This window comes from Gossypium arboreum, chromosome 4, assembly GCF_025698485.1.
Source record: "Gossypium arboreum isolate Shixiya-1 chromosome 4, ASM2569848v2, whole genome shotgun sequence".
In the NCBI taxonomy this organism is placed as follows: Eukaryota; Viridiplantae; Streptophyta; class Magnoliopsida; order Malvales; family Malvaceae; genus Gossypium; species Gossypium arboreum.
This window is the reverse complement of record NC_069073.1, coordinates 5,422,959-5,495,047: the sequence shown is the minus strand read 5'-3', so window position 1 is coordinate 5,495,047 and position 72,089 is coordinate 5,422,959. Positions and strand designations below refer to the sequence as shown.

The following is a 72,089-nucleotide window of genomic DNA, read 5'->3' as shown; positions in this document are numbered from 1 at the left end:
CGATTAATCTCAATCAACAATGATCGGGCTTTTTTTTTTTTTTTCAATTATATTACTATTATAATGCACCATGGATGTTAGAGGAGAGATTCTCTCTCATGTGTACATGTTGTATTTTACAGAAGCGACCAAATGGAGGCAGATCTATTTTCCGGTGGAGAGGGTAGCAAGGGTTGAGATTGAAAATGTTTAATATATTTTTATTGGAATTTTTAGACTTTATAAGTATAATAAATTATCAAAAATAAATATATAAATTAAATTAAATATTTTATAATTGTTTAAATTTATTTACGGAACTTAGAGAAATACAATGTAAGTGTACCGAATATTAACCATAAAAAAAAATAATTTAAATAGCTTACTAAAATAAATAAATAAATAAAAGTGCAGTAGACCAACGTGGTTCACAGCTGCCCTACCCGTTCCTGAGCCGACTGAGGAGGCAAGCCAGACTAGATCGGTCTTTGTTTGTCCGGTCCAGTCTATAACTAACCTTTGGGCTCTTACCTTGTTTGGGTTCTAGCTCAAATAAAGTTTGTCCGGTCCAGTTCTATAATTACCCATATATTATTTTCATGCACCTTTAAATCATGTTTATAAATTATTAGAAAATGTTGAGCCGAGTTTAAATATGATATTAATATATTTTATGTTTGTTCAAATCTAGATTAGCCAGGAATTGAGCCTAAAATTTTGTTTAAACTTGTTCATATTTGCAAAAAACTAACCCAAACCCATTTTAGGCCTACACATAATATTTTTTAAAAAATATTTATATTTTTTAATATTTAATAATTTATACATTTTTTATTTATCAAAAATTTTTATAGTCATCTTAATATAATTTTAATGTTTACATTAGAGTAGTATTATATATTTAGTATAAATTTATTTATTTTTAATGTGTTCTAAATTACATAATATATAAAAATAACATAATATAAAATATTATAAACTGAAAACGGGTCAGGCCAGACTTAAGCCTTAAATGTTCAATCCTGAGCCCGGTACATATTTAAATGAGCCTAATTTTTTGCCTAAACCTATATTTTGGGCCTAATATTTTTGCCCAAACTTTCTCAAACTTTGGGCGGACGGTTTGGGTGGATAACCCGATCAATGAACAACTCTATTTTGGCTACATAAAAAAAAAAAAAGCTTTTTGGTTGTCGGTTTGTTTTAGGTTCTTATGATTAGTATTAGGTTGGTGATAAGGGTGTTCAATCGGTTAACCGACCCGAACTAGCATTAACCGAACTTTTTAAACCTTGGACTTTTAACCAAACTGAAATTTTTCAAAAAAAAAAAGTAATCGAACCAAACTTTTTCGATTAATTCAGTCGGTTAATCATAATTTATATATATATATATATGTATGTATGTATATTGGTTAAAACAAGTAAAAACATATAAAAAATTAACCAAGTTAATTGAATATAATATATGTAAAACGTATATAAAAATATAAATTTTCGATTAATTAACCGATTTCGAACTAAATTAACCGTTAACCGAACTTCCAAAAAATTATTAAACGACCTCAACCGAATTAATTTGATTAATCGACTAATTAATCGAATTAATTCGATTCGGTCAATTAAATCAATTTTAGTTAAAATTTACACACCCTTAATTGTTGATGTGTTTTGCTTTTAAGGTTGGATTGGATGGGAAAACATGTGATCTACATAGAAATTATAGCGAGGTGGTGACTCGTGCCGTCATCACCTCTTCTTGTGGGCTTGATTCCTTCTCATTCGTGTTCCTAGTAATTTGGTAGTGACATTTCACTCTAATATCGACTCATTTACCTTTTTTTTAATAGTAAAATAAATTTATTTTCAAATTTACCCTTAGTATTTATATGATTAAATCAATAATATATTATATAATATTAAATAAAAAGATTTAAATTAAATTATATTAATTATATTATCACTGAAATATAGAGACCAGAGCTTGACTCGATTTAAAAGAAAATTTAAATCTAAGCTCATTTTTCGTGGTTTAGTCTACTACACAATGTGGATGGTCCAATTCATGGACAAATTTACTCTTATATATATATATATATATATATATTACAATATTATTAATTTTAATATCTATTGTTAAATATTAAATATTAAATATTTTATTATATTCAAGAAATATAAAATATGAATATATAATAATTTAATTTTAAACAATAATTATTTTAGTAACCCTACTTTAATATTATTTTAATATAATTATACAATTACAGTAATAAATTAGTTTATTAAATTTTAACATGATTTATGTTAATAACTTTTTTAAATAAATATAATTTATTTAATTTTTATAAAATTAATATTAAGTAAATTATTATTTTTATCGAAAGGTAAAATCACCATTTTCAATCTATTCCTTAAATCATTTTACCTAACCTAATGCTATACTTATCACTTCAGTTCAATCAATCAATCATTTTTATTATTTCTCTATTCCATTCTCACCGCGTAACTATTATATTATTACTCTATTCGATTTTCATGAACCAAACATGCATGTTTGTCTATGATAAGACAAATCATTTGGCTTATCCTTAAAGAACCAGTCGTGAACTAATCATGTTTGTCTCGAGCCAGTCATGAACTATCCTTTATGAATATCATTGGAGCTATTGATAACTCTAGAATATAGAGTTTTTTCAACACTTTTAAACTAATAATTCATGCAAATTTTGAGTGGTTAATAAATAAATTTTGGATTTTTTGTTATAAGTCTGTCATGTTGGATAATACTAAGACAAATTTGTTATTTTGATAATTTTATATGCTAAACAATTTTACAGTTTTGAAGCTCACCTATTGAGGCTCAATGTTGTAGCCTTTCTACCGCATAAGCTATGCAGCAGTGGACAGATGTATTGTCATCCAGAAGAAGTGAATATATGTCTTACGGCTGAATTCACTAGAGAAGAAATTGTGAATCATCAGATCAACCCCAACAAATCACCCAGACCATATGAAATGTGGACACTCTTTTTTCATAAATACTGGAATATTATTGGGAAGGATGTGGTCAATACCTGTTGATACGAGGGATATCAGTCAAACCCATTAAGTGTTGACCCCAAAGATTGATAATTCTTGCAACATGACTCATTTTAGACTTATAAGTTTCTGCAATGTGATGTATAAAGCGGTATTGATGGCCATTGTCAATAGGATAAAGACTATTCTTCCACAGTGCATTAGTGAAAATAAAGTGGCTTCGTTCGTGGAAGACAAATTACAGATAACATCATGGTGGCTATGAGCTTGTTTATTCTATTAAAAGAATGAAAAAAGAAAAGGAGACAAAAGAAAATTCGCGCTGGAATTATATATGAGCAAAGCTTACGATGGGGTGGGATGGAGATTTGTTGAAAGGGTTATGCAGAGAATGGGGTTTACCGTAAACTAGATTAATCTCATCATGAGATGCATGTCGACGGTGACATACTCGATCATCTTCAATGGGAAAGTTCTTGAAATTTTACTCCCTCAAGAGGTCTATGATAAGGCAATCCGTTATCACCCTTTCGTGATATGTGCAGAAGGTTTATCGATCCTTCTTAAATAGAATATGACTACGGACAACGGGTTAGGCATTCAAGCTTGTCGACAGGGGCCAATTGTTAGCCACCTCTTTTTCTCCGATGATAATCTTTTGTTTGTCAAAGCTTCTCAAGAGTGTGGGGAAAGGCTTCTAAATATGTTTAAAATGTATGAAGATCAATCGGGACAAAAGAGCAACAATGAAAAATCAGCTCTCTTCTTTAGTCTAAATACTAAGGCACAAGAAAAAGAAAGGATCCGCAGATTATTTGGAGTCCTAATTGTTGAAAATCCAAAAAAATATCTTGGGCTTCCTACGTTGATTGGAAAAGGGAAGAGAAGGACCTTCAAAGGCATTGTGGATAGAGTTAGAACAAGAATTAAAGGATGATTGAAAAAAATTCTTTTAAAGGATGATCGAAAAAAACTCTTTCTTTTGGGAGAAGAGAGATCTTTATTAAAGTAGTTCTTCAAGCAATTCCAATATACGCAATGCAATGCTTCCTACTCATAAAACCTCTTTGTGATGAGATAATGAATGCAGTAAGAAGGTTTTGGTGGCACAAAAATGATGAAGGAAAATGAATACCTTGGCTCAAATGGAACAAAGTTTGTCAACCAAAGAGTGTAGGGTGTTGTTCCAATAGGGTCGGAAGCGTGTAAATTATTGTACTAAAAAATTACACAAAGTTCAATTCCCAGGAAAGAGAGGTGGATCACAAGGATCTCTTAAGTACCAAGTCTTTCCTTAGTCAGAATATCATTTCTATCGTAATTTAATAGTACAATTAAATACTACTATTATACCCTCAAATATTGAAAGAAAAATAGGACAAGAAAAAACACAAGAGTTTTAACGAGGTTCGTAAATTATACCTACGCCCTCGGCACTAACACCGATGATAACTTTATTATCTCCAAAATATTACAAACAAATAGAATTCCTTAAGAATTCTTAAATGGGAGAAGAGAGAAAACTAAGAGAGAAAGATTGGTTGGGATAGTTGAAATGAGAAATGGTTAGGCCTATTTATAGTTAAGGTTCAGGGACTAACTTGCAAATGGCCTAAAAAATTAGGGACCAAAATTGCAATTATCCCATTCAAATTTAAACTCAACTTGCCAACCACTTTTTACTTTCTTCTTTCGGTGCCAATTGCACCTTCCACCATTTTTGACTTTTCAACAATCTCCACCTTGAAGATTTGATTAGGATAATCACATCTTCACACACTTCCTTCAACTCCCCAAATTTGATAAAGTTATCTTTTGTAGTGCCTCCAAATGCGCTCTTGAGCGCCATACACCTGAACGTGCTCAAATTCTCAGGATGTTAATCAAGTTCAAACAATGATTAAAGTTGATTGTTGTTACCACTTTGGTCATCATATCTACGGGATTATCTGCCGTCGGAATCTTCTGAAGTAGAATTTTTCCTTTTTCAAAGACTTCCCGCACAAAGTGATATCTTACGTCGATATGCTTTGTTCTTGAATGATAGACTTGATTTTTCACTAAATGAATAGCGCTCTGACTGTCACAATATAGACTAATGTGACTTTGAACAACTCCCAAGTCTTTCAACAATCCATCAAGCCAAATAGCCTCCTTAATGACTTCTCAGAATCGCCATATATTCGCCTCAGTAGTAGACACACCATCAGAGATGTAAGGTAGACTTCCAACTCACTGGGGCTTTCGCAAGAGTAAACAGATACCCGTAGTTGAACGACGTTTATCTAAATCACCAAAGAAAGTCGAAATCAACATATCCAACTACAAACCGACCAAGTGCTTCATCCTGCTCAAAATTAAACCAACGTCTACGGTTTTTCGAAGATACCGTAGAATCTATTTCACAGCTTGCCAATGTCCTTTTTCAGGATCATGCATATACCTGCTCACAACTCCAACAGCTTGTGAAATGTCAGGCCGCGTACACACCATCGCGTACATCAAACTCCTAACTGCATTAGCATATAGGACTTTTGCCATATATTCTCTTTCTTCTTCAGTTTTCGGAGATAATTGAGCACTAAGTTTCAAATGAGAAACAAGTGGGGTACTTACATGTTTTGTGTTTTCATTTACACCAAAACATTGTAATACATTTTTCAGATATTGCTTCTGATTCAAACAAAGCTTGCCTCTCTGTCTATCTCTACTTATCTCCATGCCGAGAATCTTCTTGGCCTCACCTAGATCTTTCATCTCGAACTCTTGATTCAACTGAGCCTTCAGCTTATCTATCTCCTTTTGGCTCTTCGAAGCGATTAACATATCATCAACATACAAGAGTAGATAAATGAAAGATCCGTCATGCAGCTTCTGCAAATACACACAATTGTCATATTTGTTTCTTGTGTACTTTTTCCTTCTCATAAAGCTATCAAATCGCTTGTACCATTGCCTCGAGGATTGCTTCAATCCATATAGCGATTTGTTCAGCTTACAAACCCAATTTCTACTACCAGCATCTGTGTATCCTTCGGGCTGAGTCATATAAATCTCCTCTTCTAACTCACCATGCAAGAAAGCCATCTTAACATCAAGTTGAGCTAGCTCCAAATTCAACTGTGCTACTAAGGCCAACAAAATTCTAATGGAGGAATGCTTCACAACAAGGGAAAATACATCATTGTAGTCAATTCCCTCCTTCTGAGCGTAGCCTTTAGCTACCAATCTTGCCTTGTAGTGAACATCTTTCTTGCTAGGAGATCCATCTTTCTTTGCGAATACCCACTTGCATCCGATTGCCCTTTTACTGTAACATCCCGAAATAGGGCCTAAAAGGAATAGTGGTTGCGAAACCACAAATCTGAGGTAGAAAAATTTATTTTATTATTATTTTGAGGTTCATGGTATGATTTCATGATTGTGTGAAAATTTCGTGATGAAATTCTATGCATAAAGTGCTTAAGTTGAGGTTAGGGACTAAATCGAATAATTTGCAAAACTTGCATTTTAGAAGTTTTTAGTATGAAATTACTTTGGAATATTAATTAGGAGGGTTTAAATAACAATTTGACCAATTTTAAGTTCATGGACAAAAATTAGGACATGGAAGGAATTTTTGAAAGTTTAGTAAGGAGGGGTAATTTGGTCATTTAGATATTAAATGAATTAGAAAGGGAAAAATAACACAAAAATGGTCATCTTCTCAATTAGTTTCTACCGATTTTTTCTCTCCTCCATAGCTGGGGTTTCTTCAACTTTCAAGCTTCATAGTAAGTGATTCCAAGCTCCGTTTTTAATGATCTTTACGTTTTTTGAGTCCCGGTAACTTGATTAAGCTTATTCTAGCAATAATTCAACCTAGGGTTCATATTTGGAAAAATACCCATGGCTGAAATTTGTGTATTTTGGTGTTTTATGATAGAATATGAGGTTTTAAATTATGTTAAACAACTTATGCTACTCGATTTTAAGTGAAAACGAGTAAAAGGGCTTAAATTGGAAAAAAAATACCAATAGTCATAAGTATACGTTAGAGTGTGATTTTGATATTGCCATAGAAGGGAAAAATGATAAGCATGTCATAAAACATAAGAAAATAGGATGAAGTTTAATTTACGAGCCTTGGGGCAAAAGTGCAAATATGTGAAAGTTTAAGGGTAAAAATATAATTTTGCCAAAGTTTGGGTCAAGGACTGTTTTAATAAATGTGAATATTAAATAAGTTAAATTTGCTATTATAGATCAAGAAGAACGAAATTCGGGAGTAGATCGGGGAAAAGAAAAAGTAAAGGACTAAATTGTAAAGTTTAGTCACATTTTGTATCAAGGTAAGTTACAGTAAATAAATGCAATATTCTTTTATTTTACATTATTATTGTCAACTTCCAGCATTTATATATTTATGTTATGAAAATATTTAAAGTCGAATTTAAGGTGAAGTGACAGAGGAAAAGTGTTAGAAAGCCCTGTTAAACCCTAGGAATGTTAGGATATTAGGGTTGACAGAGACGAAACAAAATGAGCCATGTAAGTCCATATTAGAAATATGGCTTTGGAGACAGGATTGAGCCATGTAAGTCCATATTATATATGGCATTGGAGACAGGAATAATTCATGTAAGTCCATGTCAAAGACATGGCATTGGCGAGATATTGATAGACAGAAGCGACCTAGTATCCTTAGTATTCGAGTGGTTCAACGGGTCAGGATACGAGTTAAATTAAAGTGAATTAACAGCAAAGGAAAAGTAGATTATACTTATGAAAAAGGAAAGGTCAGGTAAGAAAGAAGGTAAGGGAATAAAGAAGAAGACATAAATTGAGAAGTAAAGAAATTTATGATGTTAGATGATATTATGCATAATTATCCATTATGTTGAATGTTGTGATTTATTTGCTTGTAAGCTTACTAAGTCTAGTGCTTAATCTCTTTATTTTCTTCTTCTTATAGTACTTATCTACTCACTCGGGGATCGAAGGAAACGTCGGAGGCCGATCACACTATCAAAGAAATAACTCGGTATAATTAGACGTTTTGTTTTGGATATGGCATGTATAGAAACTTAGCTACTTTTGGTATAATATGAACAATGAATGATGTGTAAATACTTGCTAGTGATTAGCTAATAAAATAGCTGATGATATACATGTTTATTAATATGTATGATTGAATGGTAATTATCACATGAAAATTATGAAAAAAATGTGAAAGTAACCTAAAAACAGATTCAAGTAATAGAAATGCCGTAACTTTGAAAAATCACTAAAAATTGTAGAAACATAGTTTGAATATTAATAATATATAAAATTAAAGCTTATTATGTATATTTTCTTATGGAATAAACAAAAAGGATAAAGGTATTATATTTTATGAGGTATCTGAGTTTTAGTGAAACAGGGTCAGAGCGATTTCTAGATCCCCTATTTCAAATTTGGAAATTCACCATAAATTGTAAAAAAAAACTAATTAGAAGGTGTACTTTATATGGTTAGAATCCTTTTTGAATCTAATTTTAAGAGAAACAAACAGCTTAGTCATATGAATTTTGTACAGGAAGAAACATGGTTCGTAGTAAGAAGAGGTCAGTGCAGTCGAGTTTTGAAATAGGGGAAATTTTAACTAATAAACTGTACTAATTGGCTAAGTCAAAAATTCTAGAAAAAAATTAGTAGATATATACATGAGTCTAGTTTTAGAAAAAATTGACGGATCTTAATTTTGAGTTTTGAAACTCGAGAAATGAATTTTTAAGCAACCATGATGCAGAAAAATAGTTTATTCCGAAAATTAAAATAAGTGGTTTAGAGTTGTTTAAAAGGTAAGATAAGTTTAGTAACACCTCAAGCTTGACTCCGGTGACGGTTTCAGGCGTTGGGGGTGTTACATTTATTGGTATCAGAGCAGGTTTAGTCGATTCTCGAAACAGTTAGTGTGAGAAAAAGTCTAGCTATACATGCTGTATGGCCCAAATTTTGCCCGGGGCCCAATAAAACCAAACCCAAATAAACATAACTCAACTACCCAATTAAAACCCAATACCAAACCCAAAACTTAGCCCAAAACACTAACCCAACCCAAAAAAAAAAAATCAAAAAAAAAATCAAAAAAAGAAAAAACCTAATCTCACCTACTCCATACCATAATTAGCCACCCACCCCCATTTTGCTCCATTTGCCTACAAAAGAAAAGACAAATAAATTTTTTTAAAAAAAAGAAGAACAAGTGGTAAAAGCTTATAAAAAGTCACAATCTCAATGTAAAAAAAAGGGGGGGGAGGATTGGAGAGAGGAATTATTGTATTTTGGGAGGGGGGGAGGATTGGAGAGAGGAATTATTGTATTTTGGGAGGAGGGAGGATTGGAGAGAGGAATTTATTGTATTTTGGAGAGAAGAAAAATTTTTTTGAGATTCAAGAAGAGATTTTTTTTTTTTGAAATTCAAGAGGGGTTTTTTTTTTTCTTGGGGAACAAAAAAAGAGCATTGTATTACAGATATATTTCAGAAATAAAAGAGCAAAAAAAAAAAAAAAAGGTTACATTTTTTAATTTTGATTTCTTTTTTTCTTTTTTTTCATTTTGATTTTGCTTTTAAGCTTCAAGAACAAGAAATAAAAGAAGAAGAAAAGAAAAGGAGGGGATTGTGAAGGCCTGCACTTTAACCCGCTTAACAGCCTAATATGTGTCTTTTAGTTGAAAATGGGAAATTGTGCATTAGGTCCTTCCCATTTGCGCAAACACTCAATCATGCCTCATTTATTCCTTTTCTTTTAATTTGGCTTTGATACTTATGTATATTAGCATTTCGATCCCATTTCTTTTTACTTTATTATTTTACCCCAAATTTCTATCTAGAGTTCAAATTAGCCCTTTCTCGTCCTTTTCTTTTATATTTTATCTTATTATTTAACATTATGGTATTATAATTGTATTTTATTTTCTTGCATATTATTTACTATTATTATTATTACCTTCATTTCATTATTATTATTACTATTGCTATTTTTTTGTTGTTTATATTTTTATTTATATTATTATTATTATTATTATTATTATTATTATTATTATCCGTGACTATTATTATTATTTTGTTATATTATTGTTATATTATCACTATTTTTCTTACTATTATTATTACTACAACTATTATTACTATGATTATATTTTCTTTTTATACTCATTTGCTTATTACATCATTAATTTTATATCATTACTATTATAATAATTATTATCATTACTTTTCATCATTATACATATATATATTTTCTTTTCTCTATTTTATTACTATTATTAATATCATTATTACTATTATTTTTATTTTTATTTTTATTTTTATTACTACTACTGTTATTTTTATTAACATATTTTTACCATATTATTATTTCTTTTTTTTATATATATATCATTATTGATATCAACATATACTATTATTATTAATGTACTATTATTTTCTATTTATTACTATTATTATATTTTTACCCATTACTCTTTAAATACACTTGCTTTACCTTTTACTCTTCACTCATTATATATGTTGTTTACTTATCTATATATTCACATACATATATATAATTTCACACATCATTCCAAGATTTTTATTTGTATTATTACTATTAATATTATTATTATCTTCACTATACTAGCATTCTTTAGTCTTACATAATGATTGTTTATTTATTACTAGTTTTTTAAACTCTCTTATTTCCTAGCTTATTTGTTATTATCTTTTTATTCGTTTTATTCATTTATTTGTTACCTCAAAATAAGATTTTTTGCAAATAAGGCAATGCTTGGTGTTTGGAAATTTCGAGAAAGTAGTACCCTAACTTATTGGGTTGCCACTTTTCTCGTTGAATTCGAATAATTAAGCACCCTTCTAAGTTTTTTTAAAGGTTTTCTAAATGCAAGCTAGTATCTTGGAATTTCAAAGCAATATGTCCTAACTTATTGGATATAGCGTTTTGTTGCTTGAGATAGGAATTTCAAAAAGGATAACTTAATGTTAATACTTTGACGCTAGTGAATCCCAATTTTCAAAGTTAAAATATTTTAAAGAGGACTACATCTTAAATTTTTCTTTCTTTCGACATTAAAGACATTTGATAATCAATTAGGTACCAACTTTTGGGCGTTACGAGGGTGCTAATCCTTCCTCGTACGTAACCGACTCCCGAACCCGTTCTTTTACTTCGTGGACCAAAACTAATGATTTTAAAACAAAATGTTTTAAAGGTGATCCAATCACACCTAAAAAGATTGGTGGCGACTCCCGTTTTCATTTTTAAAATCGATTCCCATTTTCCAACACCACGATTTGAAAATGGTTTCGACGACTTAGCGACTCATTGGGGACGTAATAAGAGAGTCGAGCCATGTAATTGATTATCTTTTGTCTTAATGTCGAAATTAAAATTTTAAAATTTAATCCTCTTTGCATTACATGTGTTTGTATTATTACATGCTATATTTTGATCGCATTGCATTTTGCATGACCGTTGTGGTCACACCCTTAAGTGGGAGTGAGAAGCTACGCCTTCGTGAGGTTTTCGCCTCCGTGCAGGATAGTGGATCACTTTCGGGATACATCCGTACCTATGGTTTCGTGAGATTTTCATCTCCGTGTAGCCATAGGAAATGTATTCCCGAATTGAACTCGATTCAAATGAGCCTATAATGGGTGAGGATCGAGGAATCTGCTGGTTCGGGTACCTCAAACTTTAGAACCAACCCCATGTCGAAGGACCGTATAAGCCCAACTTGGACATCACCCTTATAAGTTATCGTTGAAATTTATTGATATCATGTGATACTGACTACTTCTTTTCTTTTGTTTGCATGTCATTTTGCATTTATAAAGGTATCGATTCACGGTCAGTTTCTAAGTTAGGAAGTTTTATTATGGAAAACGGACTTCTTGATAGAATGGAGGACAACGCCGATGTTCATAAATGGTCAGACCAAACTCAATTAGAAAAGGGAGACAGTATAGCTATAGGATATGTGTCGGAGCTGCCAGATTATACTCGTATAAGCGTTACACAGAATAATCTCCAAGAGCTTAAGGAAATTTGAGATCAGTGGGGCAATGGGACCAAGCAGTTATTCTATGATAATTACGGAGATTTACCTTGCTTACTCAATATTCAGGTAAATGAGCACTTATTCCGAGCCCTTGCTCAGTTTTAGAACCCGACGTACAGTTGTTTCACCTTTGGAGAAGTAGACTTGGTACCTACCGTGGAGGAGTACACCGTCTTACTTCGTTGTCCCAGGTTTCAGAGTGATAGGATTTATTCTCCTGCTACTTGTGTCCCTGCCTTTTGGAAAAAATTAATGGCCATTACGGGGATGAACGAGCAGTGGGTCACGGCTAGAATTTAAGAGAAAGAATTTAGAACTCGAAAAGAAGATAGAAAAGCTTGAGGAGGAGAAGATGTACCTAAGTCTAGATGTCGACCTGCAAAAGAAGGAGGTTGAAAAGGTTAGGAAAGAAAAGATGAAGGTCGAGGAAGACCGAGATGATTTAAAAGAAAAGTATAAGAAGTCACACGTATCTTTGAAGCAAGTAGGGTTAGGAAGGTCTTTAGAACAGTGACAGAAAGAAGTTCAAGAGGAAAAAGTTAGAGCCGAATACTGGGAGAAGAAGTGCCAAGAAACTCGGTCGCAGAATTTGACATTAGAGAGAGAGAATAAAGGGCTAAAGACTAAGGTAACTAAGCTTGGAAGATCTCTTCGTTGGCATAGAAACCATGATCCTACGGTCGAGTTAGAAGAGCTAAAAAGTAAGGTTGAAGATTTGGGCGGCATTGCATGGTAGTGAACTTGGATTGAGCACTCGAGGTGTAAGAAGATTGTCTCAAAGAAGAGCTCCATCAAGTTAAAGATCAAGTCGAGATAGGGATTACATTATTGGGAGGCTATAGCCCGGATCTAAGAGGTTCTTGAATATGTTCGAGACTTAGAGTACGAAATGATGCTTTGAGTATGATGCAGAGTCGTGGATAAAGGTCGAGAGTTAGCCCTTTTATTAGATAAAGTTAGAACTTTGGGCATTAGGGCAAAGGCGTATATGTAATCCATTTATATGTAAAGATATTCTTTTTCTAAATAAAGTTTTCTAAATGAGATTGAATCGAGATCGATACCTTTTTGCATTCATGCATTTGCATTACATTACATCAAAGAAAAGAAGATGTTGATTCAAAATTCGATTCCTAAATAGAATAGTTTGTCATAAAGAAACGAATTTCTTGATAAAGTGGATTATAGTGCCGTCGTCTGAATATAGTCCAAGAAAATACGACGAGAGAAAGCTGATAATCCACGGAGGAATACATGATGCAATTGGCAGAGATTCAAGCCAACAAAGGTTATCCAAGAGCATGACGAGAGAAAGCCAGAAGTCCACGAATGAATACATGACTTGATGTAATTGCCAACGAAGATTATCCAAGAGCCGGCACTTTTTGATGAGTATCATGAAGACAAGCGAGCAAGAGATCGAGGCTCAAATTAAGCAACAAGGAGCTAGCGAAGGCATCTTTTAGAGAATTTACAGGATTCAACCATGAAGAAAAGATCAGCGTTTACTTGGACTATGAAGAGCAAGACCGCATATTTAATCTATTTTCATGTAAAGAAATCTGTTTTATGGAAAAGTTATTCTAAGGGAATTGAATTCCAGATCAACATCTCCTTTTATTTTGCATTCATGCATTTGCATTGCAACATATCACATGTATTTAAATCCATAAAAAGAGCCTAATTAAGGTTAAAAAGAGAAAGAAAGAGAGAAAGAGAGAAGAGGGTCACGGTTGAGCGAAAAGAAGACGCTCCCTTACATATCCTAGACTTTTGTATCAGGAGGGATAGCTTACCTAGAGATGGGGGTGTTTGGAAATGAAAATCATTCCATCAATTCCATACATGAGGAAAGGACTGATTAAGGAAGCTTCGAGGGCATTCGTCCTTACGAGCCAGAGAGCTCTCTGAATAATTGGACTGCGGAAGACCTTCTTATAGTCTTTAGGAATTTTTCAGAGTAATTCCCGAAACATGTCTATTACTCTAGGGCCTAGGAGTAGTAAGACTACATTTTTGAAAATAGGCCTATGTTCATCTATTATTATTTAAATAAAACATAACTTTGATCAATCTTAAACAACTATTGTTTCATTTCATCAACCAATATTCCTTAAATTTTGGCAATCCTTATTCTTTTATTTGTAGCACATAAACAATCATTCTTAGATTCATTCATTTTTTGTATATTCTTTCATACCCTCACAGGCCTCTAGATACCAATGATATGAGCACTAATACTGCCGCTCCTGATTTCTCTTACGAGCAAGACATGTGTTTAGAGGAATCTCAAGATTTTGAAGATGTTCAAGATTGTGACGTATCTCTCGATCTGTTAATAATGTTAAAGCAGGAGGAGAAACAAATCATGCCACACGAGAAAGAGACAATAGAGAATATAACCCTAGAGGAAGGGAAGGAATTGAAAATTGGAACACTGATTACCGAGGACACAAGGCATAGTCTGGTTGAGTTGCTTCGAGAGTTCAAGGATATCTTCGCCTGGTCATATCAGGACATGCCCGGATTGAGTACTGACATTGTAGTACATCGTTTTCCGATAAGGCAGGATTGTAAGCCAGTCCAACAGAAGTTGCAGAGAATGCAACCGGACATTGTTCTAAAAATAAAAGATGAGGTTAAGAAGCAGTTCAATGCAGGGTTCTTACAAGAAGTGAAATACTCCGAATGGGTAGCTAACATTGTACCATTTCCTAAGAAAGACGGGAAGGTACGAATGTGTGTTGATTACAGAGATTTAAATAAAGCTAGCCCCAAAGATAATTTCCCTCTGCCACACATAGACACTTTGGTGGACAACACAGCAGGATATTCGTTGTTTTCCTTCATGAATGGTTTCTCAGGATACAATCAAATAAAGATGCATCCAGAAGACATGGATAAAACCACCTTCATGACCTTATGGGGCACCTTTTGCTACAAAGTAATGCCGTTTGGACTGAAGAACACAGGGCCAACATACCAACGGGCCATGGTAAATTTATTCCACGACATGATGCATAAGAATATTGAGGTATACATTGATGATATGATTGCCAAGTCGCATACAGAAAAAGGGCACATTGAGGTCTTGAGAAGATTGTTCTTGAGGTTGAGAAAATTTCAGTTGAAGCTCAATCCAGCAAAGTGTACCTTTGGAGCCAGATGGGGAAAGTTATTAGGCTTCGTAATTAGTGAAAAGGGAATTGAGGTTGACTTAGACAAGGTCAGAGCCATATGAGAGTTACCTCCACCACGTACTCAGAAGGAAGTTCGAGAATTCCTAGGAAGGTTGAATTACATCGCTCGGTTCATTTCACAACTAACCGAAAAATGTGACCCTATCTTTCGCCTCCTCAGAAAGTACAATCAAGGTACCTAGGATGAGGAATGCCAGAATGCTATTGAAGAGGTCAAGCAGTATCTGTTGAATGCTCCGGTATTATCTCCACCTAGCCTAGATAAGCCGTTAATACTGTACTTGTCAGTATTCAGTAATTCCATGGGATGTGTGCTTGGCCAGCATGACGAGTCAAGGAAAAATGAGAAGGCAATCTATTATCTCAGTAAGAAGTTTGCTGACTGTGAGATGAGATATCCACCGATTGAAAAGTTGTGTTATGCTTTGATTTGGACAACTCGGAGATTAAGACAGTACATGCTATACCATACCACTTGGCTCATCTCAAAGCTTGATCCATTAAAATACATGATGGAGTCAACAGCTCTGAATGGAAGAATGGCGAGATGGCAAATTTTGCTTTCAGAATTTGATATAATTTATATAAGTCAAAAGGCTATCAAAGGAAGTACGGTAGCAGATTTCTTGGCCAGTAGGGCTCTAGAGGATTATGAGCCATTGAACTTTGATTTTCCAAATGAGGAGTTGATGTGTATAGCAACGGCCGAAGATTCTTCTTGAAAGCTCAATTTTGATGAGGCTTCTAATGTAGTCGGAAATGGAATTGGGGCAGTCTTGGTATCCCCGAATGGCGATCACTACCCTTTCATGTGCAAGTTGGACTTTGATTGCACGAACAATATGGCTGAGTATGAAGCATGCATCATGGGACTTCAAGTAGCTATAGAGCGAGGTATAAAAACCCTAAAAGTATATGGAGATTTTGCGTTGGTAATTTATCAGCTTAGAGGTGAATGGGAAACAAGAGACCCTAAATTGATCAATTATCGAAAGGTAGTTTTGGGGTTATTTAAGGAGTTTTATGACATCACCTTCAATTATCTCTCACGAGACGAAAATCAGATGGCAGATGCTTTAGCAACCTTGGTCTCAATGATTAAGGCGAATAAAGAAGAAGAGATAAGACCAATTCAAATGAGTGTCTATGAGGCTCCAACACATTGTTGCAACATTGAGAAGGAAGAAAAGAATGATAACCCTTGGTATCAGGATATATTACGATATGTGAGGGATCGTAAACACCCTGAACATGCCGATGAAAATGACAAACGAATGTTGAGAAGGCTAGCTTGCGACTATGTCTTGGACGGGGATATCCTATACAAGAGAAGGAAAGACCAAGTACTTTTGAGATGTGTTGATGCCGTGGAAGCTAAGCTAATTTTAGAAGAAGTTCATGAAGGCGTATGTGGGACACATGCAAATGGGTTCACGATGGCTAGGCAAATCATGAGGTTTGGCTATTATTGGGCCACTATGGAAGGGGATTGCATCAGTTACACCAAGAAATGCCATAAATGCCAGATTTATGGAGATAAGATACATGTACCACCTTCACCTCTACATGTTATGACTTCTCCATGGCCATTTTCCATGTGGGGCATGGATGTCATTGGACCAATATCACCGAGAGCTTCGAATGGACATCGATTTATCTTTGTAGTAATTGACTACTTCACAAAATGGATAGAGGCCACTTCTTACGCAAATGTGACTAAGTCCGCTGTGAGTCGATTTTTGAAGAAGGAGATCATTTGTCGGTATGGGATGCCTGAAAGAATCATATCAGACAATGCATTGAACTTGAACAACAAAATGATAGTAGAAGTTTGCGACCAGTTCAAGATTAAGCATCACAATTCTTCCCCCTATCGTCCAAAAATGAATGGGGCAGTAGAAGCTGCCAACAAGAACATTAAGAAAATTGTGGGAAGATGACTGAGACCTATAGAGATTGGCATGAGAAGTTACCGTTTGCACTTCTGGCCTATCGAACATCTGTCAGAACCTCTACTGGGGCAACTTCATTCTCGTTAGTTTACGGGATGGAAGCAGTATTACCTATTGAAGTAGAAATACCTTCTCTTCGAATTTTAACTGAAGAAAAGTTAGATGAAGCTGAGTGGGTTCAATCCCGGTATGACCAGTTGAACTTGATTGAAGAAAAAAGGCTAAAATCCATTCGACATGGTCAGATGTATCAGAAGCGAATGTTGCGAGCTTATGACAAGAAAGTTCGACCAAGAGAATTCCATGAGGGAGACCTTGTACTGAAAAAAATCCATCCTATTCAAAAGGATTTTAGAGGAAAATGGATGCCGAATTGGGAAGGGCCGTATATCGTGAAGAAAGCTTTCTCCGGTGGTGCATTGATCTTAGCAAAAATGGATGGGAAAAGTTTACCTAATCCAGTGAACTCGGACTCAGTTAAAAAATACTTTGTCTAAAGAAGAAGAGAATCTAAGGTGAAAACCCGCAAATGGCGCATTGAAAAAATAATAAAAAAAAAAAAAAAATGGAGAGGCCAAGGTGAAAACCCGCAAAGGGCACCTTGTGACCAAAAGGGTTTTGAGTTGAAAACCTGTAAGGGCAGCTCAAATTTTGAAGAGTACACATTGATCTTGTTGCAAAGAGCGAAGAATGCTACAAACTGGGGCATCAACAGAGTACTTGGGATCTTTTAAACACATTTTGTGCTCAAGAAAAACTTCATGGAGCTGGTGTATAGGCACTCAAGCGGTGATATCTGGAGGATCTAACTTCTATCTTGTTTTCCATCTTTAGATTCTATTCCTTCCTAAAGATAGGCCTTCGAATTAATTTTCTTTGTATTCTTTCTTCTTAATTCATTCAAATCCAATTATTCTTAAAGATTTATTCATCTTCCATGTTGCATTGAAATAATGATAGATGAACTAAATATGTTTACAAACGAAGTTTTGCGTATTACTCTGAAATTTCTAGACAATACAAGAAACTAAAACAGGACAATTGTTCGAGAAATTCACGCAAGTAAAGGATGAAGGAACTCGAGGAATTTCTTTCATCCAGTCTAAAAGGAAAATGAACAAAATCAATGATTCAATTTTAAGAAAAGATTGTTTTACAGACATCCTCAGTGGATCGTAGCATTGGAGGAAGGGTACAGGCCTACAGGTTGAGCAAGAATAATGCTTTGGAAAGATAAATGAAGGAATGAGTGGTGACGTCTAGGATTGGGGTCATATTCGTAAAATTTTACATCATAACATGTTTAATTAGGAACATCCAACTCATTTCGATTGTGGCATCCTAATTATCAGGCATAATCATTCTACAGGATGACGCGCCTTAATCCCTTAAGCAGTAGGGTAATAGGCCACACATAGCAGATCTCGCCTTCAGATGTTTATGCTGAAGCGGATCCAAGATGGTTTGGTATCCTTGTGTTTACAAGGAGCAAATCGAAGACATAGCTGATTTGTCTTTCACGTGATTACGATGAAGCAAATCTAAGATGATTTGTCGTCTCTGTATCGTCAGAGAAAGAATCAAAGTTTGGCATCTTCACTTTGATGAAGAGCAGACACATGGCAGATCTCACCTTCAGATGTTTATGCTGAAGCGGATCCAAGATGGTTTGGCATCCTTGTGTTTACAAGGAACAAATCGAAGACATAGCTGATTTGGCTTTCATGTGATTACGATGAAGCAAATCTAAGATGATTTCTCGTCTCTGTATCGTCAGAGAACGAATCGAAGTTTGGCATCTTCACTTTGATGGAGAGCAGACACATAGCAGATCTCACCTTCAGATGTTTATGCTGAAGCGGATCCAAGATGGTTTAGCATCCTTGTGTTTACAAGGAACAAATCGAAGACATAGCTGATTTGGCTTTCATGTGATTACGATGAAGCAAATCTAAGATGATTTGTCGTCTCAGTATCGTCGGAGAACGAATCGAAGTTTGGCATCTTCACTTTGATGGAGAGCGGACACATAGCGATCTCACCTTCGATGATTTTCTTGAAGCGGATCCAAGATGGTTTGGCATCCTTGTGTTTACAAGGAACAAATCGAAGACATAGCTGATTTCGCTTTCATGTGATTACGATGAAGCAAATCTAAGATGATTTCTCGTCTCGTATCGTCGAGAACGAATCAAGTTTGGCATCTTCACTTTGATGGAGAGCGGACACATAGCGAGATCTCACCTTGAGATGTTTATCTTTGAAGCGGATCCAAGATGGTTTGGCATCCTTGTGTTTACAAGGAACAAATCGAAGACATAGCTGATTTGGCTTTCATGTGATTACGATGAAGCAAATCTAAGATGATTTGTCGTCTCTGTATCGTCGAGAACGAATCAAGTTTGGCATCTTCACTTTGATGGAGAGCGGACACATAGCGAGATCTCACCTTCGATGATTTTGTTGAAGCGGATCCAAGATGGTTTGGCATCCTTGTGTTTACAAGGAACAAATCGAAGACATAGCTGATTTGGCTTTCATGTGATTACGATGAAGCAAATCTAAGATGATTTGTCGTCTCAGATCGTCGAGAACGAATCTAAGCTTGGCATCTTCACTTTGATGGAGAGCGGACACATAGCGATCTCACCTTCGGATGTTTATCTTTGAAGCGGATCCAAGATGGTTTGGCATCCTTGTGTTTACAAGGAACAAATCGAAGACATAGCTGATTTGGCTTTCATGTGATTACGATCTAAGATGATTTGTCGTCTCTGTATCGTCAGAGAACGAATCGAAGTTTGGCATCTTCACTTTGATGGAGAGCAGACACATAGCAGATCTCACCTTCAGATGTTTATGCTGAAGCGGATCCAAGATGGTTTGGCATCCTTGTGTTTACAAGGAACAAATCGAAGACATAGCTGATTTGGCTTTCATGTGATTACGATGAAGCAAATCTAAGATGATTTCTCGTCTCTGTATCGTCAGAGAACGAATCGAAGTTTGGCATCTTCACTTTGATGGAGAGCAGACACATAGCAGATCTCACCTTCAGATGATTTTGCTGAAGCGGATCCAAGATGGTTTGGCATCCTTGTGTTTACAAGGAACAAATCGAAGACATAGCTGATTTGGCTTTCATGTGATTACGATGAAGCAAATCTAAGATGATTTGTCGTCTCTGTATTGTCAGAGAACGAATCGAAGTTTGGCATCTTCACTTTGATGGAGAGCAGACACATAGCAGATCTCACCTTCAGATGTTTATGCTGAAGCGGATCCAAAATGGTTTGGCATCCTTGTGTTTACAAGGAACAAATCGAAGACATAGCTGATTTGGCTTTCATGTGATTACGATCTAAGATGATTTGTCGTCTCTGTATCGTCAGAGAACGAATCGAAGTTTGGCATCTTCACTTTGATGGAGAGCGGACACATAGCAGATCTCACCTTCGGATGTTTATCTTTGAAGCGGATCCAAGATGGTTTGGCATCCTTGTGTTTACAAGGAACAAATCGAAGACATAGCTGATTTGGCTTTCATGTGATTACGATGAAGCAAATCTAAGATGATTTCTCGTCTCGTATCGTCGGAGAACGAATCAAGTTTGGCATCTTCACTTTGATGGAGAGCGGACACATAGCGATCTCACCTTCGATGTTTATGCTTTGAAGCGGATCCAAGATGGTTTGGCATCCTTGTGTTTACAAGGAACAAATCGAAGACATAGCTGATTTGGCTTTCATGTGATTACGATGAAGCAAATCTAAGATGATTTGTCGTCTCTGTATCGTCAGAGAACGAATCAAAGTTTGGCATCTTCACTTTGATGGAGAGCGGACACATAGCGATCTCACCTTCGGATGTTTATCTTTGAAACGGATCCAAGATGGATTGGCATCCTTATACTTACAAGGAACAAATCGAATCATAGTTGATTTGGCTTTCGCGTTACGTTAAAGCAAATCTAAGATAATTTGGCATCTCTGTATTGTCGAGATCAAATCGAAGAAATAAATCGACATTCTGTGCTTACGATGAAGCGGATCGAAGATTTCAGCATGGCATCCCTGTGTTTATAAGGAGCAAGTTGAAGACAGCAGATTTGGCATCCCTGTGTTTATGGGGAACAGATCGAAGAAGCAGATCAAGAACTCAAGACTCGGCGAGCCCGGGCAAAATTGGTCCTTTTATAGTCTTTGCTCTGTTCTTGTTACACAACAACAAGCAAAGAGGGGCACATGCCATACTTGTATTTTGATAGTGTGACGACTCTTGACGATTTTTAAATATTTTGTTTTATAGTAATGGATCCCGGACGAGCTGGTGATGATGATGTAGAAAGTAATGCGCTTTGCTCCCGCTGGAAGGGGCGCCATCGAGAATAGGCCAAGAATAGTTGATCGGGAGGAGTGACTCGAAGCTCTCTTAGAGCTTTGAATGATTTGTTTGCCGAGTTCGTTCAATGCAATTGGCGATTAGACCTCCACCCCTCATGATTCTCGGGCTATCCATGTAGCTCAAGCTTCCCCATCCACAGTGCATGGTAAGAGAAAAGCCACCATTGATAGAATCAGAAACAAGGGCGTAAGAGTTCGAGCAACAAAAGATGATGATGCAGAAAGAGCAGAATTTTGGTTAGAAAATACTATCAGAGTCTTTGACGAATTATCTTGTACACCCGAGGAATGTATGAAATGTGTAGTATCACTTCTTAGAGACTCATCCTATTACTGGTGGAAGACACTTGTATCAGTTGTATCAAAGGAGAGGGTCACTTGGGATTTCTTTTAGGAGGAATTTCGTAAAAAGTACATCAGTCAAAGGTTTATTGACCAGAATAGAAAGGAATTCCTGGAATTGAAACAAGGTAATATGACAGTGACCGATTATGAGTGCGAATTTGTCAGGCTTAGTAAATATGCTCGAGAATGTGTGTCCACAGAGGCTATCATGTGTAAAAGGTTTGAGGATGGATTAAATGATGATATCCGACTGTCAGTGGGTGTCCTAGAAATAAAAGAGTTCGTTATTTTAGTTGAGAGAGCCTGTAAGGCAGAGGAGCTGTTAAAAAGAAAAGGCAAAGTTGAAACAGAGACACAAGATATAAAGAAGAGACAGATGAGCAGGCTACATCCAAGAAGCCCAAAGAGTTTTCTACCAGATCTAGCTTTTCGGCAGGGCAATCTAGTCAGAATAGAGGTAGCAGATTTAAGGATCCGAAGGCTCAGACCACCTCGACTACGAGTGTAGGTAATGTCAGACAGGGTAGATCAGGGTGTCCACTGTAACATCCCGAAATAGGGCCTAAACGGAACAGTGGTTGCGAAACCACAAATCCGAGGTAGAATGTAACGGCTTAATTTTCCGTGGTGTCAAAAATGGTGATTTGAGATCACTAAATCGGACAAATAAGATTGAACAAGATAGTAACTTAATATTTATGAGTCAAGTAAGAATTTAGAAGAATTTGTGAAATGGTGAAATTAGTGAATTAAAATAATTTATTAGGTCAGACGGGTCAAAAACGAGGTATCGAGACCTCGAATTTGAAAATCGAGCTATAAATATTTTTATAAATATTTATGAAGTGTCATTGAGTTAGTATTAAATTTTCGTTAGAAAATTTTGATGTTTGGATAGCTAATTAATTAAAAGGACTAAATCGAAAATAGCTCAAAATTTGTTAAATTGTGAGTAAATAGCTTAAGTATTTAAAAGATGGATTTAAAGAGCAATTAGACCCAAAGGTTAATGGCTGGACGGTTTGGGTATGAAATAAGCAAGAAAACAATGTGAACAAGGGACAAAATTGGAATTAGCATAAAATTAATAGTTAAAAAATGATGTAATTGAAAATCTAGACATTTCTTCATCTTTCTCAGCCGAAATGCCGTAGCAGGTCTCCTATGCTGGTTTTTCATATTTTTGCACCATGTAAGTTCAATTTTTACTATTTTTAGTAATTTTATGTTTTTGTGACTTTTACAATTAGGTCCAATCATCTAATTCATTAGTTTTTGATTTGGTGGGTGAAATTGGAAGTTACCCTGGCTGAGTAAGGGTAGTTTATGATTAATTATTATGAAACTGAAGTTCTAATTTCATATTAAGGTTGTTTTATTAAGTCATTTTGATAGAAAATGGTATTTAGGACCTAATTGTGAGCAAAATTGTGAATTAGATGTTGGTGTTGAAATTCAGAATATCAAAGGCTGTGAAATAGTTTATAATGATAAAATAAAAGTTTTAATTTAGAAAAATTAGTTCAATTGATGGGTGAATTGAGCAGGGACTAAATTGTAAAAACTGTAAATTTTGGGGTAAAAGTGCAATTTCGAATTTTGAACAGCATAAATTGTGAAGTGAAATAGAAATCAAATAAATGCTAATGAGTAGAAATATTTTATATTATAGATCAAGAATCCAAAGAAGAACGAGGAAAAGAAAAGTAAAGGACTAAATTGTAAGGTTTAGTCACATTTTGTATCAAGGTAAGTTTACAGTAAATAAATGCAATATTCTTTTATTTTACATTATTATTGTCAATTTCCAGCATTTATATATTTATGTTATGAAAATATTTAAAGTCGAATTTAAGGTGAAGTGACAGAGGAAAAGTGTTAGAAAGCCCCGGTTGAACCCTAGGAATGTTAGGATATTAAGGTTGACAGACGTAATGAAATGAGCCATGTAAGTCCATATTAGAAATATGGCTTTGGAGACAGGATTGAGCCATGTAAGTCCATATTATATATGGCATTGGAGACAGAATAATTCATGTAAGTCCATGTCAAAGACATGGCATTGGCAGGATATTGATAGACAGGAACGACCCTAGTATCCTTAGTATTCCGAGTGGTTCAACGGGTCGGATACTGAAGTTAAATTACAGTGAATTAACAGCAAAGGAAAGTAGATTATACTTATGAAAAGGAAAGGTCGTAAGAAAGAAGGTAAGGAATAAAGAAGAAGATAGAAATTGAGAAGTAAAGAAATTTATGATGTTAGATGATATTATGCATAATTATCCATTATGTTGAATGTTGTGATTTATTTGCTTGTAAGCTTACTAAGCCTAGTGCTTAATCTCTTTATTTTCTTCTTCTTATAGTACTTATCTAGTCACTCGGGATCGAAGGAAATGTCGGAGGCCGATCACACTATCAAAGAAATAACTCTCGGTATAACTAGACGTTTTGTTTTGGGTATGGCATGTATAGAAACTTAGCTACTTTTGGTATAATATGAATAATGAATGATGTGTAAATACTTGCTAGTGATTAGCTAAGAAAATAGCTGATGATATACATGTTTATTAATATGTATGATTGAATGATGATTATCACATGAAAATTATGAAAATGTGAAAGTAACCTAAAAACAGATTCAAGTAATGTAAATGATGTAATTTTGAAAAATCACTAAAAATTGTAGAAACATAGTTTGAAGATGAATAATATATGAAATTAAAGCTTATTATGTATATTTTCTTATGGAATAAGAAAAACAGGTAAAAGTATTATATTTTATGATATATCTGAGTTTTAGTGAAACAGGGTCAGAGCGATTTCTGGATCCCCTGTTTCAACTTTGGAAATTCACCATAAATTGTACAAAACTAATTAGAAGGTATAATTTATATGGTTAGAATTCTTGTTGAATCTAGTTTTGATTGAAACAAACGACTTAGTCATATGAATTTTGTACAGGAAGAAAAATGGTTCGTAGTAAGAAGAGGTCAGTGCAGTCGAGTTTTGAAACAGGGGAAACTTTAACTAATAAACTGTACTAATTGGCTAAGTCAAAAAAATTCTAGAAAAAAATTAGTAGATATATATATGAGTCTAGTTTCATGAAAAATTTACGGATCTTAATTTCGAGTTTTGAAACTCGAGAAATGAATTTTAAGTAACCATGACGCAGAAAAAACAGTTTATTCCGAAAATTAAAATAAGTGATTTAGAGTTGTTTAAAAGGTAAGATAAGTTTAGCAACACCTCAAGCTTGACTCGGTGATGGTTTCTGCATGGGGCGTTACATTTATTGGTATCGAGCAGGTTTAGTCGGTTCTCGGAACAGTTAGTGTGAGAAAAATTCTAGCTATACATGCCATACTTGTATTTTGACAAGTGACGACTCGACGATTTTAAATATTTTGTTTTATTGTAATGGATCCCGAGTGATCTGGTGATGATGATGTAGAAAGTAATGCTTTGCTCCCGTAGAAGGGGTAGCGTCATCTGAGAATAGGCCAAGAATGCTTAATCGGGGAGGAGTGACTCGAAAGCTCTCTTCCAAGCTTTGAATGATTTGTTTGCCAAGTTCGTTCGTATGAATCCGTAGCTTAGACCTCCACCCCTCATGATTCTCGGGCTACCCATGTAGCTCAAGCTACCCCAATCACAGTGCAATGATAAGAGAAAAGCCACCAGTTGATAGAATCAGAAACAAGGCGTAAGAGTTCCGAGCAACAAAAAATGATGATGCGAAAAGAGCGAATTTTGGTTAGAAAATACTATCGAGTCTTTGATGAGTTATCTTGTACACCGAGGAATGTATGGAATGTGTAGTATCACTTCTTAGAGACTCACCTACTACTGGTGGAAGACACTTGTATCGGTTGTACCAAAGGAGAGGGTCACTTGGGATTTCTTTCGGGAGGAATTTCGTAAAAAGTACATCATCGAGATTTATTGACCGTAAGAGAAAGGAATTCTGGAATTGAAACAAGGTAATATGACGGATCGATGAGATTGTGCATAAATTATCGGCAACTTAACAAGGTAACAATGAAAGAACAAGTATCCATTGCCTAGAATTGATGATCTGTTTGATCAATTGAAGGAACTCTTGTGTTTTCAAGATAGATTTGAGATCCGGATATTATCGGTTGTGAGTTAAAGAGTCAGATGTCTTGAAGACTGCTTTCCGGACTAGGTATGGTCATTATGAGTTCCTTGTGATGCCATTTGACTTGACTAATGCTCCTGCCATTTTCATGGACTTAATGAACCGAATTTTCAGACCGTACTTGGATAAGTTTGTAGTTTTGTTTATTGATGATATCTTGATTTATTCTCATGATGAGACCGAGCATGCGAGCATTTGAGAACGCTTTCTGATTCGAAAGATAATCAGTTGTATGTCAAGTTCAGCAAAAGTGAGTTCTGGTTACGAGAAGTTGGTTTTCTTAGACATATTGTTTCAGGTGAAGGTATTAAGGATGATCCGAGCAAGATTTCAGCCATTGTTGATTGGAAGCCTCCTAGAAATGTATCAAAAGTTAGAAGTTTTCTTGGTCTTGCCGGATATTATAGGCGATTTGTAGAGGGATTTTCCATGATAGCTACCCCGCTGACAAGATTGCTGCGAAAGGATGTCAAGTTTGAATGGACTGAAAAGTGTCAACAGAGTTTTGACAAGTTAAAAGCATTGTTGACTAAAGCTCCTGTTTTAGTGCAACTAGAACCAGGTAAGAAGTTTGTGATTTACAGTGATGCGTCCATGAATGGACTTGGTTGTGTACTTATGCAGGAAGGGAAGGTAATTGCTTATGCCTCTAGACAACTAAAGCCACATGAGAAGAACTATCCGACACATGATTTAGAGCTAGCTGCCATTGTTTTTGCTCTGAAGATTTGGAGACATCATTTGTACGGTGAGAAGTGCCACATATTCACTAATCACAAAAGTTTGAAATATTTGATGACTCAAAAAGATTTGAATTTGAGGCAAAGAAGATGGTTAGAGTTGATTAAAGATTATGAGCTAGTGATCGATTATCACCCAGGTAAGGCAAACGTTGTTGCTGATGCTTTGAGTAGGAAATCTTTATTTGCATTAAGAGCTTTGAACACTAGTCTAGCCTTATCAGATGATGGTTTTATCTTAGCTGAGTTGAGAGCTAAACCGATGTTTCTTGAAGAAATTTGTGAAGCTCAAAAAAATGACAATGAGTTGTTAGCCAAAAGAGATCAGTGCGAGTCGGATGTAGAGTCAGATTTTCAGATCAGTTCTAACGGTTGTTTGATGTTCCGAGACAGGGTATGCATACCGAAGAATGATGAGCTTATTCGAAAGATTTTACTGAGAAGCACATAGTAGTTCTTTGTCTATTCATCCGGTAGTATAAAGATGTATAATGATTTAAAAAAATGTCTTGGTGGGTAGGAATGAAAAGGACATTTCGAGTTTGTTTTTAGATGTTTGATCAGTCAGCAGGTAAAGGCCGAACATCAGGTACCTTCAGGTTTATTGCAGCCTGTGCTAGTCCCTAAGTGGAAATGGGATCGAGTTACTATGGATTTTGTGACAAGATTGCCGTTTACACCGAGAAAGAAAGATGCAGTATAGGTTGTGATTGATAAGTTAACGAAGTCGGCTCATTTTATCCCAGTTCGTATGGATTATTCACTTGACAAGTTGGCCGAGTTGTATATTTCAGAGATAGTCAAACTACAAGGGGTACCATTATCGATCATTTCGCACGAGATCCAAGATTTACTTCACGGTTTTGGAAGAAATTACGAAGGCTTTGGGCACAAAGTTGAGTTTTAGTACTGACTTTCCACCCTCAAACCGACGGTCGATCGAGAGAGAGTTATTCGTACTTGAAGATATGCTTAGATGTTGTGTCTTTGGAATTTCAAGGCGCTTGGGAAAAATATTTACCATTAGTAGAGTTTGCCTACAATAATAGTTATCAATCGAGTTTGAAGATGGCACCTTATGAAGCTTTGTATGGACGTAAATGTCGCACACCTTTATATTGGATGAGCTTAAAGAAAGCCGGATTTGAGGTTGATCTAGTTAAAGAAATGAAGAAAAGTGAAAGTTATCGAAATTGTTTAAAAGCGACTTCAGACAGTGCGAAGTCATATGCGATTTAAAAAGAAAAGAGATCGAATATCAAGTTGGTGACAAAGTTTTTTGAAAGTATCCCGTGGAAGAAAGTTCTCGATTTGGCAAGAAAGGCAAACTAAGTCCATGTTTTATTGGACCGTTTGAAGTGATTGAGAGAGTCGGACCATTAGCATATTGGTTAGCTTTCCCGATTGAGTTAGAGAAGATTCAAAATGTATTTCATGTGTCTATGCTACGTCGTTATCATTCAGATCCGTCACATGTGATTTCTTAGACAAAGGTTGAGATTCAACCAGACATGACTTACTGTGAAGAACCGGTAAAGATTCTAGCTCGAGAGGTAAAGCAATCAAGGAACAAAAGTATTGCACTTGTGAAAATACTATGGAATAGACATGGGGTAGACGAGGCTACATGGGAACCCAAGAGGCTATGCAAAAATAGTACCAAAATCTCTTCACAGTAAGATTTTGGGACGAAAATCCCTAAAGGGGGAGAAATGTAACATCCCGAAATAGGGCCTAAACGAACAAAGGTTGCGAAACCACAAATCCGAGGTAGAATGTAACGCTTAATTTTCCGTGGTGTCAAAAATGGTGATTTGAGATCACTAAATCGGACAAATAAGATTGAACAAGATAGTAACTTAATATTTATGAGTCAAGTAAGAATTTAGAAGAATTTGTGAAATGGTGAAATTAGTGAATTAAAATAATTTATTAGGTCGACGGGTCAAAAAGCGAGGTATCGAGACCTCGAATTTGAAAATCGAGCTATAAATATTTTTATAAATATTTATGAAGTGTCATTGAGTTAGTATTAAATTTTCGTTAGAAAATTTTGATGTTTGGATAGCTAATTAATTAAAAGGACTAAATCGAAAATAGCTCAAAATTTGTTAAATTGTGAGTAAATAGCTTAAGTATTTAAAAGATGGATTTAAAGAGCAATTAGACCCAAAGGTTAATGGCTGGACGGTTTGGGTATGAAATAAGCAAGAAAACAATGTGAACAAGGGACAAAATTGGAATTAGCATAAAATTAATAGTTAAAAAATGATGTAATTGAAAATCTAGACATTTCTTCATCTTTCTCAGCCGAAATGCCGTAGCAGGTCTCCTATGCTGGTTTTTCATATTTTTGCACCATGTAAGTTCAATTTTACTATTTTTAGTAATTTTATGTTTTTGTGACTTTTACAATTAGGTCCAATCATCTAATTCATTAGTTTTTGATTTGGTGGGTGAAATTGGAAGTTACCCTGGCTGAGTAAGGGTAGTTTATGATTAATTATTATGAAACTGAAGTTCTAATTTCATATTAAGGTTGTTTTATTAAGTCATTTTGATAGAAAATGGTATTTAGGACCTAATTGTGAGCAAAATTGTGAATTAGATGTTGGTGTTGAAATTCAGAATATCAAAGGCTGTGAAATAGTTTATAATGATAAAATAAAAGTTTTAATTTAGAAAAATTAGTTCAATTGATGGGTGAATTGAGCAGGACTAAATTGTAAAACTGTAAATTTTGGGGTAAAAGTGCAATTTCGAATTTTGAACAGCATAAATTGTGAAGTGAAATAGAAATCAAATAAATGCTAATGAGTAGAAATATTTTATATTATAGATCAAGAATCCAAAGAAGAACGAGGAAAAGAAAAAGTAAAGGACTAAATTGTAAGGTTTAGTCACATTTTGTATCAAGGTAAGTTTACAGTAAATAAATGCAATATTCTTTTATTTTACATTATTATTGTCAATTTCAGCATTTATATATTTATGTTATGAAAATATTTAAAGTCGAATTTAAGGTGAAGTGACAGAGGAAAAGTGTTAGAAAGCCCGGTTGAACCCTAGGAATGTTAGGATATTAAGGTTGACAGACGTAATGAAATGAGCCATGTAAGTCCATATTAGAAATATGGCTTTGGAGACAGATTGAGCCATGTAAGTCCATATTATATATGGCATTGGAGACAGAATAATTCATGTAAGTCCATGTCAAAGACATGGCATTGGCGATATTGATGAGACAGAACGACCCTAGTATCCTTAGTATTCCGAGTGGTTCAACGGGTCAGGATACGAAGTTAAATTACAGTGAATTAACAGCAAAGGAAAGTAGATTATACTTATGAAAAGGAAAGGTCGTAAGAAAGAAGGTAAGGAATAAAGAAGAAGATAGAAATTGAGAAGTAAAGAAATTTATGATGTTAGATGATATTATGCATAATTATCCATTATGTTGAATGTTGTGATTTATTTGCTTGTAAGCTTACTAAGCCTAGTGCTTAATCTCTTTATTTTCTTCTTCTTATAGTACTTATCTAGTCACTGGGATCGAAGGAAATGTCTGAGGCCGATCACACTATCAAAGAAATAACTCAGTATAACTAGGCGTTTTGTTTTGGGTATGGCATGTATAGAAACTTAGCTACTTTTGGTATAATATGAATAATGAATGATGTGTAAATACTTGCTAGTGATTAGCTAAGAAAATAGCTGATGATATACATGTTTATTAATATGTATGATTGAATGATGATTATCACATGAAAATTATGAAAAATGTGAAAGTAACCTAAAAACAGATTCAAGTAATGAAATGATGTAATTTTGAAAAATCACTAAAATTGTAGAAACATAGTTTGAAGATGAATAATATATGAAATTAAAGCTTATTATGTATATTTTCTTATGGAATAAGAAAAACAGGTAAAAGTATTATATTTTATGATATATCTGAGTTTTAGTGAAACAGGTCAGAGCGATTTCTGGATCCCTGTTTCAACTTTGGAAATTCACCATAAATTGTACAAAACTAATTAGAAGGTATAATTTATATGGTTAGAATTCTTGTTGAATCTAGTTTTGATTGAAACAAACGACTTAGTCATATGAATTTTGTACAGGAAGAAAAATGGTTCGTAGTAAGAAGAGGTCAGTGCAGTCGAGTTTTGAAACAGGGGAAACTTTAACTAATAAACTGTACTAATTGGCTAAGTCAAAAAAATTCTAGAAAAAAATTAGTAGATATATATATGAGTCTAGTTTCATGAAAAATTTACGGATCTTAATTTCGAGTTTTGAAACTCGAGAAATGAATTTTTAAGTAACCATGACGCAGAAAAATAGTTTATTCCGAAAATTAAAATAAGTGATTTAGAGTTGTTTAAAAGGTAAGATAAGTTTAGCAACACCTCAAGCTTGACTCCGGTGATGGTTTCGGGCATGGGGGCGTTACATCCACGGTGTGGTAGACTTCATTATGGTCCTTATCGGGCAGGCGAAAATGTTTGCTATAAATGTGGTGCTCCAGATCATTTTGTACGAGAATGTCCAGAAGTGGCTAGCCGAGAGGTAACACAGAGTGCTAGATCCGGGAATACTCCTACTAGAGGCAAATCACTGAGGCAACCGGGAGTAGAAGCAAGTAACAGAGGTACCTTTAGAGATACGGCTGTGAGACCAGATGTTAGAGCCCCTGCAAGGACTTATGCTATTCATGCACGCGAAGGGGCATCCTCCCCCGATGTGATTACGGGTACATTTTCTCTACATGATATTAATGTCATTGCTCTGATTGATCCGGGTTCGACTCATTCTTATGTTTGTAAGAAATTGATGCCTAGTATAAGTATGCCTATAGAATCTACAGAATTTGTGATTAAAGTATCGAATCCATTAGGCAAGCATGTATTAGTAGATAAAGTATGTAGAAATTGTCCTTTAATGATTAGTGGCTCTTGTTTTCTACCGATCTCATGCTATTGCCATTTGATGAGTATGATGTGATTCTTGGTATGGATTGGTTGACTACACATGATGTGATAGTGAATTGTGGAAAGAAATTCATTGAGTTGAAGTGTGAAAATGGTGAAATTCTTCGGGTTAATTTAGAAGAGTCGATAGTTTATTTCCATAATTTCATTATATCTGCTCGAAATGTTTGAGAAAAGGGTATGAAGCTTATCTTGCTTTTGTGTTGAACACTAAAGATCCGAATTGAAAATTGAATCAAGGCTCGTGGTATGTGAGTTTCTGATGTGTTTCGGAAGAACTACGTGTTTGCCTCTGTTAGAGAAGTTGAGTTTGGTATTGAGTTGATTCCAGGTACCACGCCCATTTCTATTGCTCCTTATAGAATGGCTCCGTTGGAATTGAAAGAATTGAAAGCTCAGTTGCAGGAATTAACAGATAAAGGCTTGGTAAGACCCAGTAGTTCACCATGGGGTGCACCAGTGCTATTTGTGAAAAGGAAAGATGGATCGATGAGATTGTGCATAGATTATCGGCAACTTAACAAGGTAACAGTAAAGAACAAGTATCCATTGCCTAGAATTGATGATTTGTTTGATCAATTGAAGGGAGCTATTATGTTTTCCAAGATAGATTTGAGATCCGGATACTATCAGTTGTGAGTTAAAGAGTCAGATGTCCTGAAGACTATTTTCCGGACTAGGTATGGTCATTATGAGTTCCTTGTGATGCCATTTGGCTTGACTAATGCTCCTGCCATTTTCATGGACTTAATGAACTGAATTTTCAGATCGTACTTAGATAAGTTTGTAGTTGTGTTCATTGATGATATTTTGATTTATTCTCATGATGAGACTGAGCATGCAGAGCATTTGAGAATAGTTTTACAAATTCTGAGAGATAATCAGTTGTATGCCAAGTTCAGCAAAAGTGAGTTCTGGTTACGAGAAGTTGGTTTTCTTGGACATATTGTCTCAGGTGAAGGTATTAAGGTTGATCCGAGCAAGATTTCAGCCATTGTTGATTGGAAACCTCCTAGAAATGTATCAGAAGTTAGAAGTTTTCTTGGTCTTGCAAGAAATTATAGACGATTTGTGGAGGGATTTTCCATGATAGCTACCCCGTTGACGAGACTGCTACGGAAGGATGTTAAGTTTGAATGGACTGAGAAGTGCCAACAAAGTTTTGACAAGTTAAAGGCATTATTGACTAAGCTCCTATCTTAGTACAAATAGGAACCGGGTAAAGAATTTGTGATTTACTGATGATGCATCCTTGAATGGGCTCGGTTGTGTACTCATGCAGGAAGGAAAGGTAATTGCTTATGCATCTAGACAATTGAAGCCACATGAGAAAAATTATCCGACACATGATTTAGAGCTAACTGCTATTGTATTTGCATTGAAGATTTGGAGCCATTATTTGTATTGTAAAAGGTGCCGGATATTTACCGATCATAAAAGCTTGAAATACTTGATGACTCAAAAAGATTTGAATTTGAGGCAAAGAAGATGGTTGGAATTGCTTAAAGATTATGAGTTAGTGATTGATTATCACCCAGGTAAGGCAAATGTAGTTGCTGACGCTTTAAGTAGGAAACTTTTATTTACATTGCGAGCTTTGAATACCAATTTAGCCATGTCAGATGATGGTTCTATTTTAGCTGAATTGAGAGCTAAACCGGTACTTCTTGAAGAGATTTGTGAAGCTCAGAAAGATGATAATAAGTTACAAGCTAAAAGAGTTCAATGTGAGTCAGGCATAGAATCAGATTTCTGGATTGGTTCTGATGGTTGTTTGATGTTTAGAGACAGAATATGTGTACCAAAGAATGATGAGCTTATTTGGAAGATTTTATAGGAAGCACATAGCAATCCTTTATCTATTCATCCAGGCAGTACAAAAATGTATAATGATTTGAAGAAATTGTATTGGTGGGTAGGAATGAAAAGAGATATTTCAGAGTTTGTTTCTAAATGCTTGATTTTTCAACAGGTAAAGGCCGAACATCAGGTACCCTCAGGATTATTGCAGCCTGTGCTAGTTCCAGAATGGAAATGGGATCAAGTTACTATGGATTTTGTGACAAGATTGCCGTTTACACTGAGAAAGAAAGATGCAGTATGGGTTGTGATTGATAAGTTAACGAAGTCGGCTCATTTTATCCCAGTTCGTATGGATTATTCACTTGACAAGTTGGCCGAGTTGTATATTTCAGAGATAGTCAGGCTACATGGGGTAGCATTATCGATCATTTCAGACAGAGATCCAAGATTTACTTCACGATTTTGGAAGAAATTATAAGAGGCTTTGGGCACAAAGTTGAGTTTTAGTACAGCTTTCCATCCTCAAACCGACGGTCAGTCAGAGAGAGTTATTCAGGTACTTGAAGATATGCTTAGATGTTGTGTATTAGAATTTCAAGGTAGTTGGGAAAAATACTTACCATTGGTAGAGTTTGCCTATAATAATAGTTACCAGTCAAGTTTGAAGATGACACCTTATGAAGCTTTGTATGGACGTAAATGCCGTACACCTTTATATTGGACAGAGCTTAAAGAAATCCAGATTTACGGGGTTGATCTAGTTAAAGAAACAGAAGAAAAAGTGAAAGTTATCTGAAATTGTTTAAAAGCGACTTGATGTGTGTAAGTCGATTCAGATTTAAAAGAAAAGAGATCGAATATCAAGTTGGTGACAAAGTTTTTGAAAGTATCCCGTGGAAGAAAGTTCTCGATTTGGCAAGAAAGGCAAACTAAGTCCACATTTTATTGGACAGTTTGAAGTAATTGAGAGAGTCAGACCATTAGCATATCGGTTAGCTTTGCCGATTGAGTTAGAGAAGATTCATAATGTATTTCATGTGTCTATGCTACGTCGTTATCGTTCAGATTCGTCACATGTGATTTCTCAGACAGAGGTTGAGATTCAGCCAGACATGACTTACGGTGAAGAACTGGTAAAGATTCTAGCTCGAGAGGTAAAGCAATTAAAGAACAAAAGTATTGCACTTGTGAAAGTACTATGGAATAGACACGGGGTAGATGAGGCTACATGGGAACCCAAAGAGGCTATGCGAAAACAGTCCCAAATCTCTTCACAGGTAAGATTTTCAAGACGAAAATCCCTAAAAGGGGGGAGAAATGTAACATCCCGAAATAGGACCTAAACGGAATAGTGGTTGCGAAACCAAAAATTCGAGGTAGAAAAATTTATTTTATTATTATTTTGAGGTTCATGGTATGATTGCATGATTGTGTGAAAATTTCGTGATGAAATTCTATGCATAAAGTGCTTAAGTTGAGGTTAGGGACTAAATCGAATAATTTACAAAACTTGCATTCTAGAAGTTTTTAGTATGAAATTACTTTAGAATATTAATTAGGAGGGTTTAAATAACAAATTGACCAATTTTAAGTTCATGGACAAAAATTAGGACATGGAAGGAATTTTTGAAAGTTTAGTAAGGAGGGGTAATTTGGTCATTTGGATATTAAATGAATTAAAAAGGGAAAAATAACACAAAAATGGTCATCTTCTCAATTAGTTTCTACCGATTTTTTCTCTCCTCCATAGTTGGGGTTTCTTCAACTTTCAAGCTTCATAGTAAGTGATTCCAAGCCCCGTTTTTAATGATCTTTACGTTTTTTGAGTCCCGGTAACTTGATTAAGCTTATTCTAGCAATAATTCAACCTAGGGTTCATATTTGGAAAAATACCCATGGCTGAAATTTGTGTATTTTGGTGTTTTATGATAGAATATGAGGTTTTAAATTATGTTAAACAACTTATGCTACTCGATTTTAAGTGAAAACGAGTAAAAGGGCTTAAATTGGAAAAAAATACCAATAGTCATAAGTATATGTTAGAGTGTGATTTTGATATTGCCATAGAAAGGAAAAATGATCAGCATGTCATAAAACATAAGAAAATAGGATGAAGTTTAATTTACGAGCCTTGGGGCAAAAGTGCAAATATGTGAAAGTTTAGGGGTAAAAATATAATTTTGCAAAAGTTTGGGTCAATGACTGTTTTAATAAATGTGAATATTAAATAAGTTAAATTTGCTATTATAGATCAAGAAGAATGAAATTCGGGAGTAGATCGGGGAAAAGAAAAAGTAAAGGACTAAATTGTAAAGTTTAGTCACATTTTGTATCACAGTAAATAAATGCAATATTCTTTAATTTTACATTATTATTGTCAACTTCCAGCATTTATATATTTATGTTATGAAAATATTTAAAGTCGAATTTAAGGTGAAGTGATAGAGGAAAAGTGTTAGAAAGCCCCGGTTGAACCCTAAGAATGTTAGGATATTAGGGTTGATGTGACGTAATGTAAATGAGCCATGTAAGTCCATATTAGAAATATGGCTTTGGAGACAGGATTGAGCCATGTAAGTCCATATTATATATGGCATTGGAGACAGGAATAATTCATGTAAGTCCATGTCAAAGACATGGCATTGGCGAGATATTGATAGACAGAACGACCTAGTATCCTTAGTATTCCGAGTGGTTCAACGGGTCGATACGAGTTAAATTATAGTGAATTAACAGCAAAGGAAAAGTAGATTATACTTATGAAAAGGAAAGGTCGGTAAGAAAGAAGGTAAGGAATAAAGAAGAAGACATAAATTGAGAAGTAACGAAATTTATGATGTTAGATGATATTATGCATAATTATCCATTATGTTGAATGTTTTGATTTATTTGCTTGTAAGCTTACTAAGCCTAGTGCTTAATCTTTTTATTTTCTTCTTCTTATAGTACTTATCTACTCACTCGGGGATCGAAGGAAACGTCGGAGGCCGATCACACTATCAAAGAAATAACTCGGTATAATTAGACGTTTTGTTTTGGATATGGCATGTATAGAAACTTAGCTACTTTTGGTATAATATGAACAATGAATGATGTGTAAATACTTGCTAGTGATTAGCTAATAAAATAGCCGATGATATACATGTTTATTAATATGTATGATTGAATGGTGATTATCACATGAAAATTATGAAAAAAATGTGAAAGTAACCTAAAAACAGATTTAAGTAACAGAAATGACGTAACTTTGAAAAATCACTAAAAATTGTAGAAACATAGTTTGAAGATGAATAATATATGAAATTAAAGCTTATTATGTATATTTTCTTATGGAATAAGTAAAAAGGGTAAAGGTATTATATTTTATGAGATATCTGAGTTTTAGTGAAATAGGGTTAGAGCGATTTCTGGATCCCCTATTTCAACTTTGGAAATTCACCATAAATTGTAAAAAACTAATTAGAAGATGTACTTTATATGGTTAGAATCCTTGTTGAATCTAGTTTTAAGAGAAACAAACGGCTTAGTCATATGAATTTTTTACAGGAAGAAACATGGTTTGTAGTAAGAAGAGGTTAGTGCAGTCGAGTTTTGAAATAGGGGAAACTTTAACTAATAAACTGTACTAATTGGCCAAGTCAAAAATTCTAGAAAAAATTAGTAGATAGATATATGAGTCTAGTTTCATGAAAAATTTACGGATCTTAATTTTGAGTTTTGAAACTCGAGAAATGAATTTTTAAGCAACCATGACGCAGAAAAATAGTTTATTCCGAAAATTAAAATAAGTGGTTTAGAGTTGTTTAAAAGGTAAGATAAGTTTAGTAACACCTCAAGCTTGACTCCGGTGACGGTTTCGGGCGTGGGGGTGTTACATTTACCTTCCGGTAATTGCGCCAACTCTCAAGTATTGTTCTTCCAGAGAGACTGCATTTCTTCATCCATGGCGCTTTTCTATTTGTCACTTTCTAAGCTTTGCATTGCTTCTTGATAAGTGATAGGAATATTATCATCAACAACGAGAAGGGCGTAGGCTACCATATCTGTAAATCGAGTAGGTCTACGAATTTCTCTCCATGGCCTTGCAACTGCAACTGGTTCTGGTGTACTTAATGGTTCTTGGGTCAGAACCTCTTCAACCTCTAATTCCTCTATTGTGGCTAGAGAATTAGACTTATTAACTGGGCAAATCCCCATCTGCTCAAACTCCACCTGTTTTGGAGTACACTCCACCTGCTGTGGAGTATCGCTTGTCTGAATATCTTCATCTGCTACCTTTTTCAATGTGGCAAATTCATCAAAGGAAACATCTCTGCTATAGATCATTTTCTTTGTGTCTAAGCACCAAAGACGAAATTCCTTCACTCCAGAAGTGATTCCCATAAAGAGAGCTTTCTTTGCCATCGGATCTAATTTTGACTCCTTCACATGGTAATATGCAGTGGATCCAAACACATGTAAGGAATCATAATCTGTAGCCGGTTTTCCAGACCATACCTCTATAGGAGTTTTTCTTTCTAATGCAGATGATGGAAAACGATTAACAAGATGGCCAGCATATGTCACAGCCTCAGCCCAAAATTGCTTGCCCAACCCAGCATTGGACAACATACATCGAACTTTCTCTAGCAATGTTCGATTCATACGCTCTGCCACTCCATTCTGCTGTGGTGTATCCCTAACTGTGAAGTGTCGAACAATACCATACTCTTGACACACATCGAAGAACGGATCACTTTTATATTCCCCTCCATTGTCCGTCCTAAGCCGCTTGATTTTCTTGCTATTCTGGTTTTCGATCACAGTTTTCCATTTAAGAAAAACTCTAAGCACTTCATCCTTAGTTCTCATGGTATACACCCAAACTCTTCTGGAAAAGTCATCAACAAAAGTAACAAAGTAGTGTTTTCCTCCCAATGAAGGTATTTTGAAAGGCCCCCACACATCTGAGTGAACATATTCCAAAATACCTTTTGTATTATGGATAGCGAGGTTAAATTTCACTCTCTTTTGCTTTCCCAGAACACAATGCTCGCAAAATTTTAATTTGCAAGTCTTTGCACCTTTCAACAATCCTTGCTTTGCCAGAATTTACAAGGATTTTTCATTGGCATGTCCCAACTTCATATGCCACAACTGCATTGAGTCCAATTCTTTGTTACCGGAAGCTGCAGCGACTGCTCCAATAACTGTACTACCTTGGTAGTAATACAAGTTATTTTTCCTGATGCCCTTCAATATCACAAGTGCGCCAGATGTCACTTTCAAAACCCCATCTCTCATAGTAACAACTGAACCATTGGATTCCAAGGCTCCCAATGAGATGAGATTTTTCTTCAAACTGGGCACGTACCAAACATCAGTCAGAACTCTGCTTGATCCATCTTGATTCTTTAATTGGATTGAACCTATCCCAACAGCTTTCTGAGCATTGTCATTGCAAGATATAAACAACTCCTCCATTTAGTTCTACTAAATCAGAGAACCACTCCCGGTTAGGGGACATATGATAGGTACAACCCGAATCCAATATTCACTCATCTGAATAGAACGACGATGATGATGCAACCAGTGATAGTTCAGAGTCACTAGTATCATGCTTTACAACACAAGCATCTACAGCAGCTTTTCCCTTATTCTTCAGCTTTGGACAATTTTTCTTCCAGTGTCCTTTCTCATGACAAAAGGCACATTCATCTTTCCCAAGTCTGGACTTTGACTTTGATCTCCCCTTCTGAGTTTTCTTCCGAGTGTACGAATGACCTCGGACTACTAAAGCTTCTGTATCTCTGATTGAGTTTTTCTATTTGTCCTTCTTTCTCTGTTCATAACTGTATAAGACCGCACAGACTTCTCTCAGAGATATATCACTCCTGCCATGAAGTAGAGTAGTTTCTAGGAACTCAAACTCCTCAAGAAGTGACCCCAACAGCATCAAAGCCAAATCTTCATCTTTGAATGTCTCATCCATATTTAGCAAATCAGTGACTAACTGATTAAATTTGGTGATGTGATCATTTATTGTGGTACCTTGGACGTAAGTGAAGTGAAACAGTCTTTTCTTCAAGTGGAGCTTATTTTGACTGTTTTTCTTCAAAAATTTTTCTTCAAGTGCCACCCACAACTTATTTGCAGAAGTCTCCTTTGAAAAAGCATACCTCTACTCTCGAGAAAGGCATGATCGAATTGTTCCACATGCCAACCGATTGATCGCCTTCCAATCTTTCTCCTGTACATCATCTGGTTTCTCTTCATCAATGGCAATGTCTAGACCCTGCTGAAAAAGGGCATCTAGAACCTCACTTTGCCACATACCAAAATGGCTCGTGCCATCAAAGATCTCCACGGCCAATCTTGCATTTGCAATTGTCGGTCTTGTCCATATGGACGATGTTAAAGCTCCTAAACCGTCCTTTTTCTCTATAATCTTTCAATATACCTAAGGAAATTTTTTCTGATGTGGAAGATCAGTTTAAACTGCAACCACAGAGCATACTACGATTAACCTTCGGCTCTAATACAACTTGTTGTTCCAATAGGGTCGGAAGCGTGTAAATTATTGTACTAAAAAATCACACAAAGTTCAATTCCCAGGAAAGAGAGGTGGATCACAAGGATCTCTTAAGTACCAAGTCTTTCCTTAGTCAGAATATCCCTTTTATCGTAATTTAATAGTACAATTAAATACTACTATTATACCCTCAAATATTGAAAGAAAAATAGGACAAGAAAAAACACAAAAGTTTTAACGAGGTTCGGTAAATTATACCTACGTCCTCGGGCACTAACACCGGCTGATAACTTTATTATCTCCAAAATATTACAAACAAATAGAATTCCTTAAGATTTCTCAAATGGGAGAAGAGAGAAAACTAAGAGAGAAAGATTGGTTGGGATTGTTGAAATGAGAAATGGTTAGGCCTATTTATAGTTAAGATTCAGGGACTAACTTGCAAATGGCCTAAAAAATTAGGGACGAAAATTGCAATTATCCCATTCAACTTTAAACTCAACTTGCCAACCACTTTTTACTTTCTTCTTTCGGTGCCAATTGCACCTCCCACCATTTTTGACTTTTCAGCATAGAGGGCATGGGGTTCGGGGATTTGCATTTCTTCAACCTTGCTCTTTTAGCGAAACAAGGATGGCGTCTCATTCACAATAAGAACTCACTTTGCCATAAAGTCTTTAAAGTTAAATACTTTCTGAATTGTTCCTTTATAGAAGCCAAGATTGGTTGCAACTCCTCTTTCCTTTGGAGAAGCATTTGGAACAACAAAGCTATTTTTCAAAAGTGCTAGATGGCCTATTGGAAATGGTCTCACCACACGAGTTAAAGAAAAAGTTTGGATTCCAACCCAATTAAATTCCTTGGCTCCATCCTCTTGTACCAACTTCAACGAAGTCTAAGGTTTGTGAACTTATCGATGCAAGCTGAATGGTTTGGAGGGATAACCTTATTAAGAGGAAGTTCTCTAAAGAGGAAGCAGAGGCAATTTGCAAGGTTCCATTAATGAACCAAAATGCTGAAGATAAACTGATCTGGAACTGGAATGCTGATGGGAATTACTCACTTCAAAGTGGGTATAGTTGTTTGCTTCAATCTGCTAACGAGTTGGGACCTCATAGAATTGCATAGAAATTGATATGGAAAGCGAAAGTGAGCAACAAAATCAAGATCTTCTGTTGGAGAGTTTGCAATAATATTCCCCCCTCAGGTTGTGCTTTGAATGCACGAATACAAGGTGCGAGTTTTGCTTGTTTAAGATGTGTAAATGAGTTAAAAGATATTATGCATGCCCTACGTGAATGTCCTATTGCGAAGAGTGCATTGGCCTTAAGTGGATTTTCGAATCAGATTTACGATGGGGACGTGAACAGCGAAGGAAGATGATTTTGACAGGTTCCTTTTTTTATTTGGAAATTATGGAACTCGAGAAATTCTTCATTTTTTCCAATTCCAATGATATCAATGTGAGAATTGCTGAAAGTGACAAGAATTGCTATAAGGATTTCACTGAAGCAAATATGAGAAGCAAAAAATGTGATGGTTATTCACCTTGCTGCCAATGGAGAAGCCCAACCTCTAATTTTATTAAGGTCAATTTTGATGCTAATTTTAAGGCATCAAACAATACTGGAGGGGTGGGAGTTGTGTTAAGAGACTTTGAATGATTTGTGGTCAGTGCAACAGCTTTAAAATTGCCAATTATAGCAAACACTGCTACTGCGAAAGCTATTGTAGCCGTCAAAGCCATTGAAACAACTATTGACATGGGATTTTCTTATGTTATTTCCGAAGGTGATGCAAGAGTAATTATGAAAGGATTGGTTAGTAAAGAAGAAGACTTTTCCGAGATTGTACCAATTCTTGACAAGGCCAAATCCTTGCTGCAACAATTTGATAAGTGTCATATCAACCATAAGTGACAAGAAGGCAACAAGGCTGCCCATGAGCTTACAAAATTTAGCAGTACTCTAGATAACGATTTGTATTGGATAGAGGACTATCCTGCTTGTATCCAACAAGCTATTTTGGATGATGCTGTCAATCTCTAATGAAATATTTAATGTTTCCATTCAAGAAGAAGAAGAAGAAGAAGATATCAAAATCACAATTTTAAGTATGATAAGGGACCAAGCACTAATCTATAATGAAAAACAGAAAGAAAGCACTATACCATGAGGTGCCACATGTCAATAGAAGAAAGGTTGACTTGTTTAAGGTTTGCTTAAACTTACCCTTCAAGCATTAGAATTGATAGCATTAGCAACTACTTGACTTCGCTAATTATTTCATTTTCTTTATAAGAACATTTTTTTCTTGTATAGATGCATTTCATTCCTTCAACTACTTTTGAAATTTTATTTTGTATAAAAAAATATATATAATATACAATTTAATTAACAATGAAATATTTTTTAACAAACAACGATTAAATATTATATCTACACTTTAATTAATAATTCATAATTAATTGATACTAATTAGATTTGATTATGGGCGGGTCGATGTAAAATTTTATCTCGACACGAAAATGGGCATAAAATTCATTCCAAATTCGGTCCAGATTAAAAATGTTAAACCTAACCCCCACTCGGTCAGCCATATTAATTTTTTATAAAAATAAATTTAAAAAATATAACACATCAAATACACTAAAAATATTAAAATAAATATTTTCAACAAATTAAAAATATATTAAAAATATTTTTATACTTAAATGACATTAAAATAGTTATAACTTAATAAACAAATACCTTTAAAATAGTAACAAAATTAATAATAACACAAGAGTTATACAATATCTAAATAATAACAATAATATAATAACGAAATTATAACAAAATAACAACAAACCAACTTATTAGGGCCAAATCAAGCCAAAATAAAAATTTTACCTAAGACCCTATTTGTTACAAAATAAACATTATTATTTTTATTGAAATATATTTTTAAACGAATCTAAACGAATAATTCGACTCATTGGTTTAATACAAAAAGAAAGCACGCAGGTAGTTATTAATAATAAAAGAGACGGAAAGAGGCAGATAAACGGGTGACGTAGGAGTCTACATGGAATCGTTATCATGAAAGGCGTTTTCAACCTCTATTAATTCTTTATTATGCACATTATATTATATTATTAATATTAGAGTCATTATACTGTCTATCTTAATCAAGGACGTCCACGCTCCTACCATTACTAGTCATTATACTGTTTATCTTAACCGACTGATTAACTGAAATTAGTTCAGTTTGATATTTAATTCAGTTTTGAACACTGTAATAAGTAAAGAAAAAAGGAAAAAAAATAAAATTCTGTTTGGCCTTTGCTAGCGAGTATGTTGTTACGCTCAAACTCGCGCGTGGTAATAATAGCTTAAATCTCATTGATTAAATCCATGAAGCGTATCACGTCTAGAATACCTATCCTCGTCGGCGTATTAACCATCTAAAAAAGCTTCCTTCCTTTATTTGTCCTACGAAAATTTTGTTTTGACCATCTAACTTGAATCTCTTTTCCATGGCTTTCTATTTGAAAAATCCAAGAAACATTATCAACAACCTTAAATCAAAGGTCGGATTATGGAGTTTAATGAAGCAGAGTCATAGTACTTGTTGTTACAGCTCTTGTCTGAATACCATTCATCTTCACCGTTTCCTCCCATTAACTACTCTACCACAATTCACAAACCCAGAGTCTATTTCCCATAAAAAAGGACATTTTCCCCATTTTCAACGTTTTCAATCCACCACAACTGAGAAACAGATTGATTCTGTCCCAAATGATGAACACAATCAGGTCTGGATTTTCCTTTTTTTAATGTTTTACTATAAATAGTAAGGGTTGTTGTTTCAAGAATTTTGTTAAAATTTATGTTTCTCTCTTACATGTTTCAGGAGTCTTGATCGATCAGTTGTTATCTTTTTGAGACCATTAGTTGTATACATGTTAAATTTCATTTATTTGTTGTAATTCATTGAATTAGATAAAAAGCACTTAACTTTTGGCTGAAATTAAAATCATAGCCAACTAAGGAAGGTTGCCAACATGATCATTGGGATCTAGATTTACTTATCTGTTCTGTTTTGGAGCTTTTCATGTTTTACTGATATTACAAATGGGTGGTTTGGTTGGATATTACTGCATCATTTATGCTGTTTAGGTTTCTTGGATTCCATTGGTACTGATTATGAGAGAGATATCACTTGGTTTGCTATTGGAATGACGAATCCGTAAACGAAACTAATCGATTGCATGATCTTGTACTGATGCTTTATAAGCCTTTGCAGCAGATGATAGAATGGGACTCTGTTTCTGTACTTTTTATTCTTCAATGTGTTGACAACTTAGAATAGTTTTAAAGGCTAATGAAAGCTTTCATTTCATGTAAGGTATTGGATTTTCCAGGAGGAAAAGTTGTTTTTTCTCCTGAGATGCGGTTTTTATCCGAATCTCCTAGTGTGAATTCCCAGTGCTACCGAGTTCTTGATGATGCTGGTCAGCTAATTAGTCACAGCAACTTTGTACCGGTATATTCACCTGCTCAAATCAATCATTTCGTTATCGTTTCTTTTAAATGTATCATTTCAGCCAAAAAGAATTTTATGGATTACATACTAAATTAGGTCAGTGAGGAAGTTGCTGTTAAAATGTATAGCAACATGGTCACCCTTCAAACTTTGGATACCATATTCTACGAAGCTCAAAGGCAAGGAAGAATTTCCTTCTACGTGACCTCCATTGGAGAAGAGGCTATCAACATTGCATCGGCAGCAGCACTTACATCAGATGACATTGTTTTCCCCCAGGTTAGAAGAACATACAATTCCTTCGAGCTTCATTTTTCACTACCATGCATAGAGCATAACTTTTAACGATTTACGAATTTATTTTCATCCCACATCTTGTTTTTAACCCTATGTTCACAGCATACAATTTCTCGTCTACACTAACCGATATAGACAGCTTATTTAATTAAAGTATAACTGTTGAGAAGTTATACGTGACCACCATGGTTGAAAATTAAATGATGTGATTTTCAGTACAGGGAGCCAGGAGTTCTATTATGGCGTGGTTTCACCTTGCAAGAATTTGCAAACCAGTGTTTTGGAAACAAAGCTGATTATGGAAAAGGCAGACAAATGCCTATTCATTATGGATCTAACAAGCTTAACTACTTCACCGTATCATCAACTATTGCGTAAGAGATTAAACTTATCTTTGTGGGAGTTTGCCGGATAGAACTTTCTTAAAATCTTAAGATCTAATTCTGGAAATAAGGGCTATAAACATTCCCCACTGTTTTGCAGTACACAAATTCCTCATGCAGTTGGTGCTGCATATTCTCTGAAGATGGACAAAAAAGATGCATGTGCTGTCACTTACTTTGGTGATGGTGGCACAAGTGAGGTAACTATGAATACTGAAGTTCAGTTTTGATTGAGAAAAATATTTGTTTCTATAATCCATACAATTGCCTCATATGCTACTTATTGTAACTAGACAAGCATAATTTCAGTAAATGAAAAGCTTTTTTCTTTCCCGAGTATTTTACAGAGCTGTACAACTTGAACTAAAATCTCCGACTAAACTCCACCTCACCCTTAGAACTCCGGCGAAGTCTAGGGGGAATAGATGGAATCCACTGGTTATATCAGAAAACCTTTTTGTCCCTCTATTCCTTTCTGTTCCTTTGGAGCAGGATATATATACTGAGTCTCATTGAATTTTAGCTTATGCCTTCTGGTGCTTTGTTTCTAACACGGCCAAATAATGGTAGGGAGATTTTCATGCTGCTATGAATTTTGCGGCCGTCACAGAGTCTCCAGTAATTTTTATCTGCAGGAATAACGGATGGGCAATTAGTACACCCACTTCAGACCAGTTTCGAAGTAATGTTGGATCTTTTGTTTTTATGTGCATTTTTTTATTTTAACAATCCTTGAATCTATCAACAATTTATATATATCCCATCATATATTTTACTTTTGCACATGTTGTAGGTGATGGGATTGCTGTTAGAGGGCAAGCTTATGGAGTCCGGAGCATTCGTGTAGATGGTAACGATGCACTTGCGATGTATAGTGCAGTTCGCTCTGCACGTCAAATGGCTGTAAATGAACATAGGCCCATTTTAATTGAAGTAAGTCTTCTGTTGTTAAGTCTTTTCCATCAGTGGCTTTTCAGCAGAACCAAGAGAGGCGTACGCATAATGCTGAAACATAAATGGGACATCTGTTCATCTTTTCTTCTACCATTTCACTTTAGGCTGTTACATATCGAGTTGGACACCACTCCACATCAGATGATTCCACCAAGTACCGTCCTGCCGGTGAAATTGAATGGTGGAGAATGGCAAGAGACCCTGTAACAAGATTTAGAAAGTGGATTGAGATAAATGGTTGGTGGGGTAGTGAGGCTGAGTCACAGCTCAGAAGCAGCATTCGGAGTCAGGTATAACACTTTCCCTCTATTCTTCTCTTCTATTAATCCTGCAACTTTTGGACAATAGTCTCAGAACATAAGTGCTTGGAACTGAAACAGCATTTCTTGCACCATCAACCGAGAGCAGTAGGCTAGCAGTATTTGTTATAAGTTGTAGCTGATAAAATAGTAGTACTTACTTCTCAAGTGATAAACTCTGATAGCAGTAAGCATCAGATACACTTTCCCTCTATTCTCCCTTTCAATTAACAATTTCCTGCTACTTTTGGACAACAGTCTCAGATCATAAGTGCTTGGAATTGAAACAGCATTTCTTGCACCATCACCCGATAGCAGTAAGCATAGCAATATTTGTGATAAGTTGTAGCCAGATGCAATAGTAGTACTTACATCTCAAGGTGCAATGTATGTGATAAACTCTGATGAGCTATTAGAACTGCAAAAGTCTGAAGGCTGTTCATTTCTTGATTTTTTGTGTTCTTTTGTTTGTTTTACATGCCCTTTAACCCTTGATTAAATTATTTTATACTGCTGGTTGGAACCTAAATTCTGAAGTTTCTTACTGACAGTTAGTCTTCTTGACAGTTATTGCATGCAATTCAGATAGCAGAGAGAGCTGAGAAACCTCCAGTTAATGACTTATTCACGGATGTATACGATAATATTCCGTCCAACCTGCGCGAGCAAGAGAAACTTCTGAAAGAAACCATCAATAGACACCCCAAAGATTACCCTGCAGATGTTCCGATTTAGGTGAACCATATTTACTTACAAGCAGTGATTACTTTTTCTACGAAGCTTGAACTTGTGATCCTGCAATTAGTTACAATATGAAGCAGACTTAATTATGATGAAGTATTAGAAAGCAAGAAGCTTTCTTGGATTCAAATGCCTGGAACAGTGAAAAGGATGAAAAACAAATTTGTTTTTGGATAAGTAATTTTATAATCCAAAGAAGCAGGATGACATGCAATATCAAGACAATGCACTGTATGCAAGTAAAGGAACAATCAAACAATATTCTACATACGATGCAAAAACAACAAGCATAACAGAATACTATCTAGCCTGTTGCAGAAAAACTAAATCTGAGATTCTACAAGCCTCACAGTTCCCTATTGGTTGAGTCTGCTGCAATTCCCTGCAGACCAGATAACCTCATCTTGATGGTATCCTTTCAGGTCAAGTAGCTGCATTACTTGCTGCTTCCCAAACTGCCTATATCTTATGTTCCTCTCCTACCAAGTCTGGTAGATGCAAGCTGCCGAAGCAATCCTTCAACTTTGTTATCGACCGACTGAGCTTCCCTTGCCAGTCAACAACCGTCCTCTGAAATAACTATAGGATTTGTTTCCATATTTCTTTGGAAAAGCTGCAACTAAAGAACGGGTCTCTTGGACTCATTGTCCTGTCTGCATAATACACAAGGTGCTGCCATCTTTTATTCTCCATTTCATAGGCCTGTCCTTGGCAATCTATCGAGGATTGCCATCGAAACCATTATGGCATGCTTTGGTGTGTGTATTTTGCACCAAATCAACCGATGCGATGGCACTTTCTGCTGCTTAGGCCATGATATTGTTCCACGTTTTGGTAGTGGATTGAGTTGCCCCCTGTCCTCTTCAGTCTGCTCCCAAGCAATTCATGGTGATCCTCCTTATGCAAACATGGACTAAATGACTATTAATTTTTTACACATGCATCAAGTAGTTAATGTTTATCTAGTACATACATGCATCTTATGACAAGCAAACAACAGACCCAACATTCTTTTCTTCTTCGGTAAATGTAGCTTGTTTTTTATTATTGAGACAACAATCTTTTTGCACATGCCCGAACTTCTTGCAATAGTAGTATTGTTGCTTGCCTCTATTCCAACAATCTTTCTCTTCATAACTATTCTTTTTACAAATTCGACACCATTTATTAGATCCAATATCATTGTCTAATCCAGCATTGTTGTTGCTTCTACCTCGTCTATGTGAATTTCTTCCTCTGCCTCAGCCTCTTCCAAATCTACCACCTCTAGAAGGCTTGCCTTTATTTTTCATTGAAGATTTCTCTCCATTCTTGGAATCAATGGTAAGCTCGGATTAAAACACACTCAACGAAATTTTGTAAGTGACATAACAATCTTTACTCATAAGATTTTAATGAACCCATCAACCCTTGAATAGTCATGATGGATAGATCCTTAGTTTTTTCAATAACAACTATCAAATTTTTCTGTCAAGCTGAACAGAATTTTATCAATGACTCTACGATCATCAATCATGTCTCCATGTGCTTTCATTTGATTCACCAACTCGGACAATCTACTATGATACTCATTTATGCTTTCATGCTATTTCATGTTTGCATTCTCAAAATCTCTTTTGAGTGATTGGAGTTTTAACAATTTTCACATTCATGTCTCCTTCAAATTCTTGTTGTAGAATATCCCAAACTTCTTTGGATTTCTTTGCTCTTATGATTCTAGAAAATATGACATTCGATACTCCTCTTTGGATCATCCCGAGAACTCCAGCATCCGTGATCTTATTCTTTAATTCTTCAGGTTGTTCTTTTATAGCATCTTCTAGATCTTCATAGCCTTCCTTAACTAATTCCAAGGCATTCAAGGAAGTGAATAATGTCTCCATCGCGATTGCCCAAAAAATCGTAATTTTCATCTTTGAAGATAAGAACTTGTATATTGCTGTAAGTTGTGCTTGCAGAAGCCATGACCAATTTTATTTTTTACACACACTCACTTTGTAAGGATCACTAACTCTTGACACTACTTTGTTGAAGAGAATTTTAGAGATGGTAAAAGAAAGAAACTTTGTTCTATTTTTTTAGTTCACTCGCATCATATTTTCTTACACTATTACATTTTCTACATCACTTACACCCCTTTATATAGTTGTTACAATAGACTATTAATTTTTTATACATGCATCAGGTAATTAATGTGTATCTAGTACATACATGCATCTTAGACAAATACATTCATGCATCTAGAATTTCTTAGATTCATCCACCTTAGTCTCTTTGATTAAATGCACATATTGATGACAATCACATTATCTAATATCTATCAATATTCTCCCAAAGGATCTCTCGGGAGTTCATGGCTCAGGCATTACTAAACTTGGTAAACAAGTTCTCAACTTTTGCTGCTTTTCCAAGGGATTATTCGAGACTGGCAACAATCAAAGGAGCATCGACCCTCTAGAAGAGAAGTTGAACGAAAGAGAAGATGAGTTGTTTGAGATAGATATGCAGAAGGCATAGATGCGTTCCACCATGGAGAATGCAAGGAAGCTGGCTTATAAGATAAAGGGAGAATCAAGAATCCGACTACGGAGGACGTTGACAATTTCATATTCATAACAAAGATGTATGGGTACCGTGCCTCACCACTGTTGGATCAACTGCATCATGCACCTCAAACAGTTCTACTTGTTCTCATCAACAGTTGAGCAAGATGGAGATTGGAAACCCTTCACGCTAGACTTGAAATTAAGTAGCTATGTTTTTGCAAGGGTTCATCTTTAAATTAGATGATGAAATTTATTTGATAAAAATTTTATTGTCATCACATAGTTAAAATCAAAATAAAAAACCAAAAGGTAACCTATTAAAATAATTACCCAATTATTAATATATTTCTGTTTTGGTCACTTAAGTTTAAAATTTTCTATTTTAGTCACTGACATTATCAAAGTTTAATATTTTAGTCACTCTTCATTAAATCACTAACGATGACTTTTTTTTATTGGCATAATAAAAATTTAGCCCTCTAATGTTAGCAAATTCTATAAATTTAGTCTTAACCTAAAAATTCAACAAATTTAGCTATTAACTTTGCACATTTTGTTAATTTAGTCTTGATTATTAAAATTAAAATTTAAAAATTAAAAATAAAATTATTTAAAAGTTCATTTTTCAATAAAATACATAAGATTTTATAAAATACATATAAAATTATAAAAGAAATATTTATGAATAAATGTATATCTATTTTTCTCATTTTCTAACATAAAATTTATTTCTTAAAATAAAAATTTTATAAATAAAATAATAATCTTATACTTAAAACAATTTAAAGGAAAAACCCATGAAGAAGACTTACACAGATTCAACTTTTCCCCTTTTCTTTTTCAACATTAACGAGCATCATGTTCAGGTTGGGTCAAAAACCATAGCCTAAGGTCAAAAAAGGTGAGAACCAATGTCTTTAGCTTGTTGCCTAGAATGAGTATGTTGCGTTTGAAGTTGTTCTTGAGAACGAGCATAATCGAGGATATATAGGTGAGTATGAGGTCTTGAAAACTAATATCTGGAAGGCCAAACTAACAGCTCCACAACGAATTCTTAGTAATTCAATGGTGTGATAATGGACGATGTGGAAATCAAGGAGATCAAAGTGTTATTGGTGTTAGTGGTAGTGGCAAAGGTGATGGTCAATGCTCGACAATTTTGGCAAGGACTAAGGAGCAAGGTTAAACGTATAATAAAATGTATTATTTATAAAATAAACTATAAAAAGAAAAGCTTAAATATGGTTGAAGTCTTGTTTGAGGGTCTTTTAAAAATAATTTATTTATAAAAGTATTATTTTAATAAATAAAATTTATGTCTGAAAAAGAGAAAATAAGTATGTATTTATTTATAATTTTGAATGTATTTATTTATAATTTTGCATGTGTTTTATTAAAAAATAAACTTTTAAATAATTTTTAATTTTAAGAAGTAAAATTAAATTGACGAGAATGTGTAAAGTTGAGGATTAATTTTTGTTGAATTTTTTAAAATTAGGACTAAATTGATAGAATCTTTAAACATTGGAATGTTAAATTTATCATTATGTCAATAAAAGAAAGGTCAACACTAGTGATTTAACGTAGGAGTGACCAAAATATTAAATTTCAGTAACGTTAGTGACTAAAATCGAAAGCTTTAAACTTGGGTGAACTAAATAGAAATACACTAGTAGTTAGATGACTATTTTTATTAACTTTACGTATTAACTAGATATGACTAATCCTCTTGCCACGTGTGCTCTCTTAAGAGGTAAACATACATCTGGGCACGAAAATGTGCTCCATTTCTTTGAGCAGGAATAAACTCCAATGACACGATTAAAAAACATTATGAGCAATCATCGCGCTAAAAAAACTTAAGGTATATAAATTAATATTTCGTTAATTAATCATTATTCAATTATTAGTATAAGTGTATGAGTTAGTATTTTGTATAATTAATCGTTGTTTAATTGTTAGTATTGCTGGTTAGTTTTAGGGATAGGAGGAATTATGGAAAAGTTTAACTCCTCAACAGAAGTCTCTTTTCAATGCATTGTCCCATGTTTTAAACATGTATAATCGGAAACTAATTGTACCAATTTTGATATAATATGGTTGAGAATAAAGTTTTAACTGATTTTACATCGAATGTGACTTGTGGACCGTAAAAGATTAGAGATTTTACCAAATGGTACGGGCAACCATCAGAACCCTCCTACTTTCCCTCTTCTTCTCCAACCTTCTTCCTCCTTTGCAATTAGCAAACAAGACAAACAAAACAAACAACAAATTTTTACAAAAATTATGATGATTTTATGATAAGGGGTCGTGTTTTTTTTTTTTTTTTGTTTGGCTTAATTTGTTATAACAAGAAAAAGTTTCGTCATGAATATGGTCAAAGTCCATGGTGCTGGTGATAAAAATGAACGTTGCATGTAAATTTACAGTCACAAAAAGTTAAGAGTCAAAGAGGTGGCGGTGGTGGTGGATTTGGTTATATAATATATTGGAGGAGACGGTGTTTTAATAAAAAACAATGGAAAAGGCGGAATATACCGTGGCCAACAAATCAGATGATACGGTGGTTTGCTATTCACCCACCATGATCACTACAAATGGTGTATGGCAAGGTGATAACCCTTTGGATTATTCGCTTCCTCTCTTCATTTTGCAGTTGACCCTGGTGGTTGTCACCACTCGCCTGCTCGTTTTCATCCTCAAACCCCTACGCCAACCTCGAGTTGTTTCTGAGATTCTCGTAAGTTAAATTACTCGTATAATCAACAATCAAGCTCTCGTTGTTTTTATGTATCTTTTTTTTTTTTTTTAATAGCTGGTTTTGTACAGGGAGGAGTATTATTAGGTCCATCTGTGTTAGGACGGAGCGTAAACTTTGCCAACACATTGTTTCCTTTGAGGAGTGTGATGGTGCTTGAAACAATGGCGAATATCGGCCTTCTTTACTTCCTGTTCCTTGTTGGTGTAGAGATGGACCTTTCGGTGATTCGTCGAACGGGAAAGAAAGCTCTCGCCATTGCCATTTCTGGCATGATTCTGCCCTTTGTAATCGGCATCTGTTTCTCTTTCATTCTCCACGGTAACGAAGCCGAACCCCTTGCTCATGCCACCTACATTCTTTTCCTTGGAGTTGCTCTCTCAGTCACAGCATTTCCAGTGCTTGCTCGTATCCTTGCGGAGCTGAAACTTATTAATTCAGAAATCGGCAAGTTGGCCATGTCTTCTGCTCTTATCAATGACATGTGTGCATGGATTCTTTTAGCTTTAGCCATTGCCTTGGCAGAGAATGATTCTACTTCCTTAGCTTCCCTTTGGGTTGTTCTTTCCAGTGCTACTTTCGTTGTCATTTGTATTCTCGTTGTTAGGCCAGCCATTTCATGGATGATTCGAAGAACACCTGAAGGAGAATCATTCAACGAGTTTTACATATGTCTTATCCTAACAGGGGTTATGATCTCAGGCTTCATTACAGATGCCATTGGGACACATTCTGTGTTTGGTGCCTTTGTGTTTGGTCTCATCATTCCCAATGGACCACTTGGGGTTACTCTAATAGAAAAGCTTGAGGACTTTGTTTCAGGGCTTTTGCTGCCTCTCTTCTTCGCCATTAGCGGGCTCAAGACAGATGTAGCTTCGATCAGAGAAGGTCAAACATGGGGGATCTTGGCTGTTGTAATCGTCCTTTCTTGTGCTGGAAAGATAGCTGGAACTGTTCTTGTGACAACCTTTTACCATATGCCACTTAGTGAAGGGTTTACACTTGGGTTACTCATGAACACCAAGGGCCTCATTGAAATGATTGTTCTCAATGTGGGCAAAGATCAACAGGTCTTAGATGATGAGTCGTTTGCAATCATGGTCATCATAGCGGTGGTTATGACTGGGATCATTTCGCCCATTGTAGCAACCATTTACAAGCCGGCAAGGAGGTTCGTACCATACAAACGTAGAACGATTCAAAGATCAAAACCAGACGGTGAGCTACGAGTGCTGGTGTGTGTCCACGGCCCTCGTAATGTCCCAACAATAATCAACTTACTTGAAGCCTCCAATCCCACCAAGAAGTCTCCAATATGTGTGTACGTGCTCCATCTCGTTGAACTCACTGGTCGTGCATCTGCAATGCTTATTGTCCATAACACCCGTGGATCCGGTCGACCGGCTTTAAACCGAACACAAGCTCAATCAGACCACATAATCCATGCTTTCGAAAACTTCGAGCAAAATTCGAGTTTCGTCTCCATTCAGCCACTCACAGCCATTTCCCCTTACTCCTCCATGCACGAAGATATTTGTGGGTTAGCCGAAGACAAACGTGTTGCCCTCATAATCATCCCTTTCCACAAACAACAAACAGTAGATGGAGGAATGGAAGCAACGAACCCGGCCTTCCGAACTGTTAACCAAAATTTACTCGCAAATGCGCCTTGCTCGGTGGGAATTCTAGTTGACAGAGGCCTAAGTGGTTCAACACGCTTGGCAGCAAACGAAGTGGCACACCATGTAGCTGTGCTGTTCTTTGGGGGTCCAGATGATAGAGAAGCACTTGCATACGGATGGAGGATGTGTGAAAATACAGGAACTAGCCTCACCGTGCTGCGGTTTGTCGCGAGCGACGAGTCTCTCGCCTCTACAACAGAGTTGCCACCTCATATCCACGATCAAGATGATCCAAGGATTCTAACAGCAGAAACAGACGGCGTTCAAGAAAAACGGTTTGACGAAGAATACTTAAACGAGTTCAGGACGAAGAGTGCGGAGAACGAGTTAGTTGTATATGCAGAGCAAGTTGTGAATAATGGGGAGGAAACAGTGGCTGTCATTCGGTCATTAGACAGCGGGCACGACTTGTTCATCGTCGGGAGAGGACAAGGAATGTCATCACCGGTCACGACCGGACTTACTGACTGGAGCGAGTGTCCGGAGCTCGGTGCAATTGGTGATATTCTAGCGTCATCGGATTTTGCATCGACGGTGTCTGTGTTGGTGATCCAACAGTATGTTGGGTTAATGCCCCATGAAACCGCAGCAATACCAGATAGCCCACCTGGTCAACCAGATGACAAGCCTGCCAACCGGTGGACACCACAAGCAAGTGGAACTGCAACGCCTGTTTTCTAACTTGTACAAAATTAGACAACATTAGTGGTGGTATTGTAACATATATAGGATACTGATCTATCTGACTATAATTAAGAACACATTCAAACCAAAACATGAGATACAAATCACAGTTACCTCCATGATTTCTTTGTCTTCTTAACCAAGTTTCTTTTCACTTTCTTTCCACTGTTACATAGAATTCTAGTTAGAGGTTGCTTTTCATTTTAGCGAAATGTACATAGAAACAGAATATACGGTTCACAATTTGCATACGCGTTTTTATAAATTAAATCAATTCTCATAATATAAATTTTAAAAATTATAAAATATATTATTTAATAAATTTAAAAAATAAACAAGTAAAATTATTGGCAATATACATAAAATGAGAACTAGTATACATAAAAACATAAGTTTACAAAAACTTTTGAATTGATGAAATACTTTTTATTGTTAATTATATTACTAAACTGATATTAAAATAATAATTTATTAGTATTATTTTTAAATAGTAATATAGGCCTTTTAAACGAATCAAGTTGAATCAAACTTGGACAATTAAAAAAAAAAAATTCAAACTCCATATGAGCTAATTAAAAAGCACAAATGGTTTAAATAATTGTTTCCATCGATTTTTTTAAACCTACTTAACTGATATTCATTTGAAAAAAATTAAACCAACCAAATTTCTTTATCAAAATCGATAAAACAAAACCGACATTGATTTAATTGGTTAGAACGGTATTTTCGATTTACCAAGTAATTTTAATGCTTTTTGTTTCCTTTCAGTTGCTGCTGAAAAAATAATTCATGCCTACATAATCCTTAAAAACACATAAAAGACAACATGATTGGTTCGACGGGATGGAATGCTATTCTATGCACTACAATGATGCATTTGTTTGGTTGAAATTTGACTGTCGAATCGTTACTCCGTGTGGGCCTTATTACGTGTAAACATTGCATATCCATTCAAAGGGTCGGGCTCTGAATTGCTTATTCAATACTTCTCGTAATAATTCCTTTTTTTTTAAGACGAAAATCTCCTCCCACCTTCGCTCATCATTCCGATAACAATAGCAAGAGATTTTCTTGGGTTTTGCATAAAATGCATCAGAAGACTCTGTTTTTAGGTTTTGCGTGTGGCAGATTTGCATAGGAGTGAGTATTCGATCGAGTCGAGTCGAATTGAGTTAAAAAATTTCGAGTTAATCGAGTTGAAGAATTCTATTTTAGCAACCAAACTCAATTTGAATTTTTTTTTGAATCAAACCAAATCGAGCAAAAAAATTTCGAGTCAAGTTGAGTCAAGTTAATGAATCCTATTATTTATACTCAATGTTGTGTTTACATGGACCGATTATTTAACTAGTAGATAAAGTATAAGATTATTTAACTACATAAATAATATAATGGTTTTTCCTTTCAGTTTTAAAAAAGTTAAACATTTATCAAAACGATTTAGTTTTACCTTTTAACTAAATAGTTTTGACTTTTAACTTTAGAAAAGTTAAACATTTATCAAAATAGAGTAGTTTTACTTTTTCTTATTCAGATTTTTGAATAACTTGATTAACTCAAATAACTTGAATTATTTAAATCAAAATTTGAATTTTTTATCGAGTTTTTTTGAATCAAATCGGATTTTTCTCACTCCTAGATTTGCACGTAGTGGAAAATATAGAGAAATTGATGTCGAATGAATCAACGATGATGTGAACGCCGAGAAGGGCGAGACTTCTTCGGCTGCTGTCATCGTGGCAGTATCTATAGCTAATAGTTAGCTCTTGTTTTCAACTTTTTTTTTTTGAAATTATTGCTCCGATTGGGCTTTTATTTAAAACCATATTCAAAAACAAAAACACATAAGTCCAAGTAAAAAATAAAACATAAAAAACGGCCCTACAATTTAGTGGCCCAAATTGAAATAAACAGAAAAGAACACTCTAGAAAAGAAAATCCTCATTGTTTGCCCAATCAGAAAATCTGTAGTCGTCGTCCTGTCGTTTTATCTACCATTGCTTGTACAAAAGAGGCTATTTTACTAAAATAATCTAAAAAATTTTAATATTTACAAAAATGACCCAGGTTAAAAAACAATCACAAAAATAACCTGAAATGAACAGTAAAATTGGGTTTTGGCCTGTCAATGGCCGGCACCAACTCGTATTTTGTACCCATGATTGCCAAATAATTGTGTCAGGCTTTAAAAAATTAATTTTTTAGTTACGGCTGTCAATGGTTTGGTACCGAGTATTTTTTTTTTAAAATCGTATCATATTGGTATATAAAATACGAGTTTTAAAAAAATTTGGGTGTCAACTTGTCAATGGCAAGACTCAAGACAACAAAAAAAATTTGAATTTTTTTTCAAAAAAATTTTTTTTGCTCTCTAAAATACGAGTTTTAAAAAAAAAATTTGGGTGCTGGCTTGTCAATGGCCGGCACCCAGTACAACAAAAAAAAAATCGAATTTTTTTCAAATTTTTTTTGCTCTCTAAAAATACGAGTTTTAAAAAAAAAATTTGGGTGCTGGCCTGTCAATGGCCGGCACCAAATTATGAAATCTATATATATACGTATTTTATCTTTAATTTGAGTTTTTGTTTTCTTTAAAAATTTTAGTTTTTTCTTTGTTAAGAAGAAAGCAAAATTTTTTTAAGATGAATTCTTAAATTTTGTTTGTTTATGTTCATTTTGATGGAGAAATGATAAATACAACTGAGGAAGGCTGTGTATTTTGAAGTCGGAAAAAAATAGGAATGAGATTCAACAAACGTGTTTCATTGTCGGATTTAAAATAGAAAATCAGTACAAAGATAGCAAGCCGTTGCGGAAAGCAAATGTTAAAACTATTTTACAAATTTTCGGTTTCAACTGATCTGCTAAAATTCTCAGAAATGGAGCTTGAAGATGATGATGATCTAGGGACAATGATAGCAATTTATTGCCCCCCTGAGATAGAAAATCCCAACCCGATTGAGTTGTTCGCGGAGTTAATTGAACCAGATCCGATTCAAGTTGTAATTCCAGCAAGCCAGCGCTCTGGAATTGATTTTGATCTTAACGTCTCCTGGGAAGATCAGTCGACTTTTGGATGGTCAATGCCAACTGCCGAAAATCCAAACACCAGCGGATGTTCGTATAACTTCCCAAACCTGTGTCCTCGTCTGCAGTGTTGGCATGCTTATACTGCGAACTTTGTCGAGCAACAAAGTCGTCTACAAAAACAATGGGCGGTTGCTGCCTTCTACTGCAGTCTTGGGCATTATATCAAATGCCATTTCTAGCATCAATGAGCCACCAACCGTATGCCTGGCCACTCGTTAATAGGTAAATATATAGTTCAATTTTGCCATCTATTTTTTAATTGTATACTCTAGTATACTTATTTTTTTCATATTGGAAATAATACGATATTTTTTTATTTTTTTTTAGATGGGCAACTGTACCAGGAATCGGCCGATCTTTCACGGTACCTATGTACCGTATGATGATGGAGACTCATTCAGGGGATGCTGTAAAAGACGAAATCGAATTTCTCTTTTTTAAATACAATAATTGCACAAGAAAAAAAATTAAATATAACGTGTTCTTTATATTATGCAGTTCATATGGATGCCATATAATGAGGAACATATCGCAGCACTCATACCATCATGGGTTACCGAGCAGCAACAGCTGTTCGTGTCAAATGTGCCGTTGATTAATTTCCATATGGTGGAGTGGCACGATGGAAGTCGGGTTTTGAGGTAGTTTGGTTGCGCACAACCTATCCCGAACCCTCCCGTCAACATTAAAGAAGTTCACGGAATGGACAAAAAGGGTTCGGGTCGAGACGCTTTAAATTGGGCGCAAAAACATGAACCATATATTTTTCTATGGAATATGAGACATTCGAGGCGCCCTCTCTTGTATGCCTTAGAGGGAGGGTTTTCTTCTACGCCCGAGTACGCAGCATGGTATATGGCATATGGAAAACCCTTTATATTCCAAGGTCAATACATGCTGATCCAAAAAGACGCGCCACTGGAATCTTCTCGATGGCAACCAATGAACGCACAACCGTGCAGTAATCGAGTTCCGCCATTCGGTGACGTCGAGTCCGATACTACCTCGAACCCCGATCTCGAGCCAGAATATGAAGCATCTGGCTCATCATCGCACCTCTTGGATCCGGATCCACTGCGAGATATTCCTCCACTGTTCGAGAATATTTTTGGTGACGACATGGAGCCTCAACATTCGACACGATCTGGATCGTCCTCATACCACCCGGAACTCCCGGAGCTCCATCCCGAAGCACGTACACCCACCATCGAGGATATTTTTCCATCGGCACCTCCGATCACGCAAAACCCAGTTACTCCCGATTATGGTGTATATGATTATTCTACTTTTTTAAGTACACCGGGCGGGACACCGGAGTCTGGACCGAGCAATTACCAAAAGCCTGAGCGAGGTGCACGACATTACCGACGGAGGCATCCCGACCGTTACACGCCGGCACCGGGGACGTCACCGGGATCGCAACAATTTTAAATTTTTTCATTAATTTTACTTTATTTTAAAATTATTCGTAAATATTTCTTTTACAATGAAATTATTCTGCTTTTTAATATTAATTTTATATCTCTAAAATAATTATTTGTTTAAATAAATGACTTTGAAATATTTTAAAAAATTCAAATATGTAATAGTACACGACAATTTTAATTTACATGCACAATAAAATACAATAATTCTACAATATTAATACAAAAAATATAAATCCAAACAAAATAATATGCACTACATTAAATTTAAACACTCAACAGACTACAAACAGATAGGTAAAATTAATACACGATAATTTGAAATTCAAAATTTATATATTACAAAACATTCTAAGAAATTAATACATGAAAATATAAAATTAAACTTTAAATCCTAAACAACTATATTAAATTTAAAGATATAAAAAATAAAAATTCTTAAGAAATAATAATTTTTTTATATTAGTTTTTTCACAATTAATCGTCTTCTGCTTGAATCAAGTCTACGTTGCATCAGTATAAGATAATTGAATATCTAAAACAGTCAGTAAAATTAAAAAGAAACCTTTGCATGGAGACTCTACCAACCGGTTCAAACCACAACTTAATTGCGGAATAAACACCATTGCACCATAGATAATGTCCATCTGCGTTGAATAACTCGATTAACAATCTATGACGTAAATAATTATCCAACCCTTAATGACATAACCTTTAGGGTGGAAATGACAGTATATAATTCAACTTCGTTAAAACATGATAGTATATAATTCAACCTCGAAATTCAGTTGTACACTACGAAAAACTCCTACCCACAATCCACTACAAAAAAACTCATTTGATAATATCCTATAAAACACTCTCATTTTGATTGCTCTCTCAATTTTTTTTTCTAATTCCATTTACACTATTAGAACCAAACCACCCACTATATATAAGATTTGGTGCCGGCCAATGACAGGGCAGCACTCAAAATTTTTTTTTAAACTCGCATTTTTAGAGAGCAAAAAGAAATTTTTTTGAAAAAAAATTCGAATTTTTTTTTTGTTGTACTGGGTGCTGGCCATTGACAGGCCAGCACCCAAAATTTTTTTTTTTAAAACTCGTATTTTTAGAGAGCAAAAAAAAAAAATTTTGAAAAAAAATTCGAATTTTTTTTTGTTGTACTGGGTGCTGGCCAGCACTCAAAAAAAAAAAATTTAAACTCGTATTTTTAGATAGCAAAAAAAATTTTTTTTTGAAAAAAATTCAAATTTTTTTGTTAGACTTGGTGCCGCCATTGATAGGCCAAAGACCCAAAAAAATTTTTATTTAAAACTCGTATTTTTAGATAGCAAAAAAAAAAATTTTGAAAAAAAATTCAAATTTTTTTTTTTGTTGTACTGGGTGCCGGCCATTGACAGGCCACCACCCAAATTTTTTTTTAAAACTCGTATTTTTAGAGAGCAAAAAATTTGAAAAAATTCAATTTTTTTTTGTTGTCTTGGTGTCCGCCATTGACAGGCCAGACCAAATTTTTTTTAAAACTCAGATTTTTAGAGAGCAAAAAATTTTTTGAAAAAAATTCGAATTTTTTTTTGTTGTACTGGGTGCCGGCCATTTATAGGCCAACACCCAAAAATTTTTTTTTTTTAAAACTTGTATTTTTAGAGAGCAAAAATTTTTTTTTTGAAAAAAAATTCGAAATTTTTTTTTTTGTTGTACTTTTTTTTTTAAAACTCGTATTTTGTATACCAATATGATATGATTTTAAAAAAAAAAACCCTGGTGCCGGCCATTGACAGGCCAGAACTAAAAAAATTAATTTTTTAAAGCCTGACACAATTATTTGGCAATCATGGGTACAAAATACGAGTTGGTGCCGGCCATTGACAGGCCAAAACCCAATTTTACGGTTCATTTCAGGTTATTTTTGTGATTGTTTTTGAACCTGGGTCATTTTTGTAAATATCAAAATTTTTTGGATTATTTTAGTAAAATAGCCTACAAAAGACATTTCAGATTTCCAAGGAAAGATTTTACTCTATACCTTTTGATCTACTTCTATTATTCTTTCCTTCTTTCTTTCTCGTTTCCGCCCATTCTCTGCTTTCATTCTGCTTCTTTCCCGACTTCATTTCTGTATTTTTATCGGGTTTCCATTTCTAGGTGACTCATCTCCATCCCCGATCTATTTCCGCTTCCGTAATATCATTACCATCGTACCCAGGAGCAATGTATGTATTTTTTTCCCATTTTAAGACCTTCTGATGCCAGATTATGCGTTGTTATGTTCGGTGATCTGTTTATGTGTTGAAACTGACACTCATGAAAACCTGCTTTCTGATTTTTTATATCAAAAATAAAAGGTCCTATTTCCGATCTGTCTCTTTTTGGGTTTTGAACTTTCTTTATTAGTGTTAAGGAGTCCCTCTCAATAATCACCTGCTTTAAGCCTAGTTCATGACCCACTTGGACCGCCTCAAGGCGTCATGATGGCTTCACCGCAAACTAGAAAAATGTTAGTATGAACTTTAAATCTAGATCCTATAACTTCGCCATTTGAATTTCTCGCTATTATACGAATATGATCTATTCATGCATTGTCAATCTGCAAAGATCGAAATTTATTTTGTAAAAACCCTCTTTCGGAGGCCACCATATCTCAGATTCAAGACTCAAGGCAAGGTCTTTTTTCTCTATGTTTTTTTATTTCCTGCATTTATTTTCATATGAAGTTTGTTGTTTCTACTCCAGATCTCCTGTGGCCTTCGCACATCCATTTGTTCCTAGCCGACCATATAGCCCATAAAACGCAGATGAAAGTTCTACTTGCTTCTGTTGTGCTGTTCACCAGAGTCCAGGTAAACCATTCCGTAAAATTTAAAAGAAAAATATTTGTGGCCATGCAAAACCTAACGTTTCCCATGTTTCCTTTGTGATAGCACAGTCACGAAAAACATGCTCCCTGGTCTTTATCCCTTGCTTGCACCTCTGACAGGAAGCCTCATTTATTAATCGCTTAGCTCTTAGGTTTATTAGAGTAGGAAGATAGTTGAGGGTGGCTCTCTAAGCTATAATGTTGATTTTTGAAGGGAGGTCACTTCTCCATAATTTTTTGTAGCATCTATTAATCTCATTGTGCCTGTAATTTTCATGTCGTTGTAAAAGAAACTTATATCCGCTACGAACCGTGTATTCTCCTAAAGCCTCGCCCCCCAGCTGAAAAAGTCTTCATGAGAGGAAAAAGCCAGTGGGATCTGCATAATTTTTTGAGCAACCTCTACAGAGAAGGTATTTAAAATCAGCCTCGCTCTCCATGTTCTGTTTCTATTATCTATAAGATCTTCAACCTTTATGACATTTGGTCGATTAACAATTTTTTTTATCAGTAGATCTTCCCCATTCGGGACCCATACATCTTCTTCAATACTGATATTGTGCCCATTGCCCACCCTCCATCTGAGTCCTGTAAGCAGAAGTCCTTTTACCGCCCATATACTTTTCCAAGTATATGATGGTAAGTTTCCTAAATCTGACCTTAAAAAATCAAAATTCGGGTAGTACTTAGCCTTTAGAGTTTTTGCTAAGAGGGACGAAGGGTTATCAATTAATCTCCACCCTTACTTCGCTAGAAGGGCTAAGTTAAATTTTGTTAAATTGCGATATCCCAATCCACCATCATCTTTTAATTCGCATAATTGACTCCATGGGCACCAATGAATTCCGCGACAACCTTGACCCTTTCTCCACCAAAAGTTTGCCATTAATTATTCCATTTCATGACATGTTGATAATGGCAGTAAGAAGCATGACATTGTATATGTTAGGGTTTCCTGTAAAACAGCTTTAATGAACACCTCTTTTCCTCCTTGTGATAGCAACCGGGTACACCAGCTATCAACTTTCGTCTTTATACGATCTTTCAAATGTTGAAAAGCCCTTCGTTTTTTCCTACCTATCATATTTGGCAAACCCAGATAGTTTTCAGCATCATTTGATCTTCTAATTCCCAACTGATTTGAAATAGTCGCCCTAACTGGCTCTGCTGTATTTGAACTAAAAAACACAGTCGATTTCCCATAATTGACGCATTGACCAGAGCATTTCTCATACTCTTTAAGAACTCTTTCAAACGTCGTAATACCCCTTTCCATTGCTTCCCCGAACAGAATGCAGTCATCCTCAAATAACAAATGAGAGATTGACGGCCCTCGTCTACTTGCTTTAATCCCTTTTAGTATTCCTTCCTCGGCTTCTAGCCTAAGTAAAGTAGAAAGTCCTCCATTGCAAATGAGGAATAATAGAGGACTAAGAGGGTCACCTTGACGTAATCCTCTCTTTGGGATAAAAGTTGTCCCTGGAATTCTATTTAAGACAACCGAGTACGAAACCGTTTCAACACACTGCATGATCATGTCAACCCATTCCTCACCAAAACCCATTTTGATCATCATTTGTTTTAAGAACCCCCATTCCACCCTGTCATATGCCTTGCTCATATCAATCTTGAGAGCCATTAGCCCTTTTTTCCCTCCTCTTTTGCTCCTCAAAGAATGTAGTATTTCATAGGCTAGAAGGACATTATCTGTTATTAGCCTTCCTGGGACAAAAGCACTTTGAGCTGGGTCAATACAGAAATCAAGTACTTTCTGAAGTCTGTTGGCAATGGTTTTTGAAATGATTTTATAAAACACCGAACAAAGACTAATGGGCGTAAAATTAATATGATTCGTCGGGTGAGCGATTTTTGGAATTAACACTAAGTCTGTTTGATTTAGATAGTTCAAAGACTTACCGTTATTAAGAATATCCAAAAAATAAGCACTGATCTCCTTTCCTATGATATGCCAGAATTTCTGGTAAAAAATGGCTGGAAAACCATCAGGTCCAGAGGCTTTTGTCGGCCCAATACTGTTCAGTGCTTCCACTATCTCTTTCTTCTTATACTCTGCTGACAGTAATTGATTCATATATATATATATTATTTGAGTTTAATTTCAGTTAATTTGGATTTGCATTTGATTTTTTAGATGTGTTCTTTCACTTCTTACTTCTTGATTCTTGAATTTACAAGTGCCCTTTTAGTGATTTTGATTCTTGATTATTGAAGCGTTCTTTTTGCTTTTTTCTTTTCAATTCATGAGTTTCATTTTGATTGAAATTTGATTTGGTTGTTTTAAAGGTTCAACGCCAATTGTTTTAAAATTTTTTCTAGGTTCAAAACGAAGTATCTTTTTCATTAGGTCATGTGTTTTCAATTTGTAGAACTCCCTATGTTAAATGTTCACAAAAGCTGGGTGAACAATCACTGAGCATTTCCAATGTTGTTGAGAAGTGGGTCTCCTTTAAAAGATTGAATTCAATTTATCAAAATATTGAATTAGAAGCCCAAAGTTACTAAATTTTTGAGGGTGCAGGAAACCAGTAAATAAGGTTGGAAAGAACGAGCATGACTTATGGGAGAAAAGAGATTCAGCTGGCTCTAGACAAAAGGCACTCAATCTTATTAGAATTGTAAGTTTAATTTGCTTATCCGTTCTATATTGGGTATGGTTTTTAGTTATAGTATGTATTTAGTACGTGAAGATAAAGATCCACACTGATTCTATATGTAAAAGTAGGTTTCTCAACTTCCTAATGAAAAAGAGACAGTTTATAGAGCCTTGGACAAATGGGTAGCTTGGGAGACTGAGTTTCCATTGATTGCAGCTGCAAAAGCTTTACGAATTTTGAAGAAGAGAAGCCAATGGTTGCGTGTTATTCAAGTAAGTTGGTATTCTTGCTTTGTGTTTTCCAGCTTCTTAAATGCATTACTGATGCAGTGAAGCTTTATATGTTCAATAATTTTCCATTAATATATATTATAATAAAATAGCATTGTATTATCATATTTGATTCTATAGAATACTCTCAATCAGTACTTTAAAGGAACCTTAATGCTATTCTTTGTGAATAGATACATTTCTCACGTTGAAAGATTCATTTAATGATTATTTGGTGTACTTCTACTGATTCAATCTATTTGTTCAAGATACTATAATTTAAGCTGTGGCTGACGACTTGTTTATGTTTAGTATTTTCTTGGGTTAAATTAGATTTCATGAAGTCTCTGATACTCAAGTGACAAAGTGGATGTTGAGCAAAGGCCAAGGAGCTACGATGGGAACATATGACACCTTTCTACTTGCATTTGATATTGATGATAGAGTGGATGAGGCTGGATCATTGTGGAACATGGTTTTACATACACACAATCGTTCTATATCAAAGTGGTTGTTTTCTAGATGATTTCTTTATTTGATCATCATAGCATGCCAACTAAGATAATAGAGGTATGCCAATCACCATCCTGAATGCCATGCAAAACCAATTATGATGTTTTTACTTGACACCACTATTCTATTTGTAAGCATTTGTATCAAATGAAGCACAATTATGTTGGTTCTGAGTTATTGGTGTTTTTTTAAGGTATTTGTAGACATGGAGGAATTATGTGTTAGACTAGATGAAACCACAGTCAGGAAAGTAGTTTGTGCCTTTCAGGAACTCGACTTAGAAGGTAAGCAGAAGTTGTTTCTTAGAAGATACATGGGCAAATGAAATTATATCCACTTTAATGGCGAACAAATTAGAGTGAAAAGATATACATCAGATAAAGATTGATGTTCAATTCAGTGAGTGCATTCTCTTGGCATCAATGGCATAATATGAGTATGTATCTGTTGAATTGGACCTTGCCAATTAGGTATTACAACACCAATTCATCTTATTCACTTTCCTTGAGATAGACAACATACACTTGAATGTTATATGAATAGTTTATCATTTCTAGGGGGTTGTTCCCTGTATATATCTGTAGCTTGGATGTTGTAAAGCTCTTCTCTAATTTCTGGGGATATATATGTTGTAAGAGGGCCGAAAACGGTTTTTGCTGTTAATGTAGGACATCATTTTGAGATTTTGTCTTTATAAAACTCTTATGTCTTTAGATAATCATTGATTTAATTGAAATATTAAATAGTTTTTTAAGAAGTCTCTAATATGAATTATTAGTTATTTTCTGAGTGCCATCACATTGTTTCTAGAGTGACATAACACAAATTGATGACTGTGATGTGTGCTTGCAATGCAATTGTTGGATGTAAAATATAATTTTGAAGCTATTTATCACAGTGTTTACATTTTGATCATTCAATTTCAAAAAAATACAAAATGATCACTAAATTTAATTAAAGGATACATTTTGGTTTTTTAATATTTGTACGAAAATAAAAACATAATTATATTCAAAATGTCATTAAATTTTATATTATTATAAATTATATTTAATAATAATCTAATTAAAATTTAATAATAATGACAAAAGAAATTCTGTTAAGGGTGCTTTAGTCATTTTAGCTTTTTTCCTATGTTGTTACAACCTCTATTTCATTCAATCAAATACAAGAATACTATTACAGTTCTATTCCATTTCATTTAACCAAACAATTAAATTACTGATTACAGCTCTATTCTATTACAGTCTTATTCATAACCAAATATGGTGTAAATGTCCAAAATAGATTTGGGGATGGGAGAGCAGTCAAACATAAGCAAGATAAATGCAAAAAGCAAAATGATAATATTTACCCCTTTTTTTAGGGTTTTTTTGTTTTATTTTAATTGGGTTAGTAGTTTAGTGGGTTAGCCATATAGTCCATTTAATTAGAGATTAGGTTATTGGGTTGGGTTATTATTTAGGTTACGACAGTTTTATTATATATCTTTCTTATAATATAAACATATTTAAAATAATTAAAATATAAAAGTAAGTCAATATTTTCAATCGAGTTAATTTAAAATTAAAAATTATTAACTGTTCAAAAATTTAAAAAACCAAAGGTACAATAAAAAATCACCTCACCTAATTAAACTGACACTGACCAAATTGATTGGATCAATTTTTTCAGTTTAAAATGAATTGCTCTCCTAGATCTATAAGCACCATTTTTGATCATAAAATTCAAAGATTCCATTTAGATAATTTTAAGTACACAAAATAGAAATCATGTGATTAATAATTTTATTTATTAATTACCCAGTTTAGTTGAAAAAACTACCGACAAATGAAGCCTACATCATCATTGTAAAAGAGCCTATTACTTGCTGCTATTTTCTTAATTTTTAAATTAACACTTTAATAACTTAATAATTAAACAAAAATCATATCCTTAGAAAAGAAAGACTTGGAACCTCGTCATGACTTTTGAATTATTTTCCAATATTATTATTTCAAAATGTAATGTCCAAGTAATAAATCATTGTGTCTTTTGTTTTATTTTACTTCACTTTTAGGAGGAGAAAGGAAAAGATGGATGGGAAATTAAACAGACTCATGTATCCATTATTTATATATTTTAATTAAATTAATGTTACAAATTAATTGAAAATTAATTTAATTAGAAAATTTTAAAGATAATATTTATAAAAATAAAAAGTATTAGAACGAAAGTATTTTTATCTTTTTAATTTTTGCATAAAATTTATTAAAAATTTCAGAATATATCTAGAAAAACTTCACACATGATAAAACTTAAACTTAAGAGATTGCACTCCTTAAATCTTCATGTTTGCTATTTCAATCAAAGCTTTGTTTTTATTTTATATAAATTTTAAAATGTTTGAAGATAATTTTTCATCAACATGCTATAATCTAATTAATTTTAATTATTTGAAAATATACAACCACATGCAAACGTAAAAAGAAAGTTAGGGCGAAATCTTTATCCTAATTCAAGTTTTATTTTTATTTTAAAATTCTAAGTTATAACAAGTTGAATAATCAGGTTTCAACTGAATTATTAAATTATTATAAAGTTTTTATTTTAAGGAAGTCATAAAATTTAATTTAGGGTACTTTTTCTGTTTTATATAAAATTTAGAGAAAAAAATATATGTTTATGAGGAGGTTTGAACTCAAAACATTAAAAATAAATTCTTTCAACTTTATCATTTCAATCAAAATAATATCTAACTTTTATGTCAATCCTTGATAATATATTATATAATTATGTTCACCCAAATTGTGAAAGTACCATATAATCTAGACTAGAGGTATTAATGGGACGGGCCTAACCAAAAATTTAGGCCTATTTTCTAGGCTCAGGCCCAGTTTGAAAAATAGGTCTAAAAATTTATCCAAACCTGACCCAGATAAAATGCTATAACCCGGTCTTGGCCCGGCCCGGCCCACCCGTATTAATTTTTTATTATAAATTTTAAATATATATAATACATCAAAATACTAAAATGTTAAGATAAATATTTCCCAACAAATTAAAAATAAAATTAAAAATATGTATACTTAAATAAAACTAAAGTAGATGCAACTTAACAAACAAATGCCTTTAAAATAATAACAAAATTAACAATAAAATAAGTGTTATATAATATCCAAACAATAACAATAAAATAGTAGTAACGTAATAGTGAAATGGTAGCAAAATAGGGAGAAAACGACAAGAAAATAACATATTTTTTTGTCCTTTTGTGAATTCTCGAGGCCTGGCTTGTTTTTAAGCGAGCCTCATTTTTTTTGCTAAAGCCCATTATTTTTGCTCAAACCCTCGCACTTTTTGGACGGACATTCGCAGCCCAACCCATGAGCAGGCCTAATCTAGACATAATATCTCTCTCTCTATATATATATAAACATAATATCTCTCTCTCTCTCTATATATAAAAGTTATTTTAACCATCCATTTAATTTTTTTCTCTTTTAGCCATTGAATTTACATTGTGAAATCATTCCAAAATGGATGGAAAATGTAACTTCTTTTAATTTGTTGACGCGATGTGGCATGGCATCCACGTGTGTTTCCACGTTAACAAATAATTTTTTAAAGGTTAAAAATATTTACTTTTTAAATATTTTTTATTTTTTCAAAATTTTTAAATTTGAAAAAATTAATTAATTGCTGACATGACATACACATGAATTGTCACATATATGCTACATCAATGAAGTTAATAGATGTGAACTTTTCCATTCATTTTGAGATATTTTAATAAACAATATATGATTAAAGCGTAAAAGAGAAGAAAAAATAAATAAAAATTAAAATGATTTTTTTTATAAAACTGAATGATGAAATAAAGATTATATATAATCTTTATATACAACCCCTTCTGCCACTATAAGAAAAATTGAGGATAGTTATGATTGACTGGCATGTTTTTACATTATAAGATTTGTGATCAATTAGTGGATGTAAAGAGTTGTAATGGAAGACAAGATAGTGTTCAAAGTTGAAATGTTTGAATGGTGGCCAAAACAAATGCATAAATTATTCATATGAATTCTCCCCCAATAATTTTATGTTGGGCTTTTGTTTTATCCTATTGTCAATTGTCATTGTCATTGTCATTGTCTCATTGCTTCTTGGATCTCCCAATATTTTCCTTTCTTGCTTACCTATCTTTCCTGTTTTTGAGGCAACACAAGTTTTGGCAGCCTTCTCATTTCATATATAATAGGGTTAATGACATATAAGAATGTCTTTTCTCTCACACTTTTGTATTTGGGTATTTACATAAAAATAAACTATTAGGTACTAGGATGGGTAAAAGAATAAATAAAAAGTTTAATAGTATAAAAAGTCATTGAAATGTTTTTCAAAAAGGTAATTTGAATTTTTTGTATTTAATTAAGTTCTTTCGTTGACAAAATTCATTAATTAGACCTTCTAATTTTTAGATTTAACGATTGATCATTAGATCTCAACAATCTTATTAACATGATCGTTAATAGTCTTTGTTTGAACCTAAATGAACGTCAATTGTTTGATTCAAAGAAAATTGATTTTTCTTAGACCCAATAGGAGGAATTAACTTGAAAAGCAAGTAGAATTTATATTTAAAAAAAAAACATTTTTCTTTGGAATTAAGTCTCAGCATTGTTTTTTTCTTTTTTACAAAAATAGTCTTAGCATTGGTTTTTTAAAAGAAAAAGGGAAACTTTCTATCTGCTTTACTTGACTAAATATTAATTCTCAAATTTAAGATTTTATTTGACTTGCTTTATCATTTTGGACTATGACTTTTACAAAAAATATATGATTGTCTTAAGGAATTGTCATTTTCTAATGAGTTTTGGGACAATGATATTCTCTTTTTAAAGTGAAATAATCTCATTTAGATTCTTTTTATTACCATTTAAATAATCTTTTTCAAACAAATAAGAAATAAATTTGATTTAATTATGGCACAAAATTACTTGGATATTTTAAATTAAAATGATAATTTACAATCTAGAATATCACTTATCATAATTGCATTGCAATTAATCAACTACTACATGTAGGGTTGATCAATCATGTAAAGTCCACACTTATTTTTGAATATGATTAAATAATAGTAATATTATAATAAAAAGAATTGTTGGTGAAATAATGAAATAAAAATAATAATAATTAGATTAATTTGTTGAATTGATTGAATTGACAAACGATAACCATATTGAATTAATAAAAGCGAATGTGAGAAAAAAATATATATATATTTTTATGATTAATGAGATATAAAATGTTTAAATTTTAAATTTTATATGAAAGATAGTATTATTAAATCTGTTATATTTACACTTTACAAGTCTATACCGATGAGAATAATATTGTATTGGTCTAAAACATATTTAACTAGTAGAAAAACCATATTGAAATAGTAAAACGAATGTGAAAAATACAAAAAACAAAACAATATATTTCTTTATGATTAATGGGATTTAAAACATTTGAACTTTTATTTTATATGAAAGATAGTATTATTAAGTCTGTTATAATATACTTTATGAGTTCATACCGCAAGCCCATAATCCTATAAGTCAACATCTTTGACTAAGGAGACTACCTTGCCAGGGGCATAATCCTGCCGGCCCTGTAAATTGAAAAATTTTTTATTTAGACTCTTTAAAATTTTTAAAATTTTAAATTACTAAAAGTAAAATTATACTTTGCCCCATAAAATGATAAAATTTTGATTTAATTTTTTAAAAATTATAAAGATATAGGCTATTAAAATGGTGAAATTGTATTTTTACTATCGTAAAAATTACAATTTAATTTCAACTCTCCTAAAAAATTTCCTGACTTTACCCTTACACCTTGCAAACTAAGACATCTACAAGCTCAAGATCTTGCAAGCACAAAACCTGGCAAACCCGAACCAATAAGATCACATATCTAACATGGACAAGACATTTATATGTCACACATATTTGTTCTCCAAATATGATAGCTCATACCTACCACAACAAGACATCAGTGGGATGGTTAAATTTGAGAGAATCCAAAATCAATACTTTAAAAGCTTACTAGCCAAAAAAAAAAAAAAAAAGGGCAATGGCACTCATTTCTCTTACACTCTCAACTCTTTCCCTTATTCTTTGATCCTTTTTCAGCATCCACAATCCACTTATCTCAATCTTTTTATGGCTCTCTGCACAAATAGCCACAATCTTTTCAT

General features: G+C 34.3%; 3 protein-coding genes and 1 pseudogene across 3 annotated transcripts in view; all 4 read left to right on the top strand.

Moving 5' to 3' along the window:
* The window catches only part of LOC108465913 (NAC domain-containing protein 104-like), a 1,878-nt gene extending 1,601 nt beyond the window's left edge, over positions 1–277 (top strand). Inside the window, exon 3 of the mRNA XM_053027285.1 lies at positions 123–277. Coding sequence (XP_052883245.1) covers positions 123–167 — 45 coding nt within the window. The 3' untranslated portion in view covers positions 168–277. The remainder of the gene's footprint in view (positions 1–122) is intronic.
* Positions 278–43,615: 43,338 nt separating this feature from the next.
* Positions 43,616–47,644, top strand: LOC108465684 (2-oxoisovalerate dehydrogenase subunit alpha 2, mitochondrial). The gene is made up of 9 exons (XM_017766060.2): positions 43,616–44,014; positions 44,608–44,745; positions 44,842–45,024; positions 45,259–45,416; positions 45,526–45,625; positions 45,996–46,107; positions 46,219–46,358; positions 46,484–46,669; positions 47,246–47,644. Exons 1-9 carry the CDS (start codon positions 43,736–43,738, stop codon positions 47,411–47,413), a joined length of 1,464 nt encoding a protein of 487 aa, XP_017621549.1. The 5' UTR covers positions 43,616–43,735; the 3' UTR covers positions 47,414–47,644.
* Positions 47,645–52,146: 4,502 nt separating this feature from the next.
* LOC108465683 (cation/H(+) antiporter 15) lies at positions 52,147–55,183 on the top strand. The gene is made up of 2 exons (XM_017766058.2): positions 52,147–52,708; positions 52,798–55,183. Exons 1-2 carry the CDS (start codon positions 52,487–52,489, stop codon positions 55,087–55,089), a joined length of 2,514 nt encoding a protein of 837 aa, XP_017621547.1. The 5' UTR covers positions 52,147–52,486; the 3' UTR covers positions 55,090–55,183.
* A 9,271-nt stretch (positions 55,184–64,454) lies between these two features.
* Positions 64,455–66,251, top strand: LOC108458385 (pentatricopeptide repeat-containing protein At4g18975, chloroplastic-like; annotated as a pseudogene).
* The last annotated feature ends 5,838 nt before the right edge of the window (positions 66,252–72,089 follow it).

What these genes read in the sequence shown, in the direction of transcription:
- LOC108465683 (XM_017766058.2), top strand. Translation starts at nt 52,487, where the DNA reads ATGGAAAAGGCGGAATATACCGTGGCCAACAAATCAGATGATACGGTG. An exon ending in GAGTTGTTTCTGAGATTCTC is followed by an intron (nt 52,709 to 52,797) that starts GTAAGTTAAATT and finishes GGTTTTGTACAG; the next exon opens with GGAGGAGTATTATTAGGTCC.
- LOC108465684 (XM_017766060.2), top strand. Translation starts at nt 43,736, where the DNA reads ATGGCTTTCTATTTGAAAAATCCAAGAAACATTATCAACAACCTTAAA. An exon ending in ATGACATTGTTTTCCCCCAG is followed by an intron (nt 45,025 to 45,258) that starts GTTAGAAGAACA and finishes TGTGATTTTCAG; the next exon opens with TACAGGGAGCCAGGAGTTCT. An exon ending in ATAGGCCCATTTTAATTGAA is followed by an intron (nt 46,359 to 46,483) that starts GTAAGTCTTCTG and finishes ATTTCACTTTAG; the next exon opens with GCTGTTACATATCGAGTTGG.